The 72,089-nt window shown below is 36.4% G+C and overlaps 4 protein-coding genes across 5 annotated transcripts; all 4 read left to right on the forward strand.

Moving 5' to 3' along the window:
- The first annotated feature begins 1,022 nt into the window (after positions 1-1,022).
- Positions 1,023-17,468, forward strand: LOC108677662 (regulator of telomere elongation helicase 1 homolog). The gene is made up of 21 exons (XM_018165915.2): positions 1,023-1,160; positions 2,944-3,148; positions 3,537-3,628; positions 4,988-5,116; positions 5,634-5,740; positions 6,014-6,104; positions 6,478-6,591; positions 7,421-7,555; positions 7,987-8,115; positions 9,203-9,346; positions 10,110-10,294; positions 10,593-10,683; positions 11,199-11,314; positions 11,571-11,733; positions 12,651-12,770; positions 13,549-13,683; positions 13,856-13,974; positions 14,506-14,629; positions 14,987-15,685; positions 16,055-16,196; positions 16,794-17,468. The coding sequence occupies exons 1-21, from the start codon at positions 1,059-1,061 to the stop codon at positions 16,865-16,867; spliced, it is 3,216 nt and encodes a 1,071-aa protein (XP_018021404.1). The 5' UTR covers positions 1,023-1,058; the 3' UTR covers positions 16,868-17,468.
- Positions 17,469-20,193: 2,725 nt separating this feature from the next.
- LOC108677656 (protein trapped in endoderm-1) lies at positions 20,194-30,489 on the forward strand. Its single transcript, XM_018165909.2, has 9 exons — positions 20,194-20,440; positions 21,208-21,355; positions 24,567-24,822; positions 25,617-25,737; positions 26,386-26,541; positions 27,041-27,120; positions 27,991-28,114; positions 29,165-29,311; positions 30,029-30,489. The coding sequence occupies exons 1-9, from the start codon at positions 20,396-20,398 to the stop codon at positions 30,266-30,268; spliced, it is 1,317 nt and encodes a 438-aa protein (XP_018021398.1). The 5' UTR covers positions 20,194-20,395; the 3' UTR covers positions 30,269-30,489.
- A 3,374-nt stretch (positions 30,490-33,863) lies between these two features.
- LOC108677655 (transient receptor potential channel pyrexia) lies at positions 33,864-40,460 on the forward strand. The gene is made up of 5 exons (XM_018165907.2): positions 33,864-33,978; positions 35,406-37,410; positions 37,680-37,849; positions 38,511-38,742; positions 39,260-40,460. The coding sequence occupies exons 2-5, from the start codon at positions 35,428-35,430 to the stop codon at positions 39,827-39,829; spliced, it is 2,955 nt and encodes a 984-aa protein (XP_018021396.1). The 5' UTR covers positions 33,864-33,978; positions 35,406-35,427; the 3' UTR covers positions 39,830-40,460.
- Positions 40,461-42,759: 2,299 nt separating this feature from the next.
- LOC108677664 lies at positions 42,760-54,987 on the forward strand. Of its 2 annotated transcripts, none has more exons than XM_018165916.2 (9): positions 42,760-42,879; positions 47,475-47,584; positions 48,918-49,079; positions 49,448-49,547; positions 50,127-50,250; positions 50,737-50,851; positions 51,925-52,027; positions 53,039-53,295; positions 53,608-54,987. In XM_018165916.2, the coding sequence occupies exons 1-9, from the start codon at positions 42,771-42,773 to the stop codon at positions 54,562-54,564; spliced, it is 2,037 nt and encodes a 678-aa protein (XP_018021405.1). In that variant the 5' UTR covers positions 42,760-42,770; the 3' UTR covers positions 54,565-54,987. The 2 variants fall into 2 exon arrangements, with proteins under 2 accessions (XP_018021405.1, XP_018021406.1); XM_018165917.2 differs by lacking the exon at positions 42,760-42,879 and adding an exon at positions 42,963-43,073.
- The last annotated feature ends 17,102 nt before the right edge of the window (positions 54,988-72,089 follow it).

Consider the following 72,089-nt stretch of genomic DNA (forward strand, 5'->3'; position numbering starts at 1 on the left):
CCACCCCCGCCAACACTGTCCCAAGTAGCCCTGTCAGTCCCGAGTAGCCCCGGTTGACGGTAATGCAGCAAAAGTGGGGCTAAAAGTAAAACTAAAAGTCTGAAAGCCAGGAAATGCAAAATAAGAAGATCAACAGCAGGAGCCACAATACAATAGACTGAGGGCTGGAGAGAGTGAGATTGAGAGCTTCACGTATCTAGGTGGCAGCAGGATTAGAATTTTCCTACTTGTTTCTGAAATCTTGTGGCTCCAACGGGACAAATTTTCAATTCATTTGGAATCGTGCGGCCGGATCCTGCACTTTGTTAACAATTAGATAGGAGTTAAGTCATCTGGCGGAAATTGCACGGTTCTGGAAATGGCAGGAAAGCTCTGGTTGCAGCCCTAACGGTAGAACTTTTCCATGCTTGGGTGGCAGGTGCTAAGATCACTAAGGAATGTGGAGGATGAAAGCACAGCAGAAGTGAAGAAGCAAGTGGCAATGGCAACTTGGCAAGCGCACCGTTCCAAAGGCTAACAAACATCTGGAACTTGGAAGGCCAGCAATAGCAGAAAGACCAAAATGTTAAACATCCATACGTCCCTGTTTGGACTCAGGGGCGTTGTCCTTTTAGTCCTGTTATATGGATGCAAGACCTAAGGATTTGATGGCAGCAACTGTAAGCAACACATATAAAAAATCAGCTCTTGATATTAATTCAGTGTGAAATTCTAGAGGGGTATTTAATTAACTAGTACACATCATAACTCATAGCATATGATATTGAACTGCAGGACTTGGTAGTTTGGAAAGCTGTATCTGAAAAAAGTCAAGGAGTCATGAAACCACTAAGAAAAGCTTTAACCTAATAGCTTTATTAGCCTTTATAGAATGTTAGAGTAAACTTGTCCCATTAAAATTATATTGGTGCTTGTATTGGTAATTTATGCTCAACTGGTCTAGTTGAACTCAAACTGGACCACATCCTTATTTTGTCACTTATTTTGTCATTATATTGCACTCTAGGTACTCTTTATTACAGTTTTTCTTTTCAGATTTTTGACCTTATTATTTATAAATGCCTCAGTTGATTATTAATGGAATTCCAATTCAATTTCCATTTGAGCCATATGAGGTCCAAAGAAACTACATGACCAAAGTCATTGAATGCCTTCAAATGGTAAGTATTTGATGTATTAAATATCATAAAACTAATAATTTCTAAACATGATTTTATAGAAATTTATTTACATGATTTATTAATAATCTTGAGCAAATGTTAGAATTTGGGATGTTTAATATACCTATATACATAATCATAGAAATTTATATAGGTACTTATCAAAATTAGATAAAAAATATAAGTCAGTACTTACTGCAGTGAGTGAGAGAGCTCAATTTCTCGTCAACAAAAAAACTTGAGGTTGAGGTCACGGATGGACGGCCAGGCGGACGGACGGACAGACAGACAGATGGACATGGCGAGCACAATAGTGCATTTTTTCCATAAATGAGAAAATGCGCTAAAAACATGGCTAGTAGATCTTGACTTCTTCCCCTATTATGGTCTGATAACTTGGCCAATAATAATATTTTGCAACTGAGTAAATTACCAGACTGGAGAATCAACTTTGAATATATTAATAACAATTCCTATCATTTACACTGTACTTTAGTTTGTATGATTATTCAATTCCGATACTATGTAAAAGATGTTTGCTTGGAATAATCTTTTCGATTTTTCACTAGTCACTTAATTAGAAATCACTTAATTTTTTACTTATCTATGCAACATTAAATCCAATCCCTTGCAGAACTTACATTGCCAAATTTGGCACTTAAGTCCTAAGATCAGGTTTTCAAGTCCAAAATGTTACTAGCATTATTTAGGATTTGTTTACAAATTTGGATCTGAAAGATTGCTTGCCACAAATACATGTGAAGAAAAATTTGTTGGTGGGACCTTCTGAAGATATAGATGTCGATGATGATGAGTTGCCAATGCTGTTTTTTTTTAAGCTAGTTTCAGCTGGTTGGTCATTAAAGGTGATGATTCATTTGAGATATATTAAATAATTGATACCTTTCACCTTGCTGATGTTTTCTATTTACCTCCAGTGCAAAATAGCTTGATATCTGAAGCTCTAGCAAACCATTCTTCTGCTATTTGCCGAAGATCTTTAGATGTTGTCCTACTGTCTAATTGTTGTTGTTAATACTGCCTGGTATCACCCTGGGCCCATGTTATGTTCATTCATAGTGGCAAACCAGAAATTTCTTAGAAACCAGTTCATTCAAATTCTCTGATCTAGTTCAAATTTTTTTATGGTCTCCACACATAAATTTTTATGTAGGTACCTATGCATTAGCATTAACATAGGTACATTTTTATGTTTGATGCCTAATGTTGGTATCCACAATACTTTATCTATTAATTTGAATAGGATCTATGATCTATCTATGAGACTCACTGACTCAATACACTCGAAGAGGTCTAGTCTGAAGAAATGTCGGCTTTGCCTCAATGGGTTCATTTGAGTACCTATTGACTTGTTTTATTGTGTCTCTTGAACAGGAATTGTGCATCCTATTCATGCAATCAACTTGCCAAGCTTTGCCATACAAAGGCAATTATTTGTGTTTCTCAAAAAAAGTACTATTAATTTGAAAATGTTTAACATTTTTACTTTAATTTATCACATATTTGGTTTAATACAGTGATTTTTTTGTAATTGCCAATGCTTCTTCAAAAAAATTTTCAATTGATTATATTTTATGATGGTACCTATGAAATCCTACATTCATTGCAACCTCTTTTGTATTCAGATGATAATCTTCTTCTAACAGTTGTTCTTTACAGTCTAGTACACAATATATGCAAAAGTATACTTTATTTGCCAATTTGTTCTCTATCACACTCTGTTCAATGGATTAATTTGAATGTAATTTTACTAACTCTCCAGAACAGCAATGGTGCCCTCGAGTCACCCACAGGCACAGGCAAGACCTTGTGTCTGCTGTGTGCATCACTGGGCTGGCTGGAGCATCACAAAGCTCAGATGCAAGCCAGCATGAATGCCATGTCCATGGACACAGTTTCAAGTTTTGATTCAGCAAGTTCCAATAATATTGGTTCACTGCCTGGCAGTAGCTTTGGGCTATTTAGAGGTATATATTTAATTTCCAGGTTAGATGATTGTAAGCAATAAATTAGCTTGTCTTTTATGAGATAAAGAACTCTTTAGAGGTACTGCATTGATCTGAAATTAATTATGCACCTAGTTTTGAATAGAGAATAGCCGCATATTTTTTCAAGATTTGAGAATACATTATAAACTAAATGTAAACATGAGTGATAAACTGATGCATAATTTTTTACACAGTTGTTTCCAAGCACTTGTGTAATGGTTCTCATTTTATCTTCAGATGTAAAAAACTGCCAACATTAGCTTTTTAAAATCTTTTACATTTTTAATTTACAATCAAAATGTTAATTTCATTGATGTTAGATCTTGATAAAACTGTATAAAATGCTGATAATTATTCTTTGTACCAGGCTTGCCAAAGATCATCTATGCCTCACGCACTCACTCCCAGCTTTCTCAAGCCATATCCGAGCTCAAGAGAACAGCTTACAAGTATGTCAAGGTACGTATGTTTCACCCATTTAATTACTTCTCACTTATTGTTTTTAATATTTGCTGAATTTATTAATTAATTATCTAATTTACAGGGTGCATATGGTACTGGTCATGGAAAACCTGGAAAGTCATGGAATTTGATTTTTCATTTTCCAGGCCTAGAAAGTCATGGGATTTCATTTCAGGTTATGGAAAGTCATGGAATTTGCAAATAAATGAAGAAAAAATATAGGTAACTCAGTACTCACAGCAGTGAGTGACAGAGAGCGCATTTTCTCGTCGACGAAAACTTGAGGTCACGGACAGACGGGCTGACAGACAGACAGACAGACGGACATGGCGAGCACAATAGTGCATTTTTTCCATAAATGAGAAAATGCGCTAAAAAGGAAGTGTTTTTCTGTGCTGCTTCTGTTAATCCATTAATGCTGAGCGGTTCCATTTGGAACCAGCAGAGAAAAATGGATTCGTAATAAAATTGTAAGATGAAATAAATACCTATACAAGTGGATGTGTAGGTTTGATACACATCTTGTTCATGTTCTGGCAAAGTTTGGTTCTGCTACACTGACTACTCTCTTTTCAGTTAACATTCAAAGATTACTAGAACCAGGTCATGGAAAAGTCATGGAATTTTTTTCTAAATACTGGTATGCACCCTGAATATAACATTAGATAAAAAATTTAATTTAAAAGTTACTTAGTTATCAAAGTCTTTCTTTACTTTGAGTCCCTTTCTTATTTTTATTTTTTTAGTTTAAACTTTTGAAGCAAACTTTGTCATTATTTTTCAAAATATTCATATTGTCATCTGTAATGGCTGTGAGTGACCTTTAATATTTTTTTTTAACTTCCTGTATCCTTCAGTTCCATTTTATTCATTCAAATCTTGATTTATTTTTTCTTTCTTTAATCTTGTCTTTTTTTAGTTTTTCACCTGTTCATAATTTATTTTCTTTGCTCTCACATTGCATTCTTTGTGCTTCACTTTGAAATGTTTTTTTAAGAACACAGTTGTAGTAGCAAACAAAAAGCTTATTTGTTGATCTAAATCAGTGAATTGTATAAGAAGACCAGTATATCACCAATACCAGCATTAACATACATAAGAAACTGAAGAAATTTTTGAAGTAGACCAGAAAATTTGAAATGAACTGGTTACAATAAATCTCTTTTTTGCTCTTATACTGATAAAAATGTATGAGTCATACTGTCCAAATAGTGACTCACTTACTGCATGTAGCACCTATGTGCTCATTTTTCCAGGCCAAACTTTGTTAGGATGACCCACTCAAGGGTAAAAAGTGCATCACTAATTTGACAGTCTCATTTCTCTGAGTGTATATACGAGACCACTTGTGTTCAGGTGGCAGTGCTTGGCTCCAGAGACCAGCTGTGCATCCACCCTGAGGTGTCAAAGGAGCAGAACAACAGCACAAAACTGCACATGTGTCAAGTTCGGGTCAAGTCCAAGACGTGTTACTTCCATAACCAGGTGCGTGTTCAGAAACTCTATTGAAGAAGTTAAGAGTTGTAACTCAATTCACCAATCACTGAATGCTTTTTAAGCTAAACCCTCACAAATGAGAGATTAGCTGCTATGTTGTGCACTTATACAAATGTTGACAGTATAGCCATGATATTGTGGTTAGAAATTCTTTTAACAATAGAGTTGTCATGTGTATTATATTTGTAATCCACATAACTGAGGTTGTAATTACATTTGTTGATCATATTTCAGAAAAGGAACCTTATTGATAGGATTCTTACTAAAAAAATGATTAAGATTTAGATCTTTTTTAACTCAATTTATAGATGGCATACCCATGCATGCCATGCTACCAGTCTGGTCAGTTTTTAGCATGGGACTGTAGTGTTAGATGCTTGATACAGACTTGATACTTTATTTGTGGTGAGTTTTAAACATTGAACTATTCAGATAGAACTAGAGGATAAATTCAAATAGGTACATAACTAGAGGCTCAATTCAAAATATTCCCTGAAAATTGCAGGTGGAAGGCAAGAAGGATGACCCCGCGCTCAGAAGTGAAGTGATGGACATTGAAGACCTGGTGCTGTATGGCAAGCGCCGCACTTGCTGCCCTTACTACCTCACTAGGTGTGTCCTTACTACCTCACTAGGTGTGTGTCCTTACTACCTCACTAGGTGTGTCCTTACTACCTCACTAGGTGTGTGTCCTTACTACCTCACTAGGTGTGTGTCCTTACTACCTCACTAGGTGTGTGTCCTTACTACCTCACTAGGTGTGTCCTTACTACCTCACTAGGTGTGTCCTTACTACCTACCTCACTAGGTGTGTGCCTATAAAGGGTTGTTTGCTTAAGCTGAATCATTGTGTTGTATTGTTTAATGTGTCTGTACTTCTGGCAGAGAGCTTCGTCACGACGCTGACATCATCTTCATGCCCTACAACTACCTGCTCGATCCTCGCACGAGAATGGCTCACGGCCTCGAACTTCACGTAATAAAATCATATACATTATAATTTTTCCTGCACCCGAAATGCACCCGACTTAAATTTCAGTTTACATCTAATGATCAATTAAATTAGGTTTGATTTTGTTGGACCCCCTTCTCCGCATTCAAAGTATGTTACTACATGGACTTGAATTGAATTCCATGTTATGTTTATCTGTGATGAATTTATATTTAACTCTTCAGTAGCAATTTTTCAAAACCTTGTTGTTGCATGTTAATGTTTTTTTCCAGTATATACTTACACTAATTAAGCCTATTTACATCCAATGATGAATACTATCAGTGAAAATTTGTGAAACTGTAGTCTCCTGTAAACGGTAATTGTGTTTGCATTTTATATTGCGTTTATATTGCAGGGCTACGTAGTTATACTTGATGAAGCGCACAATGTGGAGAAAATGTGTGAAGAAGCTGCCTCCCTTCAGCTCCGGTCTACTGACATCGCTCTTTGTATTGATGAGGTCACCCAGGTAATGGTGATGAGTAACTAGCCTACCTAAAACTAGGTAGTTACTGCTGAACTAGTTTCATGTACCGGTACTGTGGTAGATAATTGAACTAGTCTGGTTGTATAGTGAAAATCGTTTATATGTACAGTTAAACAGGTCTACCTGCACGCTGTACTACGGAACTTGTATGGTTGTACAGTGGAAAACAGGAAATCTAGTATAAATATCTTTCCAGTATAACCCTGCAAGTTGACGAAACAGCAACTTAACGATATACTAAGCTAAGAATAACGCAAAAAATTGAAAATCGTGATTTAAAAGCCGACTAGAATTCGAAACTCGGACTCCACCCACGCGCTGTTATGCTTCTCTAAAGTTAGCTAGCATTTAATCATCCGAGTTATTCATTTGGTATAAATACGTTTGCAGACTCGTGCGCTATTTTGCATATGTACTCAATTTTGCTGATTATAAAACATCCGTATTCTATTTCATTGTGATACGCCACTATTTATTATGATAAGATCTTTGATAACCAAAAAAAATGTAGGTTTCAGATGACAGTGAAGAGTTTGATTATTATGAATAAAATTATGACTTTGGTAATAGATGGTTATGAGAAGGATGATTATGATGAATAATATACTAGCTTATATTTCAGGTGATAATGAAGATAATGCGAATGATAGATAATATGATAAGTTATGTTTCAGGTGATAATGAAGATAATGATAACTAATATGATAACTTATGTTTCAGGTGATAATGAAGATAATGAAAATGATAGATAATATGGTAGCTTATGTTTCAGGTGATAACGAAGATAATGATGAATAAAATGATGTTACAGGTGATGCAGAGACTGCAGGAGAGCGGAGGAGACCAGGAAGCGTTCGCCGCTAATGATCCTGGAGCAGACGTGCCTCAGGACTTCACGATGGACGAACTTTATTTATTAAAAGCTGTCTTCTTGAAGTTTGAAGAGGTGATAGTGGTTTGCATAATAAGTGCATAGGAAAGATAATGGTTTAGTATTTTGGTGCTCGTCTTAATGTCTTGTTTCAGTAATGTTTGGTGTATTCTGATGTGGTTGATGCCATTTGCCAACATGTTTCCATCCACACTGGGCGACCATTGCATGCATCCAAATTTCAGTAAAAACGTAGTTCTGTTAAAATAAATTTGGCTGCAATTTCTTTTGTTAAAGACTCCTATTAATCATGGAAATTTAAATTGAGAGAACAATTCGATATTTAATTATCAACAAGATATGCTGTTTCAAAATTTCATTTTCTAATTTTTGACTATGTGTTATTTTCTTGTTGTGGAAAATCATGCAATGACAATTATTAGTAACAAACATCAGCTAATGTTAATTATCGTTTGCCATAAATTTAACAAAATTTACCTGCGCAGGTCGTGGACGCCACTCCCCTGTCAAAGGAAGGAGCGAGTCACCCCGGCAGTTTCATGTTCGACCTTCTGCAGCAGGCCGAGATAACGCCTCATAAGAAGGCTATCATCTGCGACCTGCTAGATAAACTTGTGAGTGGCAGGCTATCATCTGCGACCTGCTAGATAAACTTGTGAGTGGCAGGCTACCATCTGCGACCTGCTAGATAAACTTGTGAGTGGCAGGCGACCTGCTAGATTTTTGGATGTTATATAGGTATGTACATAGATATGTATGTATTATCAAATATACTTCAAACATTGTCGATCTATAGTCAATATCTCTTGTGTTCCGAGTACCTGACTTAGTTACCGGGCATGTCACTATTAGATTTCAACCTACCTATATAGGTACTAAGTTTTGACGGCGAATAAGTTGAAATAGATGTATTTTTTCATGCCATCTAGTGCTGTATTACAACATTTTCGTGTTTGGAGTATGATATATTACCTATACCTATATATATGTATAGTAAGTTTTAAGTATTATAAATTATACACATATTTCAAGCCTTTTTTATTAATGCATTTTTTAAATGCCTTCACAAGAAGCAGTTGCAATATATTTTAGCTTGATCCCACAAGAAGTTGTTGCAGAAATTGTAAGTTTCTTGAATATTTCTTATTCTTGCTTCTATTTGCAACCTTATGCGTAGCGTATATATATTTATTTTTTTCACACTAGTTCTTTCTTTTTTCATTCATTTATAAGTTTTAGTTGAAGTAAATATTTTTATTTATATCATACCAGTAGTCTAGAAACAACCCTCTTGTACTCAGAGAAATGAGCAGGACATTGTCCAAATACCGGCGCAGTTTTTGTTCTCGGTTTGATTATTCTGACCCAGTTTAGCTCGGCAAATGGGCGTTTAAGTGTTAGGTACGTCCGCTCTCGGCTTGTGCTCTGAACAAAGTTGGTACCATTGAGACTCTCTCACCTATTTGGACTATATGACCAGAGCTGGGCAGCGCTACTTTGAAATGTAGCGGCCGCTACCGCTAAATGCTCTAAATGTAGCGGGCGTTACCGCTACAATTGCTTAAATGTATAGCGGGCGCTACCGCTACCGCTACAATTGCTTAAATGTAGCGGCGCTACCGCTATCGCTACATGTAGCGCGCTACTGCCCACCTCTGTATATGACCCATTCATTTTCTGAGTGTACACGTACCCCTACAGGTGACCTACCTGACCAGCAACAGCAGCTCGCCGTTCCAGCGCAAGGGCGCAGGTCTTCAGAAGTTCTCTGAGCTCATCAAGATTGTCTTCAGCAAAGACAACTTCTCGCTCGCGCACATGGAGGCCATCAAAACTAGTTACAGAGTTAGTTGCGGAGATATTCTAGTGTTTTTAGATATATATTAGTTACACTCAGTTACGGAGATATGCTAGTGTTTTTTCTGCTTATACTATTAGTTAGAGTCAGTTACGGAGATTTTTTTGTGTTTTTCTTAGAAATACTATTAGTTTAGTGTCAGTTACGGAGCTATGCTTGTTTTTTTCTGCATATGCTATTAGTTAGAGTCTTACAGAGTCATTTACAGAGATATGCTCGTGTTTTTAGATAGGTATACTATTAGTTACAGTTAGTTACGGAGATATTCCCGTATTTTTCTACATATACTATTAGTTACGTTGTCAGTTGCGAAGCTATGCTTGTTATTTTTACATGTTATGTTAGTAATTTCGGAGTCAGAAGCAAAGCTTTATGAATATATTATTTGCATATTTCTTTCTTTATTCTGCATATATTTTTAACCAGTTACACAGCTATGTTAATATTTTATTTGCATGCATGAAAATATAAATAATTTTTAATTTACAATTTAAATAGTAAATAAATTTCAAACGCGCATTTGAACATTTAATCAAACTTTGATTGAAATTTCTTAGTGAAGAGTGCGCATTGAAATCTTGTAAAAATTTCGTTTTAAAAGCTAGTAAACTGTTATTAATTTAGGAAAAAGATTTCAAATGCACACTTTCACTGAAATTCTAAATTTTGTAAAGAGAGCACATTGAAGCCTTGTGAAAGTTTTAATTTGGAAGTTAGTAAACTGGTTGTAAATTTCAAATCTTCTCCCAGGTTCACGTGGCAGTCGAAGAAGTAAAGAAGCGGCAAGCAGGTGGCTGGGGCAGTAAAGCTAACGGCAGTAACTTCAGCCGAGATGGAAGTAATCATGACAGTAACAGCGGTGCTGGGCAGAGCAACACACTTACTTCCAAGCAAGGCCGTGTTCTTTCTTACTGGTGCTTCAATCCAGGGTTTGGGTAAGTAGCATGATTTTGAATGTGTGATTTTAAACTGTGATAAAAATGATTTTAAAAATTGTTTTTGATCGAATAGTTTATTAACTTAGCGGCATGAAAATATGGTATATGGCAGAGCAGAGCATCCCATACCTAAAGTGCTGTGCTTTAGAGCCTACATGAATATGATTTAGAGCACAAAGTGTTGTGCTTTATAAAGCATAAATTAATACGAATCAGAGCACAAAGCGATGTGTGCTTTAAAGCATAAAATAAGATGATTTAGAGCACAATGTGATGTTGTTCACCATATTTACAGCATGAAGGAGATGGTGGAGCAAGGCATACGCTGCGTCATCATCACCAGCGGCACGCTCAGTCCTCTGCAATCCTTCACTCAGGAGCTCCAGGTGAGCAATCAACAATCATCCAGTGAGTTCAATCATCATTAATCTCAATCAGCACAATCCAGTAAGCTCATACATCATTAATCTCAATCAGCACAATCCAGTGAGCTCTGTCAGTACAATCCTCTTAGAGAAACATCGTTATAGAATCTATAAGAAGAATATACATTCAGTACAATCCTTTTATAGAAATGAGTTTCGAGTTAACTTTCATTTCATTAATTACTTTTCCTAAGTATTTCAAATAAGAAAATAGAGTATAACATTTATGTTGTGTAGGCAGGATATGGAAATTAACAATCAATGCAAATTTCTACCACAATGATAGTTGAACCTTCATTACAAATTTATACCACAATGATGGATACACTTTCACGGTAAATAGATAAGCACGCTTATGAGTGCCCCTGCAGAGTTAATCACTTAACACTATAATAATAGAACCTTTACGGCCAATATATGCAATATAATAATGACTTTACAATATAATATAATGATTGTGAACAACAATTGTGCAGGTTGGGTTCCCGGTGCAGTTGGAAAACTCGCACATCATCAAAGGCCATCAAGTGTTCGTGGGCGTCGTGAACAGAGGACCTGATGGTTGTACTCTGAACTCCTCCTACCAGAACAGGTATATTTCTTGTTATACTTCATCAGAACAGGTATATTTCTTGTTATACCTCATCAGAACAGGTTTATTTCTTGTTATACCTCATCAGAACAGGTATATTTCTTGTTATATCACATCAGGTACCTGCTAGGTATGAGTAGATGAAGTGCAAGCAAAATCATACCTCGCGCCTTATGCTTCACACTTATGATGACCAGCATGCTAGGTATAAATGAAACAATAGTTACTAATAATAATTAATATTTTAATGTTACAGATCTCGCCCTGAATACCTGAACTCCATGGGCAACCTCATCCTGAACTTCAGCAGGGTCATCCCAGGAGGGCTGCTGGTCTTCTTCCCCTCCTACCCCATCCTTAAGAACTGCCACGAACACTGGCAGATCAATGGCGTCTGGGATAAAATAACAAATATCAAGGTAGAATATTAATATGTTCAAAGATATATTACTCATCACACATATAATGTAAAAGAATGATATTAAAACTTTGTGCAAATAGCGATGCACTTTTTGCCCTTTCTTTCTGGACCAAGTTTGGCCCGGCAAAAGGGCGTATCAGTGCTACGTCCGCTCACTGGGTGAGCGGACGCTGGGTGAGAAAGTGTGTCACTATTTGGACAAAAAGTCCCATTCATTTTTGTGAGTCTTGCTGATGAGAATATGTTTGGAGAGGAAGGACAAGCAATATATAATTTACCAAGCAATTGTTCCCTCACTTTTAACATATACGAACTATGCTAACAAATAATATGTGCACCTAGTTTCAATCTCAATAACCCCCTAAGAATGCTAATCCACTCTGGTTATAAGTTCCAGAAGCACGTGATTATCTCACCAAATATATGTTTCACTGCCAAATAAATGCATAAAAAAATTATGTATATCATAAACATGGCAATCAGTTTCGTACGTTTAGATTATTTATAATAGTATAGTAGTATGTATTATTGTAAATAGTACTTGCCTTTATTGTGTATTATAGATTTTCTTTTGCATTGCAGCTTCTTTTGTGGCTTATATTTTTTAATGTCAATAATTACTTTTTATATTGATTATAGCCTTTATTGTATACCAAATATATTGGAGCCTTTATTATATATTATTACTTTTTATACATTACAGCCTTTATTGTACATCACAGTCTTTATTATATATTACAGCCTATACTGCAGCCTTGTATTTGTATTATAACTTTTGTATATATAATATCCTTGATTTTCTATCACAACCTTTATGACGTATTACAGCCTGTACTGCAGCCTTGTATTTGTATTAAAACTTTTGTATATATTACATCCTTGATTATCTATCGCAACATTTATGATGTATTACAGCCTGCGTTCATCGAGCCCCAGAACAAGGACGGCTTCCTGTCCACCATCACCGAGTTCTATGAGAAGGTCAACGACCCAGCGCTACGGGGTGCCATCTTTATGGCCGTGTGTAGAGGGAAGGTGTGTCTCGTGACTATATTTTGTAACATACACTCAGAGAAATGAGCCCGTGTGTAGGGGGAAGGTGTGTAGCCTCAATATATTTTGTGATATACACGCAGAGAAATGAGCGACAACATGTCCTTATAGCGATGCACTTTTTGCCCTCGTGTGGATCACCCTGGCAAAGTTTGGCGCAGCAGAAGTACGTTTCAGTTCTACGAGCAGGAAGTGTGTCACCATTTGGAAAAATATGACCCATATATTTTTTTTAGAGTAACAGGCAATTCATTCATAATTTTATGCCCAATAGGCAAAATTCGTTCGTTTAGTTTGTTTACTTGATATAATTTTAGTGCATGTAATGCATTCATAATAATATGCTTTACATAACAAATTGGAAAAACTCATTGGATCAAAACTTTTTGTAACTCGGTGTACAAATTGTAACGTAGCACGAAAATCATAATAGTTTAAAATTCTTCCATAGTAAGATGAAAGTCTATTGATAATGTCTCGCAATTTATTATAAATCTATCAGTGAATACATTTTTCTCTAGAATTCATTTATTAAAGTAGCCTTTATGGCTTCAGTGCAGCCATTAGGTTTATCATCATGCCCTTAGAATCATGTACAAATACATGAAGTTTTTGACAGCGAAGTGATAAACGAGTAAGGACGAGATAATTAATAGCAAATATGTCAACATCTTGTTGACATATTATTAATGACAAAGTAATGTCAACATCTTGTCATGAATATTAACTCAGTTAATTGAGACGTAACAAAACTGTGCAGGTTTCCGAAGGATTGGATTTTGCGGACGGCAACGGACGAGCGGTGATCGTAACGGGACTTCCTTATCCTCCGTACAAGGATCCTAGGGTCGTCCTCAAGCAGCAGTACCTCAACAACGTCCTAGCTAAGAATAAAGTAAGCCTTTACTAGCACTAGAAGGTAGTGCTAAAGCAGCAGTACCTCAACAACGTCCTAGCTAAGAATAAAGTAAGCACACTTCTCTATTCTCTGTGCTGGCAGAGAGGCCAGTCAGGCCACAATAAACCTAATTATTTTTCATCCACTTCTCTATTCTCTGTGCTGGCAGAGAGGCCAGTCAGGCCAGGCGTGGTACAAACTCGAGGCCTCACGCGCCGTCAACCAGGCCATCGGCCGCGTCATCCGCCACAAGGATGACTACGGGGCCATCCTGCTGGCTGACTGCCGGTACTGTTATATCATCAATATTAGTTATGTACAGTTGTATCCTCAATATTATTATACATATAGTTATATCCTCAATATTATTATATATGCAGTTATATCCTTAATATTAGTTATATCCTTAAGACACATTGACCCTATTACTGTACCTCTTTTCAGAATGTTTGAGAAATTAAACTCGAAAGAAGTCCTCAATAAAACTATCATTATTTTTAACCAAACATCATCAATATTATTATATATACCGTTATATCCTCAATATTATTGTATCTACCGTTTTACCTTCAATATTATTATATCTGCAGTTATATCCATAATATTATTATATATGTAGTTATATCCCTAATATTATTACCTCTACAATTATACCCTTAATATCACTGTTTACAGTATAGCCTTTGAATAAATTTATATTTTTTGCTGTTTTCCGGCCGTTTTTTCTTATGCGTCAATTAAATACTAAAATTCCCAAATATTTGTTTGACATCGTAAATTTTCATGTTCAAATAAACATGTTTGTTTTTCCTCGAGCAGCTTCGGTATGGGGAACTTCAGCCACCAGCTCAGTAAATGGGTTCAACCTCACCTCAAAATCTACCCTGACTTTGCGCCCACTATGAGGGACCTCACAAGATTCTTCCGAACTGCCTCACAACTTGTGAGTGACTAACCTATTTCTTTGATTTTTCCGACCTGCCTCACAACTTGTGAGTTATTAAGGATTTCCTTCAACTAGTATATTAATGGAAGCCAATTATCACTAGGGCAATTTCACTAGACCTTGCCTCCGTAAAGTGCTCCCTCATATCAACACGAAGTGTTAATGTATCTTCATAAAATTTATGATTCTAAACAACTGCCTTTTCATAGGAAAATCTTTATCTTCATTTGTTGTGAGAAATTATTTTTTGACTAGCCTATGAAATTCAGAGATTGGAACCTGTTTGTATTTTTCAAATTTCCATAATTTTAAATGGAATTTTAGTAATCAAAATTTGATGTGATTGTTTTCCAGTGTCCAAAGCCGCAGCAAAAACTTACGTACAACGGAAAGCAGTTGCCGGGGGCGAGAAAAAATCAATCCTCTACAGGAGAATATTTGCCTATGCCTATGGCGCCCGTGGGCAGCTCAGCTTTAAGTCAAGCTCCTTCAAGGATAATTCTCAGACAAACCACGGAATTTATGAGTGGCAACAACAAATCAACAGAATTTATGAGTGTCAATAACAAAACTACGGAGTTTTCAAAAGTTGAGCCTGTCCCTCCAAGAGCTTTTGGCGGCCATCGAAGTCTTTTTCCGCAAGTCCAAAATTCTCGGGCGGAACCCAAGAGTATTTTTGATGCCCTAACAAGTGATGCTGGATCACCATCGGATAATAAAACAGATGATTCTGATGCAAATGATTCTATTGCCAATGATTCAGCGCGAAAACGAAGTCGAAACTTCCCCGGCAGCTTTGATGTTCTGGACTTCAATTCTTTAGGCTGTGAAACTTCAGAATCCTCGAGCTCGTCTTCCAGGTACGAAAACCTGTCCAGCGTAACAAAGAAACGTAAAATTAAAGTCACTGCAAACATTAATAAGTCACAAGACGATCAAAATTGTCCTCCAACCAACGCTGCTCAAAACGATGCCCAAACTCGGCCTCCGGGACCCAAAAATGGCGAAGAAAAACACGAGAAACTCAAAAAAATTGCCGCCTACGTACGGGAGGTAAGGGCACCTTACTTTGGAAGCGTCTCTTACTGAATAACATGAACAATAAATATAAATAGAATAATAATTTATACAAGTAGAACTTTATTTTTGTTCGACAACAATACGAACTTATTCAAGGTACAATTCATTAATTTTTTTTAATTATTAGGACTATTTAGAGACCATAAATAGATAGGATCGTGGATGAGTATACTGAGGAAATTTGATATCAAAGTAGTGGTCTGTATTTTATTAATAAGTTTGAATTACATGAAAATATTATTACACGACGGCAGGTGCAATCACCCATTATGGGAGTCTGTATCTTATTAATAAGTTTATTAATAATAAGAATTACCTAAAAATATTATTTAATGTGGGCAGGTGAAAGCCTGCCTCCCACACGACAGCTACCGGGAGTTCTCTGCTGCAGTGAAGCTATACCAGACGACCAAGCGATACCAGGACCTTAAACTGATCTTCTTGAGACTCTTCGCCCACCCTGACCACCACCTTCTACTTAGACGTGGGTAGCTACTTGAGCATTAGAAGCTCCTTCTACTTAGACGTGGGTACCTACTTAACCTGACCACCACCTTCTACTTAGACGTGGGTACCTACTTAACCTGACCACCACCTTCTACTTAGACGTGGGTACCTACTTAACCATGACCACCACCTTCTACTTAGACGTGGGTACCTACTTAACCATGACCAACGCCTTCTACTTAGACGTGGGTAGCTACTTAACCATAACCACCACCTTCTACTTAGACGTGGGTAGCTACTTAACCATGACCAACACCTTCTACTTAAACGTGGGTAGCTACTTAACCATGACCAATACCTTCTACTTGAACATGGGTAGCTACTTAACCATGACCAACACCTTCTACTTAAACAGGGGAGCTACTTAACCCTGATCAATAGTGTTTGCTTGAACGTAGGTAGCTTTTTAACATTGGAAAACCTCTTCCGCTGGGACTTTTTTTTATCTCCTTCTCACCTTTGTTCCTGTTATTAATCCTGTTTTATCGTTTAATCCTGTTTTATCGTTTAATCCTGTTTTATCGTTTAATCCTGTTTAATCCTTGTTCTCTATATATAATTTTCTGTTCCCCAGGCTTCGCTCCGTTCCTGGACTCGGAGTTCCGAGCGGACTTCTTGGCTTCATGTGATCAGCTTACGAATGGTTAACTCGTTATCAAGTTAATCATTTACCCGGACCAATTAACCTGCTGCCAAGATCATTAGTTTTTATCAACCTAGTTTATTTTGTACAATTTTATTATCAATTTGACATATCAGCTAAGGATTTATTCGTATTATGAGCTGTCTTTTTTTTTTTTTTTTTTTAACTGATGGGAAACCAGCCTCAGTTGACCGGATTGTTTGGTTGCCGGTGATATGGTAATGATAATATTGCTAGTTATATTATTACCGGTAGATAACTGCGACATTAAACTGTTGAAATGAAAAATAATTAAATGAAATGCCTGCACAAGAACCTTTCTCTGCGTTTTTTTTTTTGCAAAAAAACAAGGACTTGAAAATAACATCATGAGTTTTCATGATTACACTGAAATAATGAAGATTTTTTTGAATTCATTTTACTGATTTCTGTTGAAACCGCAAATTGTATGCTCGACGTTCGCAGCTCTAAAACTACATTGTGTCATGCCGCTTTATTTTATTGTTTATAACGTGTAATTGCCTGGCTGCTCTTGACGAGTTTTCACCCGGGCTGTTTATCAAAATTATAATTTTGTCATGTTGCTCAAATGATTTTCAATATTTGTTGCCATGTTAAACACATGATCTTCAATTTTTTTGCCCGGTTGAACGCATGTTCATTCAATATTTTTCTAAGAACCCTAACCAAACTTTTTTGTAATCTCAAAATTACCAATTTTTCTTTCATCTTAAGTAAGCACTTACTTGCAAGTATTTTTCTTAAAGTGAAACCTTCGTTAAATAGGTGCAGTTTTTTTGATGCATTTAACAGTGTCGTATATTTCGTTACTTTAATCCATCATTCTGTCACGTAGTTACTAGTTACTAGTATTCCTGCAAACAATGTATGTAATTTGTTGATGAATTCCACTGCGACTGTGATATTTTAACTATTAGACTACCTAGCTAGTTAGTTATCTAGCGACATCTAGTTTTTAATCCACGATTTTCTTAGTTTTATTTCTTGAATTTTCGGATTGACATGAATTTTCGTATGTTATTTTTAAAATTCGTCAGTCGAGTTTATGAAAGAATATTCGTTTTTCTGCGAGTTACAGGGACGGGGTATCAAGAATCTTGTATAGGTTATGAAAATATTTGAATACGCGCCGAAATTAGCAAAAATAATTGTTAATTTTGATGTTTTTGCTGTGGAGGCAAACTTATTTGCGTTATGCAAGTAGACGGGGAATTTTTTTTGGCCTAAAAAGAGCTTTGTGAAGAGCTCTTGAGGTAAAAGTTTATGCATTGACTCAAAAACGAATCTACTTTAAAGCAGTACAATTTATGAACTTCCTAGCGTGTGTCACGAAACGTTCCGGTCGCTAGGGTTTAAATGCTACTTCATAGTTAGTAACTTTTTCTAACCATGAAAAAGTTCTGAATCAAATAAATTTTATTTAGCCTAATGCATTTTATTGTCCTGTAGATTGCAACTTCTGGGTTCCGCCTCCTAGATATCCGTGATTTTTCTCTCATCAAATCCTGATTTTTTTCTTCAAGCAGATAAAGAGCCTGCAATTTGATCGCTGTCGCCGTCTTTCGGTCAAAAATTTCATGACATTCGCTAAATGTAATAATTAAATCAAATTGGTATAATATAATTGTATACATCAAAAGGCTAAGTATAAATGTGTTTCTGTTTACGAAAGACACATCGTCAAATGGTTGGGACAATCATTTGTCCGCTGGCAGAGCTAACCATCAAGAATATCAATCTAACTCTTTCTTTCCTGTGTGGGACGTGTTACTGATAATATTATTCAACTATTATCATTATTATTAAAACTGAAATACTTCTTAAGAATTCCTTTCCTTATAACTATGCATCTCCGCCTTGATTAATATAATTATTCGTTCATTTTAGATTAGCGTTGATATTTGTTCCACCATGTTCTCTAAATTTTAGTGTGTTGAAAGCATGACATTATTGTTCGTTGCGATGCAATGTCCTTACTCATTCTCGTGTTAAAGACCGAGAAATAATAACCTCTTATGGATGTAATTATTCAGCTCTACATGTTATCTAGGTTTATGTGCTGCATGATAATCACGCTTATGTGTAGTTTGCTTGTGTTCAATTATATTGAGTTGAAGACAACGATGCAGGCTTGACAGTAACAGGCGCCCACAGCCTCTGCTTATCTCGAGCAACGGAAGGAAAAGATCCTCTTGCGTCAGACTTGTGGCCTGACGTTGCGGTGCTGCTGTGGTGCTGTGGCAGTGGTGCTGTGGCTGTGACAGTGGTGCTGTGGCTGTGCTGAAGTGGCAGTGGTGCTGTGAGTGTGGCTGTGCTGAAGTGGCAGTGGTGCTGTGGCTGTGCTGAAGTGGCGGTGGTGCTGTGGCAGTGTTGTGATGCAGCTGTTATGGCGCTACAATTGTCTAGTGTAGCAGATGTAAGCGTGCAGCTGCGACAGGCTTGAGTGTGGTGCAGGTGTGACGGTGAGTAATGTCTGGTGATGATGCAGTGTGATGAAGATGGTTGTGTGTGGTGGATGTTGCAGTGAATTACGGCCGTAATGTTACGTACATTGCAGATCATGACTAAGAATTATAAAGCAACATATTTTCATGTTCTTAGTGTACTTGTGATTTAAGCGGACGAAAGATATAAGAATATCGTGACTAATACAGGGTGCGCCACAGAAACTTACTTATTTGAAAGGTCAATAAAAACAAAAGTATTTCAGTTATTGTTTTAAATTTTTTTTTTTTTCGAGAAAACAGTATCCCAAAATTTTTTTCATACAGTTTTGAAAATTAAATCTCATAAATGACGGCCTCCATTGCGCATAAACTAATGAAGTCGCTTTTTTCATAATGGTTTCCACTCGATCATGTTCCTGTAACGAGCTCCATTAACGGTAACTGCGCGTTCGTTTTCTTAAAAAAATAAGGACCAATTATTCCCATTACCGACGTTGCACACCAGACAGTAACTCGCTCACAGTTAAGTGGCTTCTGGTGAAACTCACGTGGATTTACACCACACCAATAACGCATGTTTAGCTTGTTAACGCAACCGGAAATGTGGAAGTGAGCCTCGCCACTGAAAAAAACCACCGCGTCTTCAGGCAGGTTGTCAACCAGCATTTTACATGCATTTTGAGGGGCAACAAAATCGCGTTCAGTTAATTCTTGCACTGCAGCAAATTTATTTGAGAAACTTTGAGAAATAAACTTGGGAACTTTCCCCTTCAGATGCACCCCCTCTCGCCCCTCTACCCGACCAACTAACCGCACAGGAATTTTTTCAAATAAGTAAGTTTCTGTGGCGCACCCTGTATTATCCAATATATAAGTAATACTGAATTTTCTATCCTACGTGAATTGTGCTGGAGCTGTGATGTGACATTGATTTGAAGTTCATTTTTTGCTGCCTGAAAATTTGACACAGAAAACCCGTTTAAGTTTAAATCTCGAGTGCATCGCCGAATGTAATTATTTGTTTAGCAAAAAAATTAGCATAATTCATAGAAAATAGCTGATAGAATGACGGAACCACGACATGACTTGCTTTCACCCATCGCCAATCATGTGAGTATTTATCCCGACAATTACTAATTAAAGATGTTTCTTGAGGAAATTCATTTTTTTATGAATATTATTTTGCGCAGAAAATGATTTTTTTTGTGTGAATATTATACTTGTGAACATTATTTCGACTTCTTTGGGGGCTTGTATTTGAGTATCACAAATTGAAAGATTAATTTACAAAAATCCATAGGGATTATTTATATTACGGTAATTGACCGCCTAATTAATTTTGAACCTGGTCGTGATTAATAGTTTTCTATATATATTGCCTACTTCACTAGTAATTCAAATGTATCAATATTTCATTTCAGTCAGATAGCTTCTATTTATGATTGTACGCAAAAGATAGCATAGGAAACTAATAATGAATTAACAAACGCAACATGCGCTATTACTGTGATTCAATAATTTCAACACCATCACCTCAGATAATCAATAAAAAGATTTTAAAATTATTTTAAAGGCTTAAGACTCACACCCTTTTCTCAGAGCCTCTCTTACGTTTGGAATGACTTTTGCGCTGAGTCTGTGTTAATCTATACCAAGTTTCAGACAAAAATGCTTGGAAGTTCCGACGAATATTCGAATAGTTATAGTTCAGAAAAGCTACTTGCAGGCTCATGAAAATGAATGAATACTTCAGACTTCCGTAAAATACTTGAATGCTCGAGCGTTTTGAAGAGTACTTGACAGATCATTAAAAATACACGATAAATAAACATACTCATTAAATAATACAAATATATGAACTTCACACTTCTTCCCAGGCCTCATCATACTCAGGTGATGGCTCAGACGTGTTCCCTGACACGTCATCACAATACAGGGCGAAGATGGAGGACAACATCCCGCCAGACTGGGCGCTATCCTTCACCGTCATCGCTGCCATCATCATTGCCATCGTTGGCTTCCTCGGTGAGTGGGACGAACGGACCAGAGCTTAGGTTTCATCATACTGACGGTAATGCAATGTGGTAATGAATAATATTACCTGATGGTCGCGAGTGTGAGATATGGGAACTGCAGACGTGGTAACGCAGTAGCGAGAGAGGTGCAACGTGCGTAACTTGTCGGTAACGCGCATGTGGTATTGCCCGTTACTTGACGCTAACACGAGTGCAGTCACGTATGTTACTTTAAGGCAGTGGTCCCAAAAGTGGGCGATATCGCCCCCTTAGGGGCGGTGGGAAGATTTTGGGGGGCGATAAGGAAGAAGAGGGCGGTAGGGGGCGATAATCAAGGAATATCTCTCAAACTAATGAACTTAACTCGATGAAACTTGGTACACGTATTCATTAGGACCTAACGATAATGTTTTGCTCGTGAAAATTATTTGAATTTTGCCCTCGTTTGTTCTTTTCATAGTTATATGGCAATATATGGCCCGTATGCCATAGTTATATGGCAATACGGGCCGAAATTCACAGTGATCAAGTAATTTCTGCAAACTACTGAACAGATTCGAACGAAATTTGGAATTTAAAGTCCTAACTACCGAACGGTAATGTTTAGCTCGAGAAAAATTTTTCGATTGTGCCTTCGTTCGCGATTTTTTTGTTAATTTCACCTTCATTCGTGATTTAAACAGCAATACGTGCTTAAATTCGCAGTAATCAAGAAATTTTTTCCAAACTACTGAACACATTTGAACGAAACTTAGTATTTAAATACCTAACTTCAGCAGCGGTGATGTTTATATTTTTTCGTTTTGCCTTCGTTTGCAAGTTATACGGCTATACGTATAATGTCCTTGGTTAAACCGGCCTGTAGAAAAGCCGGTCGTTCCTCCTATATCTGTATAACTCGCGAACGAAAGCAAAATAGAAAAATTGTCACGAGCTAATTAGCATCACCGTTGTAAGGTTGGGTATTTATATACAAAGTTTCGTTGAAATATGTTCTGTAGTTTAGAAGAAATTCCTTGATCGCCGCGAATTTAAGTGACAAATTACCCGGCGATACGGGCCGAATATAAGGAAGTGTGAAATCAAAAATGACGGTGAAATGAAAAAAAAACTCGCAAACGAAGGTAAAATCGAAAAAAATTAATAAGCTTAAAAATCACCGTTTGGTAGTTAGGAATGTATATTCAAAATTTCGTTCAAATCTGTTCAATAGTTTGAAATAAATTCTTTGATCACTGCGAATTTCGGCCTGTTTCGCAATATACGCGTAACTTAGGAATGAAGGTGAAATTTAAAAAAATTTACGAGCTAAACATCACCGTTAGGTTCTGATGAATACGTGTTCCAAGTTTCATAGAGCTGCGTTCATTAGTTTGCGAGATATTACTTGATAATTGAATTTGGAGATTGGTCGTGAGACTGGCCACGAGTCCGGCCGTAAATTCGCTCGCGACGTCCTAGGTTTCTAGTGCTGAAACAGTTAAAACTGCTGAAAAACATATTGGTTCACTAAATGGGGTTCTATTTGTGAAATACACATTTGTTTTTAACCTTTATCTTTTAAAGTTGCAGCATTCTAAATTTCAAGAAGGAGGCGCATGTCTGTGGGGGGCGCTAGAAATTCACTAGGGAGCCAAAGGGGGCGCCAGCCTGAAAAAGTTTGGGAACCACTGCTTTAAGGTAACGCGAGTGTGGTAACGTGCGTAACTTGACGGCAACGCGCATGTGGTAATGCCCGTTACTTGACGCTAACGCGAGTGTGGTCACATATGTTACTTTATGATAACGCGAGTGTGGTAACGCGTGCTACCTGACGCTACTCTGTTAGAAAAAACTGTGAAAAAAACGGTCGCACTGGCGTTCTAGTGGCCTGTCGCCCCGTGGAAATAAACTGTTTCGCCATTTTATCAGATGTTTCACGGATTTCTACTGTTAAATTAGAATAAAAACGGCGGCAAGGTGTTTCTTTTCACGTGCCGACCGGCCACTGAAACGCCGGTAATACCGTTAACAGTAATTTTTCTAACAGTGTAATGTGTTTGTAGTAACGCAGCAACGTGCTCATGTTACAATTACCAGGCGAACATCGCCTATATTCCATGTTCAACAGTTGTTTTTAATTTCACTATAAATTTTACTTGTTATCTATATCCAGTTTTTTAGTGCAAAAAATATACTTTTTCGATAAATATATGTTCTGAAGATTACACAACGGTTCAAAATTGTATCCGTAATCCGTGGAATTATTTGTTCATGAAGCCGTCACTATTGCTGGTCTAAGTATAAGTCCACTTCTATTCAAAATCATCAAAATCATAACCACTTAATCGCATGTAAATGCAATTTTACTGTATTCGCAAATTTTACCCCAAGCAACTGAAGGTATTCTTGTTTTTTCCCGAGCAATCGTCACATATTATCTTGATAATCTTCTTATACACTGTTAGAAAAATTACCGTTAACGGTATTACCGGCGTTTCAGTGGCCGGTCGGCACGTGAAAAGAAACACCGCGTCGCCGTTTTTATTCTAATTTAACACTAGAAATCCGTGAAACATCTGATATAAACGGCGAAACAGTTTATTTCCACGGGGCGACAGGCCACTAGAATGCCAGTGGGACCGTTTTTTCACCGTTTTTTCTAACAGTGTAGATTTTGATTTTTATACTCATTTTCCACTTTATTTCGGTGTTCTGACTACAATCGTTGTTTATCTAACATGATCACCCGAAATTCAACACATTTTCATCAACATTTTCCTCAACATTAATGCACAGGCAATCCGCTGCTGATGTGTCGTCTCCACTGGCTTTGATTTCGATTCTTGGTATCTTGGTTTATTAATCCCCTCTTCCCAGCCTACAAACCAGTTCAATTTTATTGCAAATGTTTAAAAAAATTTTTAAACGTTTTTAAATACCGAAGATATTTTATTCCAATCACTTTTTCACCCAAATCCACCTACACTTCCTTGGCACCCTTCTCCATGTACAACAAAACCGCTGAGGAAGTTCCTACTTTCCCTGGACATTCCACCATTTTTAGCGCATTTTCTCATTTATGGGAAAAATGCACTATTGTGCTCGCCATGTCCGTCTGTCTGTCTGTCTGTCCGTCCGTCCGTGACCTCAAGTTTTCGTCGACGAGAAAATGCGCTCTCTGTCACTCACTGCAGTGAGTACTGAGTTATATTTCTTCACCATCTCCTCACAATTCTCAGGTAACCTGCTGACGATGGTGGCCTTACCTTTCTCGCACAAAATTCGTAACGCGTCCACGTGGTTCGTAGTTAACCTGGCAGCAACAGAGTGTCTTTTCTGCATCACCATCCTGCCGATGGTGGCCGCACATCTGTTGCGTCTCAGGGATGAAGGCGAACCTTTATTTTCTGATGACGGCTGCAGGGCATTTGTTTTCTTGAGATACGTGAATGTGCAAGCAGAGCTTCTCTCCATCGCTGGCGTGGCACTTAACAGGTAGGTCTTATTTTGTTGGTTTTATATTACTAATTTATTTTAAAACAATAATAAATGAGTCTCGCTGTGTCTGCATTATATACTACATCACTATCATTTAAATACAATGATAGGCGGTTATTAGTTCTTTGCATCATATTACTTCACTATCATTTTGTTACAAAAATTTGTGGATATTACTGTGTCTGCACCATGTTACTTTACCATAATTTCATTTTAGTACAGTAATAAGTGGGTCTTATAGTGTATGCACCATATTATATGATGATTTAATGCAGTAATATGTAGGTATTAATGAGTTGGTTTGTTTACACCATATAATCATTATAATTTAATACAATTGATACAAATGGACAAGTATTATACATTCAATCAAATAAATTTGCTGGGTAGACTGTAAAACAAAAATTTTGATACATTCAAGTAAAATAAAAATGCAAATGTATTGCAAAAATTGGTCTTTATTTTTGCATATTTTTCTATTAACTTTTAAACTTGTGTCATTGGAAATTGCAACGCATAGAAAAAACGAGTCTTATTCGTTTATTTGTTTCGAGCAGCGAACTCGAGTTGAGATATGGAATAGCATTTGATTTGACATGGAACTTTGTGCGAATAAATTATTAATATTTTTTATTTTTTTTAGTCCTTCGATACAATTTATTTGCAAATCAAGAGGCGCCGATTTAAGTATATAAAATGTATTACCGAGATTTGCGATGTACATATTTCATAAATTATATTTCTATTTAAATGCTAGGGTTATGTTTTTCATGTATGGTATATCGGTACAGATGCATCCTCATCGTAGTGCCGTATCGTTACAAGAAGATCTTCAGTCCACGCAACACGATTATTTGTATCGTGGCGATATGGGTCGTGTCTATCGTCATCATGCTGCTGCCTTTATTTGAGGTATTCATGTCTTTGTTATATACTTTGAATAGCTTTCAAGTTTAGGAATTTCGCTCATTTTTCTTTAATTAAAATCTAACTCACATAGACGTTTTTGTCCCTGTTCTATACGTCAAAGGTGCCTTAAGTCGAAGTATTTCTGTTCCTTCTCTATAAGTCACATCTGTCATTAATCAAGGTTTTTTGTCCAGATTTTATGTGTACGCAAAATATGCTTCTTTTTAGAATATTTTCTTACTCGTATTCTCTGTTCATTCTTAAAGTTGATCTATATATGCGGTATCAATTTCGTGATTAATTCAACATATTTGTTAATTCTCTTGGTATTCACGTTTATATTATACATGTCAAATATACGCAGCGTTCATGTCCTTACCTTTCATTGCAAATATTTTGTTTTACGTGGCCGACATTCTGGCAAAAATTCTACCCTTGAAACACAAATGAGAAAAAAAATTCCGTTTGCAGCTGTAGGCACAAAAATTCCTAACGAAGCTTGAACACGCACGAGAGCTGTAGTGACTAAAAAACTCAATATGAAAAATTAATTAGCTTAAATAATTTATCAAACAAAAAATTAATGGGCTAAGATAATTTATTATCAATTAAAAAATCAATTAGCTGAAATAATTTGTTATCCTCGTTCAGTTGTATGGGCGGTTTGCCTACAACGTGGACACGCACGAGTGCGACTTCGGGGATGACACGCACGTGGGCAAGGGACCTCGTCGGGTGTACCTCGCGATAGGGTTCCTTACACCCGCCCTCATCATCGTGCTCTCCTACATCTTCATCTTCTATAAGGTAATATTACTTTCTTATTGTTGTTACTTTCATGTTAGACTGCATCTCCCCGACCCTCATCATCGTACTCTCCTACATCTTCATCTTCTATAAGGTAGTTTTACTTTCTTATTGTTGTTACTTTCATGTTAGACTGCATCTCCCCGACCCTCATCATCGTACTCTCCTACATCTTCATCTTCTATAAGGTAGTTTTACTTTCTTATTGTTGTTACTTTCATGTTAGACTGCATCTCCCCGACCCTCATCATCGTACTCTCCTACATCTTCATCTTCTACAAGGTAGTTTTACTTTCTTATTGTTGTTACTTTCATGTTAGACTGCATCTCCACGGCCCTCATCATCGTACTCTCCTATACATCTTTATATATGGAAAAAATTAGCAAAAAAACTCATGCAACACGCATACTGATGAATATTTAATTGCAAAGCGAAATTACACAGTTTATGTAAATAAATATCTGAAATATTTCCACAATTGTTACTTTCGCCTCGCAGGCGCGCTCCAGCCTGACCAAGTTCCGCCGTCACGCCGCGGTCGCTGCAGACGCTGACTCAGCAACGACTTCACTGCCAAAGTCAGGCTTCATGACAATATATGTTCACAATTTATTATTATATACTCACGATCTTCAATATTATACTCACTTTTTCCAATAGCATTAAACATTATTTTAATATTCAATATCACACTCACGATTTCTAATAATGATACATGCTATTATACTACTTTATAGTAGTATAATATTATATTACAATACTTTATTTAATTGATCTCGAATACTATTCTTAGTAGCAATAAAACTCTCGATAATACTAGAGTAGTAAAATCTGTATCACGCATTTTAGATAAACTTAAAATAAAAAGTATTATCGGGTGTAGCAAAACCATAAAATTAACTAAATTTTAATAATATCCTTCTCATTTCCTCAATGATCGATGTTAGTATTATTCTTGTTTTTGTAGAAACAATATTATTGCTATTATTCGTTAATTTGAAAAGTAAAAACTGGCATTCTTATTAACAAAACCAGAACTTGGTTATTATAGATAGCGAACATATAATAATTGAACTATTTTCGTCCTATTATTGTTACATCTTTAACTTCGCTATTAAAGATAACAGTTAAATAATAAATTGCTTATTTCTTTATTACTATTATTATTGCACATATACCTTGGTTATTATATATAACAGTTAAATAATAAATTAATTATTTATTCATTACTATTATTATTGCATATTTAACTCGGTAATTATGGATAACAGTTAAATAATAAATTATTTATTTCTTTATTACTATTATTATTGCATATTTAACTTGGTCATTATAGATAACAGTTAAATAATAAATTATTTATTTCTTTATTACTGTTATTATTGCATATTTCACTTGGTAATTATATATAACAGTTATATAATAAATAAATATAATATAACTCGTAGAGACCGGCCGGCAGCAGGATTGCGGGCGCGCGACATACGCATCGCTCTCACGATCCTCGTGATCTTCATCGTCTTCCTGGTCTGCTGCATGCCGGTCTCTGTCATGCATTACTACGATGACACAGTCAGTATCAACATAATATTTGGCATTATTTTATATACTATATACAAGATATATTTTATATTGCAAGTGAAGAAGATAATGTATAAATGAACGAGAAGTATTAAAAATTAACAAATTATATTGCATATAAAGAAGATTTTGAACAGCTGGTATTGATATTGTTATATATTATCATTTTCAGAGTAATTATTGTTCTTAAATTTAAATTCGTATCTATCATACTGAATATTTTCACTAAAGCCATATCAAAATTTCAAGCTGTCATATTACTTGACCAAAAATAATGTTTATTTGAAACGTCGTAAAATCATTATAAAATGTCCCTTCGAAACCTGATTTTCAAATCATACTCGAAACCTCATAGAATAGAGAAAAACAACAAGAAAATTGTTAATGAGCAATACTCGTGTCTTTAACGATTAAAAAACTAATACTGCCCAGCGATACAAAATATATTCTATTTATAAGATTGTTGATAAGTAATATATGTATTCTATTTATATTGCAGTGTAATGCAGTAAAAATTAATCTCTGGCATTGTCAAACTTTCAGAGGCTGTACAGTGTACAATTACTACAACAGATTACAGTTCAATGCAGTGGAGAGTAATCTCTGACATCGTATAATGTACAGAGACTGTACATTGTAGTGCAATTCAGTGATATATAATCTCTAACACTTTATAATGTACAGGAGCTGAACATTTCAGTTAAATGAAGTGGAGAATAACCTCTGGCATCGCACAATGTACAGAGGCTCTACATTGCAGTTTAATGCAGAGATAATAATCTTTATCATCTTACAATGTACAGAGGCTGTACATTGTAGTTTAATGCGTAGATAAATAATCTCAGGCATCTTACAATATACAGAGGCTGTACATTGTAGTTTAATGCGTAGATAAATAATCTCAGGCATCTTACAATATACAGAGGCTGTACATTGTAGTTTAATGCATAGCTAAATAATCTGTCATCGTACAATGTACGGAGGCTGTCCATTGCAGTTTAATGCAGAGATAAATGATCTCTGTCACCTTACAATGTACAGGGTATGTACGCAACAACTCTACTGCTACTGCACCCACTGTACTGGCTGCAGTACTGCCTCAACATATTCATCTACGTGTTCATGAACAAGCAGTACAGAGACGCCTACATTCAGTACATTTCCAGCTGGTGGCCGCGGTTCCAAGAAGTGAGCATTTATTTTTAATATTTTCGTACATTAAATATTTATTTTAGCTACATTTTAATCGATTTCAATGCCATTTAATTTTTTTAATTGTATTGAATAATTTCATTTTTATCATTAAATTAATAGCATACTAATAATTTAATTTAATAAAATTATTAAATAAATTTATTAAATGAATGTAATTTAAATTCATTTTTAAATTCAATTCATTCAAAATCAACTCATTACATTTTGTTACTTTTTTCTTGTTGAAATGGCGAAAAAAGAGCAAAAAGTGTTTCTTGTATGTGGCGAAAAAAGTGCGAAGTGTGTTTTTTATGTTTTTCACTGAAACCAAAATTAAACGAAGCCATCTTCATCCTAGAATTTTTCAGCCAAGCTTTCATATAGGTCGGTTCTCTGAGTCAAAATGGACGAGTTCAACGTTTTTTATTAATCCTATCCACGTGCTTCTAACGAGGATGATGCTGACATTAATGTGATTGGTTCGAACCCTGAAAAATTCAACAACGTAATAAGTGTCTAATAAATAACTAACTGGCTCCAGCAAATACATAAAATGTTAATGATTCTGCAGTAATGAATGCGAATGATAAAAATACACTCAAATTTTCTCCATCGCACATCAAAATTGAGCATAATTAATTGAAATTTATTACTCTTAATATAAAAATTTTCTATACATGAGAATGGAATTACATCTATTTTGTTACACAGATGTCAAGAGAGCGCTTCTTATGGGTGGAAGATGACCCAAGCAGTGACAGCAAACGTGGGTCAAAACCCAGCACTCCCAACGCTCCCTTTCGAAAACCCAGCACTCCTAGTGTACCTTTTCGAAAAGCCAGCACCCCAAGCTCCCCCTTTCGAAAAGCCAGCACTCCTAGCTCCCCCTTTCGAAAAGCCAGCACCCCGAACACCCCCGCTCGAAAGCCTCTCAGAGATGAGGCCAAGTGAGAGAAAATCAACAATGATAATAACGGCTACGAGACAAAAACATTGAAATGAGCTGATGGAATTATGGAATGCGACTTAAGCTACTCTGAACATTTTTTATCAAACTGTGTGCTAATCTGCTATTAAAACTATATTGAGCAATGTGATAAAAACGGCGGGGGAAAATTGAGATTAGAATATTATGAAAATTTTGAATCCAGTAAATTTTGATGCAATTTGAAAACAATAACCATTATGAAGGGAGTTTACATTTAATTATCTATTACGAGCAACGCCGGGGTAGCCTGCTTGTACTTCCTGAAGGAAAATGTGTTTGCCGATTCTGTTATTATTTGGACATCGACGTTTGTTGTACTTTATTAATAATAATAATAGGTTTCTCTAAATAATGGGTGGCAACCATTCGAATAACTATTTTTGTGTGAGGCTTTTATACTAACAAGTATTTAGTTAAAATGATTGGTTAAATGACAAGTTGCACAAGGGTTTCATAACCAAGAAAATGCCGAAAGGGCCGAGTAATTCACTATATTCTGAAGGAAAATGTTGCGGACATCTGCTCTACTCTAATGCTAATATTCATGAACACAAGAATATGACAAACTTTTCCAACTAAATTTAAAAAATACTGATTAAAACGAAATTTGACGATTTATAACTGACGTTACGATAAAAAGTAACATATTTATAATTTCAAGAGGATGAGAACTGAATGAGTTGTTCAACCGAGATCGGTTCAAAAATATTCAGAGACGGCAAAATTTCGTAATCGAAATCATCAGAGGTAGAAGCTGAAAGTCATTTTCAGTCGTCTAACTCACAAAGCACCTCTGAATTGTGAGTACCAAGTTTGTGAGTACAACAACTCACATGATTTACCTGGAATGTGTGTACGTTGTCGTCTTGGTTCGTTCTTTTATACATACATTTCTCTTATTTGCATGCCTTTACGCTGCCATTCATTTTTCATATCTGTCAAAAAAATATGTGAGACGAATCTCCTAATAGCGATGCACTTTTTGCCGTGTGTGGGTCATCCTGAACTAGTTTGGCCCAGCAAAAAAATGTATCCTGTGCTATGATAGTTGGAATATATGTTGCTATTTGGGCAATTTGACCCACTTATTTTGTTCTGAGCCTGAGTTAATCTGGTAGATCCTGTAGTTGGGAGAAGGACTCCAACTATCTTTTGGTTTAAACTGAAATGTTTTTTTTTTATTTCGTTGATTAATCGAAAATCATTTCAGCCATGTAAATAAATGCCTAATATTCACATGATATTATTAATCGGCATATTATGCAATTGAGAATCATGCCAACCTTGTACAAAAATGCTTAAATTTCACATTATTAATCAACATTTTAGTTCATTGAGAATAATTTCAGCCATGTGCATAAATGCTTGATATTCATATGATATTAAAAACTAGCATATTAGTTAATCGAGAATTATGCCATGCCTGTATAAATGTGCGTAAGTTTTACATTATAAATCGGCATATTTTAGAGAAACGTCGCTAAGAATATTTGTTCATACTACCAGATGTGTTTGTATATTTTTAATAACTGTTTCGTTGAGAGATTAAAATTACTTGGAATTATATTCCCAAACAATGTACTGAGGTAAAAGTAACTCCCTATCACAAATGTAGGATTGTTAATATCTAGAATAGTTATGCTTCTTATAGCCATGAGACTTATGATCTAGAATACATATTTTATTTGCATAAATAATACTCACTAAATAGAAGGAGTTATATTACTTCAGCTGTGAGATTTATGATCTAGAATAGTTTTTCCTAATTCCTAGGATGAGATTTATGATAAAAAATTTAACTCGGTACTCACTGCAATGAGTGACAGAGAGCGCATTTTCTCGTCGACGAAAATGTGAAGTCACGGACGGACGGACATGGCGAGCACAATAGTTAATTTGTTCCATAAACGAGAAAATGCGCTGAAAATAGTTGCATTTTTATTGAGAGGATATTTTGATAGGATGATCTTGGCTTTCAACATTTCTAGTCTTTGACCCCATCTCTACAATGCTCAATGCTCAGTCGGCGCAGTGCTTGGCTTGTTAACAAGTTGATTAATGATAAATATTGTTAGTAATCTCGTCCTTATTTTCCCGTAGAGAACTTAGTTCAATATCACGGTAATTGCACTGCTGAGTGCTGACTGATAAAACTGCTCAATGAATTTAATTAGGCAGTTTTTCTCAATTAAAGCGTTTCTTTTTTATGATCTAATTATTAGATTAGGTGATAATTAGGAGCATTAATGCTTCTGCATTAAATAATTCCTTGTACTTTTTAATTTTAATTAACATCAACTCGTGCATTTTATATGTAAGTCATACTGCGCAACTTCACTTACCATTATTTATCGGAGGACTAGGAATGTCATTTATTAGTTCATTTAGAGCTGTAACTTGTCGTTTCAATAATATACATAAATAACCATTAGATGTTTTGAAATAATAACTAATGATATTATTCTGTCTACTTCACTATTATATGCTGGTTAAGTAAGTGCATGATTATTTGTATGCATTTTTCATCTAGTTTAATAATAACGGTCGTTTTTGCTTAATAAGAAATTAATTTCACAACAGCGGCAAACTGGATTAGGATGAGGCACTACCTACAAACAATAAATTTGCATATTTTTCACCTTTTATTTAATCCTGCTAACTATTTTTTAGAATTTTCTCCATTCGTCAATATTTTAATTCACTAAGTAAAATGAACGAGTCATATTGTCCAAATAGTGACACTTTCCCAACCACAGCGCCAGCTGAAAGCGGACGTAGCACTGATACGCCCTTTTGCCGAGCCAAACTGGGTCAGCGAGAATGACCCTCTCACGAAGGCAAAAAGTGTATCTCTTTTTAGCCACTAATCTCATTAAATTCTTTGAGTGTTCGTTCAATATCTACCAAAATTTTCAAATATTTACGGGTTTTCTTTTAATGTGTCCGACATTTGAAATTATGGAAACAATTTTTAAAATGTTGCTTTGATGCCGCAAGTACATATACGCAAGTACGTATGCATATATGTATAAGTTTCGCCGTAGGGGCTTTCGGGGCGCATATCCCAGATATTGAATAATTAAAATGAATATTTTCTCATAACAAAAGCTTGCATGAGATTTCTATGTTTATTAGTCGTACGAATGCATCCACAATGCCTACGTACGTACAGTGACTGGAGAACAGATTTAATGGCCACACATTTTATAGCTCTTTTTATATGTTCTTACTGAATGCCTGCGTTCACATTGTGCAATTAGTGATATTCCTGAGATTTACGCCGTATACATGATAATAAACGCAATCATCTCGACTTGCTGCCTGGCAAGTCTTACACCATTGTTGGGAACATTATGGTGAGCTAAAATCACACTGTTTGAGCCATGTATAGTTTTCTATAAAGTAACTTTTCACGACAAATTGGCATGGTTTCTAACCTTGAATTCCCTTGCGGTTGGAAGGTGGTTGACTGCAAGACATTTTTCGTCAGAACGTTCCACGCCAGAGTCCACGTTCGTTTCCGCCGTAGCATTCAGTACCAAACAGACTGTGGTGTGGGTAGGTACGTGCCAAACGCTCTGACAGCTGCTGAGTGCCATTGGTTTATGCGAGCGCACGTTGTGCACATTTGTAATTCTAGTAGAATCACGTGTCAGTTTCTGGAAAATAGAAGGTAAGGCAGGTTCGTAGAAAGCTATACTTTATGTTCGTAAATCATGATGACTCATTAACGAAGTATGTGATTTGTATGGAGATTGTTATCAAGAGATGAATTGCTCAATTAGACATCGATAATTATAGTTTGTTATTTATTTGTTTTCTGAACTCGGTTCTACTATGCATTCTTCCGATTTCAACTCTGCTTATTATAAATACATTATAAGTCTATTATCAATACGTCATGGCTGTTAACATAACGGATGTAATTATTACGTCACGTAAAACCCTTTAATAGAGCTTCCATTTATCGGCAGAAGTGCTCTCGCGAGAATTAATTTGGTGATGTGGTGAATTGCTCTCTAAACTAAAGATTCCAAATAAATTTGAGCAACTGAGAGTAATTATACTGATCAACAACTGAACCGGATCTGTCGTTTCGGAATTGAAGTCTGCCAAGGTCAATCCGTGGCCGCAACGAAACGTGAGACGCCACTGTAATTTAGTTGCCGCCCTTCAACAAGAACGACATATCTTTCAAATTAATTGAAGAATAATATTTTGCTCTGACAATTTTTTGTGTACCCAATCCATTAGAGTTAATTTGTGGCCAATGTAAGCTGGTTTTTATCGATAGAATGTGCGCAGCGGTGGCTCAATCGGCGTTCACATTAGCGCAACTGTAGGTTTTAACATTTACTGGACAAAAACAGTTCTATGAATTATATATAAGTGCATAACATGCAAAATCAGCAAACTGTTCATGTTTCGTAAGGGACACATCGAAACTCAAATCTTACGCTTTTGCTAGTACATCCATGCCGAAAAAATGTAAGTTTATCGGTCAGCAGGACAATTTACAGCGATATTTGACTAAGTTGTCAGTTTCAAGCTTAAGGAATACGTGTACTGTCTTTGCATAAATTAAGCTAGTGAGATTTCCATTGTATTTCCAACTTAGTGTTAGTAGAATACCCTATTTAAAACATAAGGTTTTAATATTGGTCATTAATAATATGCCACGGAGATGTAAATTAAGTCAAATCTTATAATCCAATTTGCCATCTCAAGTTTCCTTTTTTTTTAATCTTGAAGTTTATTAGCTTTGATCGTGAATGGCCTTCATCACTTGGTGGATGTCAGCTTGGACTAATTTATTTTATTTTGTATCAAAAACCATTGTGTTTGCAACAAAAATTGGACCTATTTATTGTTTTTATAAAACTCATGCAGCGTCTATCACATAGGAACAATAGATGCACGGATGCGATTCGAATTACCGGATGGACAGCGAACTGAGTACTACTGGATGATGTTTTAGAACGTCCATGGTTTATATCCAAGGATCTTGGCAGGATTAATGGTGATGAAATTCGTATTCAACATGTACATTTCGAATAAAAATGTATTTTTAAAATGTATTTTTAAAATTTTTTTCGACAGTTTCTGCCATCAACGGTAAAGAATGGCAGCAAGTGGGCAAGCTCCGCCACTCAAAATGCAGCTGCTGAAGAGAACTGTGTCCTGCATATCCCCAGAGGATCATCAACAACAGCACCCTTGTTTCACGAAGCTCCTCAAAGCCGTGACTGATAAGGACTTGAATACGTTCAAAAGGATATTCGTAGACAAAGAACTCACCATCAACTACCAAGAACCGGTGCGAGGAAACAGATCAGCATTACACTACGCTGCGAAAGGGAATTTCAGAGAAGGACTGCAATACCTTGTGCTGAATGATGCAAACTGCAATATTCAGGATAACAGCGGGGTCACTCCTTTACACCTGGCCGCTAACGAAGGATTTCCAGACATCGCACGCGAGCTCATTTGTAATGGAGCGTCTGTAGAAATTGCAGATAATCGAGGCAGAAACGCGTTGCATTGGGCGCTGACTACATCTTCAAGCGTCACGGAGGATAGTAATGATGATATTTTGAAGGTGGTCAAGATGTTACTGCTAAGGTGCAATAACGCTTCGGTTAAAGACAATGAAGGTCGTTTGCCTTTACATCTTGCAGCTCGGTCGGGAATTACAGCCGCTGTTCAATTGCTGCTTAACAATCCTAAATCAGGATCAGTTTCCGCCAAAGATGACGAATTGCTGACTCCATTGCACTATGCTGTCATGGGAGCGCAGTCTTTAGAGACTGTGTCCTTTCTGATAAAAAGAGGCGCTAATCTTGACGCCGTTGATAAGAACGGCCAGACTCCCATGCACCTTTTAGTAGGAAGAAAACCTGCAAACGTAAACGAAGAATTCGACATTGCCTGCCTAGAGATACTTTTAAATAACGGGGCATCTGTGTCCATAGCTGACCGTGATAATGTCCCTCCATTGACAACAATTTTATCCAGGACGATGTGGTGGAATAGAGGATCGTCTCGTGATTTCTACCTCACTATCGTGCAAATGCTCGTAGCCAAAGGAGCGAAAATAACATGTGGCTTTTCTATGTGGAGAATGATCGAAGCTTTCCCAAGCTTGCTCAATTATACTCTTAATCATTCCATAGCGACCAACACTTCTGTTGATAATTCCATTCACTTGGTTTTGGAATTCGATATGAGGTGTTTCATTGAACAAGAAAAATTGAACAACGTGTCAGACATTTGTCAAAAGTCAGCCAACGATGCAATTGTTTTACCTGATGCTCTAACAACATTCACCGACGTCTCCATGTTGCACTATCTCTCTCATTCTGGCAACAAACACATCCTGTGTCATCCCCTGTGCCGGTCATTCCTGCATCTCAAATGGCTACGAATACGAAAGTATTTCATTGCTAACTTCATTCTTAGCTGTTTATTTGTCTGGTCAATTACGTTTTTTGTTTTTTCCGTCACCAACTGTTCTCCTTATAATAATAATACTGTTAGTTCTTTTAATACTTCTGACGAAACGGTTGTTTATTCTGACGGACCCTATAACCTGTCTTTGACCGGGCAAGCGAACGCGAGTGTTGATGTTCACGATCTCAACACTCCTTGGCACTATTGCATCATTTCCCTTATTTATTCTGGTCACGAAAAACTAGTATCATGGATCCTACTATCAGTTATGTACGTACTTATATTATTACGTGAAATTCTACAAATCAGCCACTGCGCTTGGAGTCGTATGGTTAGCTTCAATCAAGCACTCATGATCATTCTAATGATTTTCATTCCTATCCTCCTCATCCAACCTTGTCCATGCGAAAACGTTTGGTGGGTGCAAATGTCCGCTGTCGTAATAGTCGGAGGTTGGATTACATTGCTACTCTCTTTGGGTCAGTTCCCAACTTTTGGTGTGTACGTTGTAATGTTTTCGACCGTCGCCACGAATGTTTTAAAGTTCCTAGGACTGTACATGCTGCTGCTCATTGGATTTGCGTTTGGGTTTCACGTGTTGCTGCGTCCCTACCAAACCTTCTACTCGCTCTTCGTCTCCCTCTCAACCACCTTCGTGAGTCTAAAATCGTGTTAAATAACAATATGATGATGAAATATGCAATGATGTTATAAATAATGTCCTATAATTGTCTCCTATTACATTATAATATTTACCCAATGTAATTAATATTGGAAATTTTTCTTTATCGTAGGTTTATCTCATAATATTAATCTTGAACAGATTTATAAGAATTGACCGCTTGTTGAACAAAGATTACGACCCTTCATATATCTAACTTAAATTATGAATTACCGTAATTGTCCGTGTCTTTTTTTTTGCAGGTAATGATGACAGGAGAACTAGATTACGAAGCTGTGTTTGTAGAGGGCAAGAAAAGTACAGAAATTTTGGGCATTTTGCTTCTGCTCTTCTTCATCTTCCTGATCTACATCATCTTGTCGAACCTTCTCGTGGGTCTGGCTGTGAGTGATCTCACATCCATTCGTAAAAGGTTGGTTGTCGAAAAAAAAAACATTTCATAGATTAAATATTAAGTTTTTTGTCTGCAAACGTGCAGAACTGACTTTGATTTTATGGCCGGGTATGGCCGGGCAGTTAAGAGCCAGAAAATTGGCGCATGCATACGATTCCAGTGACTTCGGGTGCAAGCCCCAGCTAAGTGCTAAAATTGTGGGACATATATATTGTATCGGCGATGGGTCAGACTTGCGGTCTCCAACTTGGACACAACTAAACTAGACTATGTATACTGTACTTACATATTATAATATGCTATTTGCAATTTAATTATATACTATAATTCACTGTTCGTTCAAGACTAGAGAGAATTTTTTTACTTATAATGAACGCCAAATCCATAAGTTTTAAAAATGAATACTCTCTGGTCTTCAATGGTATGTGCATTATAGTGCACCTTCTGCCTAATCATATTATATTATGTACTGTACTACCTATACTTTACTATAATATATATTCGTGATATATATACTATGATTTATTACTATAATTACTAATAGTTTCTTCTGTGATTCATGTTGTGTACTATACTACCTATAAGGCTATACTTTACTATACCATATATTAGTGATATATATACTATGATTCATTACTATAATTACTAATAGTTTCTTCTGTGATTCATTATGTCGCAGGTCTGAGGTTATGCGGTTGTGCTCTCAAGTGGAGCTTATGGTTCAGTTTGAAGAGGTGGTGCGGAGTAACCTGTGGCCGAAATGTATAAAGAATATCATGAAGAATTCCATCAGCTTACAGGCCTTGTGTGACTCACCTATCATCAGCATCCTGCCTAACAAGAAGAGAGGCTGGGTCACCACTTCATATAAATTCCTCGAGAGTTTCATTCCAAAGAGGGCATTGAACAAAGTAAGAGATGCCAATTAAATCTATGTACTCGTATATGCGAGTTTTTTTGTATTTTTTTCAACTAAGTTCTCATAAATAGAATATGCTATTTAAACAAAATATGACCATCGCCGAATTTTCTACGGTGGCAAGTGTTTAACGAATCGCTTTATAATTTCTCTTCTATAGGCCTCGATATAATTTTTCAATCATCCAGTTTAACTGGCTAAATGATATTTATATTGCAATGTGCATTTATTTATGAACTTCATTTAGTACAATAATTGACTGTTCATAAAGTATAAACTGGATAATGTAGAGGTATAAATACATCGAATACGTCCGTTCTGTTCGAAGAACATATTTTATTATCGCTAATGTTTGATTAAAAGTTCCAATGATGTTGATAACATTTACTGTTTTGAATAAAATATATATTTCATTGTCTTCTATGAACGGATTCATTGCTTTAAAGTTTCTATAACATAACTCTATATTACTTATAGTGATTTTTAATTTACTGCTAAAATACTTCTAGATTTTCGAATCTTTTGTGGACGGATTCATACCTCCCGAGTGGGAGCCTCGCCTACCCGACAACCTACTCAGGGCTTGCCTCAAAATTGCCCAAAAGCAATTCGAGATGCAAAAAAGAGACCGACTTCTCAAGCAGCGCCGGAATACGTCTCGAGGCAATACAGTCATCGCAAAAATGCCCGTGCCAAAACCCAAGACAGATTTTTCTCTAACTGCCATCCCGATACCCGGAGTTTCTATGCACGACGCCGAAGATGAAGATTCTGATGACTCGACAGATTCCAGTCAGTGGGATTGTTATCCGACTGATTCTCATCCGTTTATCTCTACAAGAAGACGGCATTTAACACTGAAGAAATCTTCACGGAGTAATTTGTTCCGGAATTTAAGTTTGTTCCCTGGCAGTAATGCCGTAATTGGCGTCGATAACGACGATGCCCGGCAATTATTATCGGAAATTCAAGCCATTTTGATTTCCGCAAATATCCATGCACAGTCCGGCGCCGCTCCTCGCAGCAGAAGAAATAGCAACGTAAGCAAAAAGTCGGCCTTTTCTGAAGCTCACGTGTAATTTTGGGTTTTCATTTACTTCGTTTAAAATAAAACCAGATTACTTGAAATTACAGTGGAAACGGGGCCTTATAAATTTGTTAGAAATACTATTTCGATATTTAGTTATAGATGCCCTAATAGAATTAGGTATTTAACCTGCACAAATTTTAGTTACGCACAATTTGATTGCAGAAAAATGGTTCGGAACTCAGTGCGTGTTTAGCGTTGCATTCATTATTGCGTTACGTTATCTACCTATATATATAAGTGCCCGATAACGTTCTTCATGCTTCAGTAACGTGTCAAGTGATGCACTCAATGTCAAACTGTGATGAATGATGTGTATGGTGATGAAGGTATTCTATATAATCGACTGGTGGTGATGAACCACCGTCAAGCAACGTGTGCGTGTATAAATTCAACACTACGCTCAATATGACGTGTATGGTGATGATGGTATCTAAGATACTTGATTGTTGGTAAAGAACCAGTGCCAAATTATATATAGACTCAACACTACTCTCAATATGAAGTAAATGGTAGAGGTGGTATCTAAGATACCCGAGTGCTGGATTCTCTTATCTAATAAATACAAAAACCATATTTTTGTATACGCTAAAAGAAAAAAGATTTGTACAGGGTGTTTCAGAATTAAGTAACCCTTTTAATTTGTTAATAAATAAAAAACTAAGAACGTTATGAAGTTGAAACTTGTTTTATTTAGTTTTTTATTTATTAACAAATTAAAAGGGTTACTTAATTCTGAAACACCCTGTATATGACAAATAAGTCACAAGAGCTAGTATAAGTATTCACAATGATAATTTGTTTCAACATTTAGACGATGCATTGTAAAATAAACTAGGCGACTAGAGTCGTGTTCCCAACGCTTATATAGGTGACTAGTGTTGTGTTACTCTCATGCTCATCTAGATGACTAGTGTCGTATTGGGTTGCCCATCTATGTGACTAGTGTGGTGTTGTCAATGCCTATTTAGGTGACTAGTGTCGTGTTGGGTATGCCCATCTAGATGACTAGTGTGGTGTTATCAATGCCTATTTTAGTAACTAGTGTCGTGTTGGGTATGCCCATTTAGATGACTAGTGTTGTGTTACTCTCATGCCATTAGGTGGCTCGTGTCGTACGCGGTATTGGGTATGCCCAACTAGTGATGGGTTTTTCCAACCAAAAATAGTAACGCTGAGGCGGAAACCACATGCCGTCTAGGAAACTCTCATTCATATACAACGAATTCGGATTTAAATTTTATTGTTGAATTTATTGTTGAATTGGAGTGTTTTATAGTTTAAATTTGTTATATTGCTGAGCAGTAATTTTGTTGTTTTATTTCAAATTTGTTGTTTTTATGAAAGTGCATTGCTGTATTTGGCTATTTTTACGGGTACGTTGGATACGTGTGTGTGGGCCCATGCTTCGGATACGTGTGTGTGGGCCCCATGCTTTGGACACGTGTGTGTGGGCCCATGCTTCGGATACGTGTGTGTGGGCCCCATGCTTTGGACACGTGTGTGTGGGCCCATGCTTTGGACACGTGTGTGTGGGCCGCATGCTTCGGATACGTGTGTGTGGGCCCCATGCTTTGGATACGCGTGTGTGGGCCCTATGCTTTGGATACGTGTGTGTGGGCCCCATGCTTTAGATACGTGTGTGTGGGCCCTATCTTTATTGCATATGTATGGGCCCCAATCCTTACACAAACGCGCATCAACGTTCTAGCCGCAGCGTGAAAACACGTCTTTATGAACAATTTTCCAGTTGAGACAACGAACTATAGTCCTGCTGGTCCCTCATGGAGACAAACAGTAAATATACATTCAATCGATAATAAATACAATATCCATACAATCAAAAAAGGTTGTAATATCCACACAATGAGAAAGGCTATACGTACCATATTGAAGTTATCTACGCTTAGTGTAGATGGGTTTTTTGGGTGAGCGTGAATGTTTCAAAACCCTTATTGCATCCTATGTGCAATTGTAGCTCCGAAATTGCAATTAGCTCCTCAACTTTTCACAAAGAAAATCTACGTGAATTACTTCATTGCAGAATTTTTTACAATGCCCATTGTAAAACGTTTTAAAATGTCATCGTAGCATTTTGCTTGAGTATAAGCCAGCTCTCACTGAAATCTGAAAATGGGCTATAGTTCCTAGTCGTATAAAAGAATAAAGTAAAAGTAGTGGTATAAGGAATCGTTCAAAGTCGTAAAAAATATAACTCAGTACTCACTGCAGTGAGTGACAGAGAGCGCATTTTCTCGTCAACGAAAACTTGAGGTCACGGACAGACGGACATGGCGAGCACAATAGTGCATTTTTTCCATAAATGAGAAAATGCGCTAAAAAGTATGCAACATTAAAATTATCTTTTTATTCTATAAGTAGAGAAAATGGACGCGATGACGCAAACATGGGCTCAAATTCCATTGTTTTTATTACCATTAAAGATCTCGATGATTTATCATTGCTTCTCTACTATTATCTTATTCATTCAAGCCTTTTAGGAAATGCTCAAATTTGAATGAATGCCCATATACACGCGTAATTCATCATGAAAAGAAATAACCTGAACGTTTGAATCCGTCCGTCGATTTTTATTCCCCCTTTATATTTTAAATATTTTTTGCAGAAAATGACACCTCAATTTTAAACAAAACTGTACTTTAATAGTCTAAAATCTAAGCATGAAATAAATTCCGATAAATTGCAGACTTCCACCTCTCTAGAGTACTGAAGCTATGAAATTATCAGAGTATAACTTAGTTCATTCCAAATCATCCAGTAAAATCTTTCATTACCAGACATATACATGTAATATGTATTCACATATTTGTTCGATTTTGTTCAGTTGATTTTAGATTACAGTAATGATGTTTTTTCGTCCCTTGGTGCACTTACGACGTTGTATATTCACCATGGACCCGTAATGCGCGAAAATGGCGGAATCTCAATTTGATGCAAACAAATCTAATGCAAATTTGCCTCAAAATTGGGCAGAATCCGAAATAATTGAAGCGGATCTCGTTGAAAGTGAAAATATCAACGGTAAGCAAAATATATTTTGCACTTTATTCTTCTACACTTGCAAAATGTGTTGTTGTCATGTTACTTAAAATTCACGCACAAGAATAAGGTTAGCCTATCTCAACCTTAAACGATACCGTGTCGCAAGTGCTGAATTGGAGAAAGCCGCTTCGGAAATCAGTATTATTCAGTGATATGCTGTGTTAGTCAAGAAAGTAAGCGATATTGTAATTCTCAGCATCATAAAAAGTTCTTATAATATTGATTTGCTATGGTTTGCTAAGTATATATGAAATGTGTATGTATGGTATTTTATTGTAGCTACCTAATTTTGATCATAGGCCTACTTGAGTCCTACTCTAACTTCTAAGGCTTTAAAAGAGTTAATTTTAAATACATATGGGCTATGGCTAAATCAGGTGAATTGTATTCTCAAATTTAAGGGTTGAACTTCAAAACTTGAAAAATGAAACAAATAGGTTTGATATATAAATTTGGTTAGGTAATCAATTATTATTTTTAATAGCTAGGCTATAAAGTTGCTTGGGAAGTTGGGAATAAATATGAAACTAGGCTAATAGCAAAGACAATTAAGACATTATTGTACCCTTTTTGTACAGCTAAAACAAACTTCGTGTCATTTATCTTATTGTATGCAACAATTTTACTTTTGAGTTTTGATATAGGCCCACTGTGCAGAGAGTGGATGAATATTGCAAGATCTTTGGCGACGCTTCAGTAGCCAAATTTTCGCCTTCAGAAGATCTTGCCGACACATTTAGATTGAAATTCTTGCATTTAATATATTTCTCAGTCTTCAATGTCAACTGTCAAATTTGACACATTTTTCGATGATCTCACCACGTGGCATGCATTGTCTCTCTTTGGATCTCAATATTTTCCCGCTAGATGGCCTTAACCTAGTGTTTTTGCAGTATTTCGACACGCAAATGTATGACGTCACCATTTCAACCATCAATGAACGCATGGAACTAAAACAAAGCTTAATATAAAGGAAAAACTAGAGAAGTGACGGAATTACCTACGATGTCGGAATATACCGCGTTTACCCTACATTGATGATGGAACTAAAACAAAGCTTAATATAAAGGAAAAACTAGAGAAGTGACGGAATTACCTACGATGTCGGAATATACCGCGTTTACCCTATATTCCGACATCGTAGGTAATTCCGTCACCTCTCCAGCTTTTCCTTTATATTAAGCTTTGTTTTAGTTCCATGCGTAATGATGCGTTCATTGATGGTTGAAATGGTGACGTCATACATTTGCATGTCGAAATACTGCAAAAACACTAGGTCTTGGCCATCTAGACCTAGTGGGAAAATATTGAGATCCAAAGAGAGACAATGCATGCCACGTGGTGAGATCATCAAAAAATGTGTCAAATTTGACAGTTGACATGGCTCTATCAAATAGTGAATAACTGTTTTTATAGGAAGAATATTATGGTTTGAGACTTTTAAATACGTCTGTGAATATATTAGGAATCCTTTAAGTATACTTGTATTCGCTGATTTCAAGTCATAAATAAATTAATAGATGATTAAGTTGAGATGTTGATTTCGACACATGAAAACTTATTCCGACACAACTTGAATAGGACACACAGATCGTTCAAAGCTTTGTACAAAAATTGAAATTTGCTCAATTAAAAGCCTAATAGCTGTTAATTAAAACGTAATTAAGTAGTGTTCAATATTCGTTAGTGTTCTAATTCAAAGCCGTGTTGTATGACTTGTATCCCAATACAGCTCACACAGCAAACGGAATTTGAACACGTGGATGTCGGCAATACGTATCAGTTAAATTTGAAGCGCTGACGCAATACGACTCACCACTTGTTGGATGTTGCCACACAAAGTGACGGAATATAGGGATTTGGTAGGTTTCCATTCTAAAGGCTTTTTAATAAATATGGCAACATTTTGTGACGTTTCATTGTTGCTGACGCATAGTGAAGTGTTTTGAGAGTCATGTGAAGGCAACAGAACTTGCGTAACGCATACGGTTTTTTTTATAGTTTTTAATTTCTCGATGCGTCCTTAATGTGTCGGAATATATCGCGTTTACCCTACTCACAATTTAAACCAATTTTTTATGTATAATGATGCAGGTATCCAGGATACTTAACTGGTCTACATATAGGACTCAAAAATGAACTTGAAGAAGAGTCTAAAAAACTCTCTGCTTTGCCACTATGGGTAGTAGTAGGGTAAACGCAGCATCATAGTGGCAAAGCAGAGAGTTTTTTAGACTCTCCCTCAAGTTCATTTTTGAGTCCTATAAGTAGACCAGTAAAGTACCTATCCTGGATACCAGCATTATCATACTTAAGAAATTGGTTTAATTTTACAACACTTCTCTTTAACTTCACTTCTTGTCTGTCTGTCTGTCTGTCTGTCTGCTACAAATCTTGTAATCAAAATTTAATACACTTCTACTTATCCTATCGATCTGAAATTTTGCACACTTGTGTAAAGTTGGAGACAATGCATGAATCAAATGTCAAAATAAAAGATTTAAAAGAATTAAAAAAAATGTTTTTCAATATTAAAAAAATTGAAAAAATAATTTTGTCAGCTACAAATCTTATAACTGATATTTGACACACTTTTACCTGTCTAATTGATCTGAAATTTTGCACACTGGTGTGAAATCAGAGGCAATGCACGAATCAATTAACAGAATAAATAATTTTGAAAAGAAATTTATATATTAAAAAAAATTATATATATTCAAAAAATTTAAAAGGTAATTTTTTTAATTTTCGAAAATTAGATGAGAAATTCATTGTACATCTGTAAGATTGGAGATACTGGATTCTTTGGAAGTGTTGTCTTTAAAAAGTAGTTTTTAAATGTATATTTTTTCTGAAATATTGCTGCTCTAATATCATATAATTTCAGTAAATATGAAATTTCGTTGCTCCAATGTCATATTTTTTTATTGATTGAAAAAATTGCAGTTTGCAATTCGCAAACATCGTAACATGTCGTTTCATAAAATTTTCAACTTCCACAATCTGCAGTATATTTACTTTATTAACCTTAAAACTGCCTCCCTGCTTCCCGCCAATATAACAGGCAGAAAGTAATAACAACGACAACTCAACCAAAACATTTCCTTAAAGATCGTGTAGTTGTGGTCACGTCAGAGCAGTCAGACTGCATTATCACTTGTTCAGTTGTCACTTAAGTGAAGACAAATGTTAGTGAGTTATTTTAGTGTAAAATTAGAGATGTGTGGTAATATGTGCATCATGCATGGGACTTTGTAAATAATAAGTTTGCCACTCTTAAATGGCTTTTCACGGCCAAAATATGGAATTCATGGCTCAAAGAAATATAATCAAGGCTGGCAAACCCATAAAACCATGGCTCAAATAATCACTGCTTCCCAAATACATATTCCATGCCTGTTCAGAATTACCACAATCTCTAATTTGCCTAAAAATGCTATGTAAGATTTGAGTTGGACAATAGATATTTTTCACTGTAGTCTGTGAGACAGTGAGAGTAATACATCATTCTACTATCTTAGTCTGAACTTCTTTATTTAAATTAAAAAAAAATATATATATATATATAATTGAGTTGGATCTCAACTTTTTTGAGGCCTTGAAATTAGGAAAAACTAAATCAATTAACATAAATAGAATGAGAATCTCAATCTCTACAGACTCTACCCTTGTTAATTGTTATTTGCCTTGCTATTAGCTAGCAAAGCCAAAGAAAGATAATATTAATAAATCGCTATTTTTTTGACTTGCCCCATGCCCACTAGGAGCTCACAATTTACTCGTATTCAGTTATTGTTTCACCATCCCCCGTGGTGGAGTTATTTAATTAGCATAGTGGCAAAGCAGAGAGTTTTTTTAGACTCAAGTTCAATTTTGAGTCCTATAAATAGACAAGCAAAGTATCATGGATACCACTCATACCAGCATTAGAATTTATCATGCATAAGATTGCGGTTTAAATCTTGAGTTAATGAGGAAATTAAAAATGAACTGATTCTAAAAAATTTCTGGTTTGCCACTATGATTCAATGCAACATTTCAAACAGAAGGTTTTGTATATCTGGTGCATTTTAATTGATTCAATTTGGAATATGGGACAGTAGTTTCCTAAAATTGCTGGGAAAAATGGGCACTTCAATAGTGTTTTTCTTATATTGTAAATAGAAATGGATTGTTTTTCTTATTTTTCACTCCATTAATTGGAAAAAGACCAATCTGACCAAATTGGCCAGAGGCAAGGGCATTTTTTTATCCAATTTATGGGTGACTTCTTCTAAATTTTCTACCTTGGTAATTGCTGATTTGTTTTAATATGTTCATTTCATGCTATTAAAGCTGCAAAAGTTTAATATGAAATTTATTTGCTTGTAATCAAAAATACAGTTTACAATTTATGCTGACCCGTATTTTTAACAAATCCTCACAAGTCAATACAGATAATATTTTTATTGTATTGCAATAGGGGCCATTTTAAATTTTTAATGCATTGTTGATGCTAAATCCACATTTTATCAAAGTAATTTACATTAGTAGTCATATTTAAACACAATGATAATAAATTGTTTTGCTTTCAGACCATGAACATGCAAAATTTGCTGCTCGACGCCCAATATGGACAAGAGAAAGCACTCACTGGCTCATGGAGGAAATGCTGCAGTTTGAGACCCGAGAAGACAAGCACCAGGTTCTTATTTAGAATACAATTTCTTCAATTAATTACTGTGCATTACCTAACTCTGTAATTTACTAGTATTGTTCAATGTTTTTAAATAAATAATCCAATTTTGTCATGCTAATTGTCTCTAAAACATTTTGAGAAAGTATTGTTCAGATGGGTAGTGCCAGTCAAGTGTTACAGGTATCTTCATTGTCATAATTTTTTTTATTGAAACTGTGAAGCAACTATTGTTCTAAAATTATTTATCTTTGCATTATCTTGCCCTTATGATGCTTAGACCCACAAAGAATCAGGCCTGGTTGCCTTATAATGCCCAAGATATAAGATGTTGGAAAATATTGTTTTGGTTTCAAGTACCTACTAGTTGTGCTGTGTATTTTAATTGCCAATTTATCACTTAGGCACTACCCAATAAAATGAGATTCAACACTGTTCATTTTTATGCTGCCAATATCAACATTTAAAAAAATTCAAATCTTACTTGAGTTTTGAAGTCACTTGGCCACCTATCAGTGTGCTTATCTCAAAGTTCTATTTAGATGCAAATTTTTTGACCACAAATGCCCTTCTTTGCAATCAGGGGTCATACTTTCCAAAAAAGTTAAGAGATCATAACTTCATCAGCCAATCACTGACGACCTTTCAAACAAAATTCACCAATCACAGACACAAAAATGGAGCCTAAGTACTTATGTTCACTTAGCCAGTTTTGAAAGTATGGCCCCAGTTCTTTGATGGGCAAAGTTAACTTTAAAAAGGCATATAAGAATGAAATGATTGCATGGTAAATATGACTTGATGGTACCAAGTACTTTAGAATAAAATTGTTATGCAGAAGCCTCAGTAAGAATATTCTCTCATGCCTTATTTTTCTTGTGATAACTTAAGTAGAGAGTAATGTACATTGATTTTGGAGCTGTCATCCAGCATCAATGAGGTTTCATCCTGTATCTCAAGGAGCTCATTTCTGAAATTTAATTCATGTTATAAAATCTTTGAGGATACAAATCTTCCATGCAAAGCTGCATTCCTTTAATTTGAATTTTCCAATAACTTCCAACACATTTTTAATAATTCAATTATCAGAATTTTGTCTTTTAAATTACTTGTGATACTTTTAGTAGAACTTTTTCAGTTCTTCACTGTGAAATGTCACTATGATTTCACTCATTACATGGTTTTAGGATTTGATGTATACTTACACTACCAATATATATATATATATATATATATATATATTGTTGAGCGCTTTAGACCAATTGTTGTTGAATTATTCAATTATTTTTGCAATTGAAATATTCATTTCAAAAGAAGCTTTACTCAAAGTTCACTCTTGCAGATTAAGAAGAGGGCTGTGTATGAAGAACTGGCCTGCAAGTTCTCTGAAGCCAATTTCCACATCTCGTGGGAAGCAGTGCAGAAAAAATGGCAAAACCTTATGTCAACTTACTGGCGAAACCTCAAGAAACCCAAGAAGGATCCCCAGTGGGAATATTTCAAGGTAAATATTTTGATTCAAGTCAATATTTTGCGGTACTGATTTCCAAGCTCAGAATTAGTTTAATATAAATTCTTTAACAAATTCATGCTATAGTTACCCATTCAGAAAAGGGGAGCAACATTATTGTCCAAAACTACATTAAATTGTCTTCAAATATTGAATAGTAAATTTTTCAAGTAATTTAATCTTAAGGATTACTTATGACTTACCCATGTCTCTTATGACACTTGTCTTAGGCATCCATTAACGTTTTTGATGGATCAATTGGTGGTCAATATTAATCTTCTTGATTAGTATCGATCAGTCAGAGGGTAATCAATCTCCTTAATTATCCATCAGTCGGCGGTTAAGTAATCTTCTATGTACAGGAAATGGATGTAATTCTACGCAACACATCTGTGTGGGTTGGACTCAATGGCTGCAAGGATCCTAAACAAAGGAATTCTCTGCACTACAACGACCAGACTGGTGAGACAGTCTATTACAGTTACCCTGAGACCTGAAACTTATTTTCATAAGTAAAGACTCGCCTATATTAGTTATTCTGTTCTTGTACATTTATTTTTGTAATCATATCTGTCACATTCTTGCATTCTGTTTACTATTACTTTATTATTCTCCTAATTATATGCAAAGTCAGTCTTGCATAATGCTATAAAATTATTTGCCTAATTATATACATGTATATAAAGTCACCTCCTGCATTCTATCTTGCATTGAAGAAATAAATACAATGTTCTGAGGTTGATGCATTTTATGAGAAACATAGATAATATGAAGATAGTCCAGTGTGGCTCTAAGCGTTTGAATTCTTCTTTGCTGGTAACAAGTTTCAACTGGAAAGCTCTGACTAATTTGTTCTATTATCGCCCAGAGAAATATTTTTTGTGCATATATTGCACACTTCAAATTATAACAGTTTGCGAGTCGCTAATTATTTATTTAAATGATAGAAATTATGCTTCATCATTTCAACATGATCCTATGCTTACAAATCGACGTTGTCATCTCAATATAATGATAGTGATGATTGATGTTCGTCACCAGAGGATCGCTTATGGAACAATGAGAGAATCATTTTCTTGCTGGACGAGATGAGGCAGCTGTGCAAAGATGGTGACGCTAGGGGCCGCCGTAGTGTCTTCCATAGAATATCTACGAACTTTCAGAGGTATTTTATAACTGAAAATTGCTGGATAAATCCATAGAATGTTTATAAACTTTCAGAGGTATTCTATGCTTGAAGATAGTGGATAAATCCCTAGAATATTTACGAACTTTCAGAGGTATATTTTAACAGAAATTGATGGATAAACCCATAGACTACCTATCTACGAACTTTCACATGTATTTTATGTCTGAAGTTGTTAGATAAATCTCTAGAATATCTATGAAATGTCAGAGGAATGTTGTGCCTTGGAATTGGTGGGTAAATTTATTGTAGCTGATGGCGCAACGATTTTATTCCTTGGTATTTGTGATTGACATGTTAACAAATTGAAATATTTTAAGTACCATTTTACGTTACAATGATTCCAGTTTTGAATCAAACAGTTGCATTCCACAAGAAATTTGTGCACCATTCTAGTTATTTTTTATTATTTTAGTTCCTGTTGACGGAAATTGAAATTGCGTCAGCGAGTTATTTCTGTTACAGAATTGGCGTGGACTTTAACTGGAAAGTTATTCAGAAGAAATGGCACAACCTCATGACGACCTACAAGAGGAATCTCTCCAAACCAAGGAACGAAGTAGCGTGGGAGCTTTTTGATGTGAGTCATGGTGATTCACAGTCTAGGGTGGAATTCTAAGAATTGTGGTTTATATATTTCAGGAAATCCAGCCTGGTATCTCGATTAGCTTAACACGTTAACTACGTATTGGTACATATGCGTACCACGAAATGTATTTTTCCAGGACGTAGTGGTCAATAATTCAGGTTGCCTAAAATCGGCCAAATCCGAGAACAAAAAAGGCCGATAATTCAATATATAATAGTTTATTTGTAGGTTCCGCTATAAAAATTCCATTTATTTTCTTTTTGCAGTATTTAAAATTTAATTAGGAAGTACCCCTATCATAAATTTTAGCCGGTCAATGTTATTGAGAAAAACTAAATCACGGAATTTGTCCGGAAAAAATGACACTCTGGCAACCCTGTTTAAAAAAAAGCACAGAAAATGAAATAACAGTAAAAGATGAAGCAATCGTAGTCAACGTGTTAAAGAAATCTCCTGAGTGATAGAAGAAACGGCCAGTTCTAAGTTTTAATTTAAATCCAATGTTCACTTATTCTTAATTACCTCTATTGAATGAGCTGAATTTCACCCTGTTGATCACCCTACCTGTGTCCATAGTATGAATATTTGTCCTATTCTATAGTTTTGATATATGCCATACTCTAGTTTTGATATATGTAGCTCCCATTCTATAGTTTTAATATACTATGTCTTATTCTATAGTTTTGATATATGCTCTATTCTATAGTTTTGATATATGCCCTATTCTATGGTTTTGATATATGTCCTATTCTATAGTTTTGTACATAGTATGTCATATTCTATACTTTTGATATATGCTCTATTCTATAGTTTTGATATATGTCCCATTCTATAGTTTTGTACATAGTATGTCATATTCTATACTTTTGATATATGCTCTATTCTATGGTTTTGATATATGTCCTATTCTATGGTTTTAATATATGTCCTATTCTATACATTGAATATTTGTCTTATTCCATAGTTTTAATATATGTACGAGTATATTACGTCACCATCTTGCTAAAAACTATATATGTTAGCCATCTTAATTGACTGGTAAATTTTTATTTTTTTTTTTATAGATGATTGACAACATCCTGAACAAAACAAGCTCACAGCAACCAGTGAACTGTGATGAGACGAGCCATCTCTCTATGTCACCTCCTCATCAGACCACAGAAGACAGTAAGTGGTCGTTCGATAGACCTACTTTTTCACATTACCATCCATGTGTTTTTTAATCTTTTATTGAAAACTTTTCATCATTTTATGTCCTTTTCTTATGGCTTGTCTTAATATGCTCATTTTCCTCCTTCACATTGATTTTAGCTTGATTATTTTGGTCAGGATAATTTGTCCTTGTTACTTCATTCCTTCGCAAGTAGCCCACATTTTTTTAATATCCCAAAATTTTGTTGTCAAGATTATTTCGATTTTATTCATACAGACTTCACATCCTACTCATCATTACTCATCTTGATGAACTTTTTTGTGAGATCTCAAATGTTTATCAATCGTTCTGCAGTGCTTATAATCTAAATGTTAATTGGTTTGCAGTTTGGCCATTTGCAGGAATAACAGTTTGACCTAAGCCGCAGTTTTAAGAATTTGATTCGTACTTTGGAGGCTGCTAGAGGCTCGAATTTACTTAAGCATTCAAATTTTGTTGGAAAAATAACTAGGTACCCTTTAGCACAAAGAGTTTTACTCTTTGTTGAAAGGATAGGCGAGATTATTCGAACTGTTTGGTTTGTATACTAAGATATCAATTGCAAATCTCTTCCAATAAGTAAATTTTAGAATGAAAACGTCCCGAATGTTGGAAAATCATTGCTAAAAATTTAGCGCTTTTTCGGTTGGTCATGAGAATTCAATTCGATCCTCTTTAACCTATCCTCCGTAATTTTTTTTGATTGAGTAATAGAATAGTGGTATAGAATAATTCCAACGACGCTAAAGAATTGGCCAAGTTTGGCCTGTCGCAAATTCTTGTAATGTATCAGACTTTTCTCCTCGAGACCTAAAAACTGGCCTTTTCACCAGATTTATCCAAAACTGACGTAAATTCTAAATAGCTGCTGATCATCAACCAGTCTTTGAGGTGACAGGCACTTCTAGTTGAAACATATATATATTATATTTATGTATTATACCATTTAATTTTCCACATTTCTAACAATCAATAATAACCTGTAGAGGCTACTGAGGACGACGACCTCTGGACTCACGACAACACCTTGTGGCTCCTGGAGGAAATGATGGCTGTCAAGGAGCGTCGAGATAAGCATCTGCTGAAGAACCGCGTCGTATTCAGGGAAATTGCGGATACTTTTAATGAGGAAAACTTTATGGTGGACTGGAAGAAAGTGCTGAGGAAATGGCAGACCATGTATGTTGTCTACTCGAAGATCTATCGCGGCATCATGCAACCCACGCAGTGGCAGTATTTCGAGGTGGGCAAAGTTCTGCATTGTTTGTTTCCTCTTTCCCTTTAATTTAAAATACATTTGTAGAAAAACTACTTTGTTAGTTTCCATCTCTTCCTTTATTTTGGACATCATTTTTCAGTAACATTTCATTATTTATTTTGAGAGTAAATAAGTCTTAACATTTTTAAAATGCATAACTTAGCATATTTTATGTTATATTCTTAGGACAATTAGTGAGGAGTACGAGAGGACAGGTTATGAGTAAGGACCGCTGTGATTGTGGGTTAGTCATGGAGCGCAACTTTGACTATTGTATCAAAATTTCTAATTTTACAGAGGATGCATGATATCGTAGGCGATACAGACATGTACGTAGGCATCGGCAACGTCACGAGCAGCGATAATAATTCCATGAACTCGAAGAACGAGCGCGAGGATCCCTTACTTCCCACCGAGACTGTGTATCACTACATCAATCCTGATGACAACTCCCAATTCATCATGACTTGCAGTGAAGCTCTTAACAGCAGTGACAACAACGTTCAGTTTACCTGTAAACCTCTCGTAGACTCACGACTCGCCTTCGACGAACGTGAACAATTCGTAGAACTTAGTCCTGAATTCGTGACTACGGATTATGTTGCAGTTCCTCAGGGAACGGTGTCTCCTGTGAGTGCTGTTGATCACAAGCCAGAGTTGACGGTCGAGTTCACTGCTGTTGAAGACGATGGCGAACTTTGTTCAATCGGTCTTGTGGGATCAAAACCTATTATAAATAATTCTCTTGTTAAAGGTAGATCAATAAAAAGACCAAGATACCAGTTGAAGAACGGTGACAATAGCTCCAATAATTTGTCTGTTAACAGACGAGATATACTGACACCTGCTCTGAATGGTACGAACAATAAAGAGGATAGTCCTCGTCAGAAACGGAAAAGTATTGACTCTGAAATTAATAACGAAACGCATTTGATCGGCTCAGATGATGATATAGTGCAGCAAACAGTGGTTTTAGAGGACGGAGTGGTGTTTGAAGAACACCTCGATCTTGAAAACGGAGAATGCGTCCCTAAAGAAGAGCAAATCGAAGTGAACGAGATGGAATTCATTGAAGTGGAGTGCGACGGTGCCGTGAGCAACAGCGTTGACGAGGAAGGAGAGGATCCTGACAATTTGGTCGTGGAAATTGAAACTGCTTTTGAAATTTCGGAAATGCCTGAAGGTGAAGACTCGGCCAATAGTTTTGGTGGGGATGGCGAAGTCCACTTTTCACAAGTATGGGAAGAAAGCTAACAATTATTTTTCGCCTTATAGTGCTCTCTTTTGGTTATATACCGGTATGTTTAAAAGTTAAATATATTTGCACTTCAAATTTGTTGTTCTGAAATGAATATACATTTCTGTTTATTGAAGGTTGTTTCTCTGGATTTTTCTTCGATTGTGCGTTAATTTTTTCTGGCCAACAGCCGATTATTTGTCGTATATATCTGTTCTGTGAGCATACAAATGAAATGACAACTGTGCCTGTCAAATTTGGTCAGAAGACTTCATAATTGTTGAATGGAGACTATGATAGTACAATAGGTTGGTGTTATTTATGTTGCACCCGTGTTAATTAAGAGCTTATATTGTATCAAAATGTATTTAATTTATTTTTTTATGGATCTAATTCCGTATATACATATAATTACTGTTGTTATTGTACTGAATTTAGGATTGTTGTTCCTGTATTTTTTTGTAAAAATATGTAGTCTCATCTGTTACTCGTACTCTCGGCGCTTTATTTTCAAATTTCTGTAGATAATATTTCTTCCTGTACATTTGCAACTGTACTGAACGCTACAGTCGTGCCTTATCTTGAACACAATGTACCGTAAAAATTCTAGCTTTGTTATTCTTTACTAGCCTGTAATTGCCTTTCTTCGCTAGGATCCAGTAATCTCAGTCGCGTAAATGAAGTAGGATCTGTGTTTAACGTGTTGAGACTTGCAATTATTATACAAGCTTTATACATTGAATAATGAAGTAATAATTGGTTAAAGAATGATAAATTGATTCACGCGGAATGTAGTGACCAAGATAGAAAAACTTTACTGTTTTCTTGAGTTATAATCGTGAATAAGCAGAACTTTCCTCAGATTCCCAATAAACTGCTTAAATTGAAAAATTTCTGATTCACCGTAAACTAAACATAAGCCCAGTAGTTAAACTTTGAAGTTCAGAGAACCAGGATTGGAGCAGAGTGGTGCGGGTTCGATCCCAGGTGTGTGCGCCAGTTCCTAGTTAGCATCGGCAAGGAGGCCGGGCGGTTTAAGCAAAGCAGACTTGGGGGAGCGTGTGTTCGAGGCCGTAACAAGCTGTAGATATTCTACGATGTTAAGAATTGGCGACAGGCCTACGGCCTAATAAACGCTGTAGCTGCTTCAGGATTAGAAAAATCTTAACCTTATGCCTATGGTTGTTTCTAATCTAAGACTTGTTGACTGTCGAGCGTCTGATATTGACAGATAGTCCTTTATGTGAAACAGAATTTCAAATATAAAGAGGAATTGAATTGGCTGGAATTCACACCAAGTATTATTAGATAATCTAAACTTCTACCAGAATTGCGATTACTAGAGGCTAACCAACATCGATGGGGATGCATGCCAGGGGCCAGCATTGCCCAAGACCAGCATATATTTCATCCTCCTTTCCGTGCGTAAGCCTGCTTAAGGGCAGAGTAGACTAAGGGATTATATGTTAAAAGCCAAAGGTACAAATCCCCTTCGTGGAAATTAACCAGCGAGCTAATGAGAAGTAAGCCACCAATACAATCGCTCTACGCCGTATTTAAAACCGCCCAACAGTTCTATCCCATGTCGTCTAACCTCCTCACGATTTTCGGTTAGCAACTCCCTACGCCATACCGCTGTTGATACACAAGCCGCACTCCAGCCCGTCCGTTCGTCACAGCTGTTTTCCCCCAGCATAACTGGGCAGGGTGGCCCAGTGGTTAAAGTTCAGAGTACCAAGATTGGTGCAGAGAGGCGCGCATGGTTGAACTAGTAGATTTATAGTTCAACCATGGAGGCGCGGGTTCGATCCCAGCTCTGTGCGCCAGTTTCTGGTCAGAATCGGCAAGGAGGCCGGGCGGTTAAGCATTGCAGAATTGTAGCAGTAAGTTGCGAGTTCGAGACCGCAAAATGCTGTGAATGTTCTGCGATGTTAAGAATCGGCGACAGGCCTACGGCCTAATAACGCTGAAACCGCTATTATAACTCTACCTCCACGCTTACCCCGTCTTCCCGCTTTTTTTCACCGACTGTCGGACTCGGACGGCTTATCTTAGTTTCTGCTCACTTGACTGCATTACGCTATGAAAAGAGGATCTATACGAGTTGTAACCTAACCTAATTCGGATAAGCATCAGAGGTCTGCGAGAAAAGCCTCCAGTTAGCCATGCGATAATGGTGGAGAGTCGGGGACTCGGGGTAAGTGTGGGGGAAGAAGATGCTGGGGGATAGTAATACGGAAACAGTGACGCGGGGTTAATGTTCCGTGTTTACGTATTAGTAATTTAGTATCAAATTCAAGGATGGTATGGGTTATAAAGCATTTGAGAACAACGTATTGACCGTTAACTGTGTAGAGTACCTAGCAGCTTTTGTGCTGAAGAAGTGTTGGTTTAAAGTTCGTGTGGTGAGACTGAGATAGGTCAATTGACTACAGCTGCTTAGGTGCCAGGATGACAATATCTATAGCATTTAGATGGTTGATGTTGGCTCTGCCGCCTCCAGGGCTGATTTGAGCGTTAATTTGCTGGTCTACGGCTGCACACCCCATCGATGCAATTGAGTTATCCCCAGGTAGTTCCACCCATAGTGGCAAACCAGAGCTTTTTTGGAATCAGTTCATTTTTAATAATCCCAAAACTCAAGATTTAAACCAATTTCTTAAGTATGATAATGCTGGTATCCATGATACTTTACTGGTCTACTTATAAGACTCAAAAATGAACTTGAGGGAGAGTCTAAAAAACTCTCTGCTTTGTCACTATGGTTCCACCATGATTATTGCATAGTCTGTATTGTGAGTTTCCGACAGTAAATCCAGGCCACGCTAGAATTTTACGACTATTGCGTTTTTCACAATTGAGTTGTTTAATTCTTTTACAAACTGGGCTTGTAATTCAGTAAATTACCAAACTTGGTAATTTACTGAAGTGTCTTATGATTCCTCACTCTCAATTCCTCCGTAGGCTCCATTTGAGAAAATTCTGCCAACTGAGATCAGTTAGGTACTTAGGTATGTCCCTTCACCCTTCTCTCCCTAGGCCCAACCATAGACTATAGTGACAAACCAGAGATTTTTTAGAATCAATTCATTTTTAATTTCCTCATTTACTCAAGTTTTTTAAACCAATTTTTTATGTAAGATAATGCTGGTATCCATGATACTTTACTGGTCTACTTTTAGGACTCAAAAATGAACTTGAAGGAGAGTCTAAAAAACTCTCTGCTTTGCCACTATGGCCCCTAACTTCCCAAGCCTGAAGCCAGTGTGGTTTTCAACGTCAGGTAACACTATGGAAGTATGGATGTTATCAATGTTCTGCTCCTGTGCTCTGGTTAGAGAAAGAGACACCTCCAAAGCTAAAGTTGCTTCTGAGGTGTGTTTGGTCATGTCTTGTGTATATAGATTTACAATCTGCTTTTGACAAGGTTTGGATCCTACCTAGATGGTCTGCATTATAAATTGGCAATGGCTGCAGCCTACAGCCAAAACAGCCTGCAATTGGTGGTGCAGTGGCATGTTGGCTTGGCTGCGTCCAGCACCTGCATCGGCTTCGGCTGCATGCATAGTTGACATCTTGCACTGCTTGTGTAGACAGTGTAGTACACAACTCACTGCAGTGTGGAATTCTGTATAGGTAATATATTCTCATGTCAATATAAGAAAACGTATCGAAATACCAATTACCAACCCTACCACCGCGTTACACCACCTTCCACTGCAATGAAAATTGATGAACTGGTTACTTGGTTAAGATGAGGCGCGTCACCGACTGAAGTATTGGCACCCCTTGATGAACTGAGCTCATTTGAAACAGCTGTGCTTCCGAAATCGCGCGTGGTTTGAAATCCAATCCCGTGTTGCCAACGACTAATCAAGTTAACTAGTCATTTATCTGTAGGCTAGCGGACACATTTTTGCAATGAATACGTTCTAAAATGAAAAAAAAACACATCCAGCTTTGTAAAAAATTCTCACGATTGGACAACACCCACAAAATTTTTGATTTTACACAAAATTATGAGATAAACTTCGACTCTTTCACTGCGTACGCCGTACATTCACATTGTAAGGGAGCGACGGTCCCGGTACTCTCTGTGCCTCAGCTGAAAGCTTTTCAATTCGTGATGGTGTCAGGCTACCCATTATCCTAGATACCTGATCACACATTTCCTTGACAATATAAACTTGATCATCTCCAACTTGACTGCCAGCAGCCAAATGCAATGGAGCATCAGGGAGCTCTGCATCAACTACTCCATCCCGCACCTGAGACAGAAGGCCACCATGCTTCTGGGGTCTCTTTGGTTTCACCGACTGCATCATGCACCCATCATCTTGATACTTCCCGCCTGTTGCTTCATCCAGCAACCCACCATTTGTCGAGAGAACCATATCCATTCTGACACTCACAGCACTCAGCAGAAAGGAAACAGAGAAGATGCAACCCAAAAAAAATACCACAAGATGTGCAGACCCACCAAACCTGAACACCTCAAACCACAAGTCTGGGCACCAAAAATGTAAGGGAGCGACGGTCCCGGTACGTTTAATATTGATATTAAAGAGGTTCACGGTAAATACTACGGGCAGGGTAGGTTACTAAAACCACCTGGCGCTGCCAAGGAAGATATATTAGGAGATGCTAGTACTGCTGCCAACACAGATGCTGATATGCACTGCAGCACAGGATGAGATGGGGTTAGTAAGGTTAGGATGATACAAAAATATATGAAAATAATTTGGCTAATGACGCACAGTTCAACCACAAATTGGCTAATCCTAGATTCAATTATTCAGCTATTTGAGCGGTCCAAAACGTATAACACAATTAACAGTACGCCTCCCTAAGACATAACCACTAAAGTGTTCAAGGTAAGTCAATACACTCAATGGGGTTTGTCGTCATGTGCAAGTAAGATAATTGATTTAAAACACCATTGGTACGAGACAACTGACCACGCACCCTGATGCGGACAAGGAAACCAGCCGATCACTCACAGGCTAAAATTTGAGTGTTTACTTGGCTATTGGGTAAAACACGCACATACCGTGCCAGATAAAATGGATGCCTTAAAATCACTGTTGCTTTGTAAAACTAGCTTTCACTCCGTAGGTTGCGCACATGAATCCCCCTGTAATCAGCACACTGTCACAACTTGTTATTCGCATGAGAAGTGGGCACTCCTAGGACTGGCAGGATGTATTCGACAGGTGGTCCAGTCAACTCATTTCCTGGGTGCTTCACTGAAGTTGCGAAGTCGGTTGCAGTAAAAGTCTCACCACAAGGACGAATTCCACCTCACTCAAGACTCTTGAAGTTTACCAAGGAAGGCCCGTCTGCTCGACTCAGTCTTCAGTATTTTAACTTGACCCTTGATGCCCTATAAGTAAATAGGAGGCAGAAACCAGCTATCAGTGTGTGACAGGTGTGCAAATGGATAAGGCACAGAAGTATGCAGTATCATACAATAAAATATTATACACAGACATTGGCACCAACACCTATTCTAGCAAGGAACACAATTACATTGATACATACCAATGCTTGAGCATTACAAAGAGTATCGGCATGTGTCATTACTCACCCATAAGGGGCACCAGCAAGGGAATGCAGATAACCAGTGGACAGCACGATCAAGCAAGGCGTGCAGCAGGATAACACTGCGCAGCCAGATCAGGATGTTCAGCAAGGTCAAGACACACAGCAAGACCAAGGTGCACGGCGAGACCTATGCTAGCTCCAGAGACCAGGATGCAGCAGGACATAACAAGACTCATCAAAGTACATGCATTAGGTCTGAAAAGCCTAGCTAACCAATAATCCACATTCATGAGTCTGGAAAGAGAGGACACAGGTGAGTGGAAAGAATGCATGGTGCAGTGACATAGATAATGATACACAAGCCACACCACTACAACATGGTGTTTTCTGTTTACTTCTCACAAGACGGTGTCACACACTTATGTTTTGGTTGTGTCTAGTTTGATTTCACAATAAATAGACTTAATTCACATTCCATTCTGAGATTTAAATGATTGAAAGTTTTTTTTAAATTATAAAAACCTATTTATACGTTCCAGATTTGAATTTTTTACCCTATTAGGGTAAACGCGGTATATTCCGACACATTAAGGACGCATCAAGAAATGAAAAACTATAAAAAAAACCATATGCGTTACGTAAGTTCTGTTGCCTTCACATGACTCTCAAAACACTTCACTACGCGTCAGCAACATGTACCATCTAGTGTATTAAATAATAAATTTTGATTTAGTAAAATTTAATTTTATTTAATTTTTTAATTAAATTTAATTCTACAGCTTCAACTGGTAAAAATGAGCATCATAGGAATCAAAGTAAAGCTGTTGTTCATACATCACAAATTGAATGACATTGGATGGATTTGATAGGTATTTTATTAATACTGTTTATATACCGTCAACCGGGGCTACTCGGGACGGTTTTGAGCGTTTTTTGTTAATAACTTCTTACGATGAAACATTTCATAAACAAGTTTAGGCTCATTTTATAGCTCTTTGCGAGGGCTATCAAATGGCATCTTCAAAAAAATGCCATATGCTATTCGTAAGGCGCCAGAAGCAAAAAAAGAGTGTCCCGAGTAGCCCCGTCGAACGGGGCTACTCGGGACACTGGGAATGAAACTTAATTTTAAAACACTTGAAGCATGCAGAGCATACTCATCCATTACTAACAGTACTCTGAAGTCCGCCTCTTTCATTGTAGATGATGTAGAGGTAGAATAAGTGACATTTTCTGTGTTTTTTACTTGTTTTTCCTTTATTGATATGATATTGCCATATACATTAATTACCGTATTATTGATGTGCAATTATCGTATTATTGATGTGATATTACCGTATCCATGAACATGCCATTGAGCATTTACAACAACCTTGTCCACTGCAAGCTTCGTATCAGCAGCCTTATAGCATTTTTTCGTATCTGTAAGCTTACAGGACGGCTCGTAATTTCACATTTTAATTGGGTTAAGTGAATTTACTATAGTAAAAAAGATTGTGAAAAACATATCTGAAACAGAAAGGAATATTTTAGTGACAACCAACGTATCTTTTGGAGAAATAAATCGTATTTTAGGTCAATTACTTTTCATTCTATGATGCCTGGTGCACAATTCTATACATGACATGCTATGCACAATTTTGTGATGACTGATGATGCACTAATTTTTCGATAAGTGAAATTTTTTTTTGCTGAGCAAGGAAAATGTGATCAATATTCTTTGTTTTTAATCAATTTTTTTCGTAATTGGAGCTTTTGCTAACTGAGGTTCTACCGTAAATGCGTTTTTGGAGGTGTCCCAACTAGCCCCGGGGGGATGGCCCGAGTAGCCCCGCCATGCGGAAATGGCCGCCATTTTTTTTTTGGAATGAGATAGGCAAAATCTGCCAATTATGTTTTCAAGGCGACACCTGGGTGCAACTTTTATGTAAGTAAAATTTTTTAATACGGCGAATATTTTTTTTTGCTACAGACCTTAGCAGAAGTAACTTTTCAAAACAGCATTTTTCACCATTTTTTTCAGGAATTTTTCAAAGCTAGTAAAGGTCGTATTTTTCGACTGCCTTTATACTACATAGATAGGAAAAATGTTGACATTTACGCCACTATATTTAGTTTTGCAATATTCCAATTAGTTTTGCTACTATAACAGTTTTACGCCGTGTCGGAGGTGCGTCCCGAGTTGCCCCGCCAGTCCCGAGTTGCCCCGTTTGACGGTATAAGAACGGAAATGACCCTTCTATTTCAGAATGATAATGGAAATGTTTCTACTATTTCAGAAACTTTTCTTGAATACACTTCCAAAAACTAAAGTTCTGTAATCGATGAAGTCTTTGAAATGACAAAATCATTCAATTTAAAATTTTTAGCTATAAGAGTAAGATCGTCATTTGTCAATATGAGGAGCATTCATTCGTCATTCCTGAGGAGCTGTAAGAAAAAATTCATTGTTTTTTATGTAAAAAGATGTTTTTCAATTAAAAGAAATGCAATAATTGATTTTTGGAAATACGATGTTAAAATTAACGATCCGTATTAGAATTCAATAGACGTTACGACTTACGATTTCAGAATTGTCATCAAAAAGTTTGTTGTCATTTGTTTGATCAGAAGTTTTTGTTCGTTTGATCAGAAGTTTTCATTCGTTTGATCAGAAGTTTTTGTTCGTTTGATCAGAAGTTTTTCTTCATTTGATCAGAAACAAATAATTATTCATTCTCTTGCATCAAATATACGAACATTTATTCATAATTCGTATACAACCGTATACGAATTAAGTATATGATTGATCATCCCGCTAGATCACCGGTAGCGGAAAATTAGCTAGGTACCTATTCAATTCAGTAGCACGTTAGCTCACATGTTATGAAGTTCGGCTCGTCTGAACTCTGAATTGCGTGTTTAGTGTGCATGATGGAAAACTCTGCCTAATGATTACTTAATGAAGTTTAGTTCATTGCAGTCAACTTAAGAGACAAATTTTCAACTAGCTAATACTTTTTATAAGTCTAATTTTAATTGTTGAGTTAAAGGTGCAGACTTGCAACTTCCAAGTGATTAGGTACTTTATAGAAACTGAGCAAGTTAGCGTACGTGTTTTAAATCTTTAAGAAGTTCATTTTTGCCTCAAATAACAATGTTGGATCGAAAAAGTGGTCTTGGTTGATCGAAATAATATATGAACCTTCGAAATTAGAATTCCATCCTGTTGTGTACCTACAGGTCAATGGAGTCCTGTCAGACCTGCTCCCATTATCTGCTGGGGTGCTGCTGGGTGCTGTTTTGAGTCCTTTACTTTTCAACCTCATGTTGATGGATATTCCTCACCCTCAGCTATAGATGGAGTCAGCGTGCTATTGTATGCTGATGATATAGCTAACAGTTTCAGACTTTCAGTTTGTGTCTGGGGACCGGGGCCCAACAATACGAGGCTATGAGCAGCCAAGTCTCTCACACACACACAGCAATTCCTGAATGTATTGAATTAAAGAGTGAAGACATACTGCACAACATGAAGACATACTGCACAACATGACTCGCTGGACTACACCAGTAATATCACTTGGTATTGACTATTGAAGCCCATCAGGCCACCCATGTTCCCCCAGTCCCACTAGCCCTGAGATGGCATACTTGACTGCCAGTACGTATATAAGTGTGCAGTACCATCTGGCCTGGGGTCATACCACAGCAGCTGTATGTGGTGGTGCTGCATCTGTGCTCAGTTGAGGGACGAGGCCCTTAACAGCTCACTGACCTGGGGCTCCTGGTTTGTTATTGCCAGCCCTTGCCAGCTTTTGATCCTGTTCCCCCTTGGATTAGTGTGGATCATTTCATTTGTCTTGATTTCTGCTTTGTCTCTGGTTCAACTGACTCATCTGTCTTTTCTGCTCATGTTAGGGAACATTATCCTGGGTACAAGCCAATCTACTGTGATGGGTCATGATTGACAGACAATCTACACTCTACAGCATGTGTTATATACATACCAGCACAAGCCAGAGCGGTTGCATGGAGGCTAAACCCCAGGCATGGCATTCTGTCAGCTGAATTGATTGCTATATTACAGCAATCCCTTGATTAGCACGGTTTTGAATACCGCGGTTTTGATTAACACGGGAAAAAAATGTGCTACCTACCCTTAATCTACGCGGTGCCAGTTTTGATTACCGGTAGCGCGACTTTTTTTTCACAACGCATCATTTTCCCGCCTCTAGCCAGAGGTGTTACGTTCGTAACAAAAGTGTTACTTTTTGCTTATTAGATCTTATGTTGTTATTTTTGTTACGACTTTTGGAAAAATTCAGCCAAATGTTACTTTATGAATTTCAGCCAATAATTCTTTAAATAAGGTCCCGTTCCGTAGGCACTCGTGCTGACTACAGAGTCGGTTTAACCACGCCTTGTCTTGTTCATAACTCGAATGGTCGAGTTCGGCAATGTTCGCCGGTAAGTGCGCCATGCCGGTGCTCTAGTTACTCGTTAGCCTTCAACTGGTCAAGATCGCTGCCATATCTACTGCTCATTTTTATCAAACTACATAATTTTCCTTGATAAATTACCGTCATAATTATGGACAAAAAGGGAATGCTTAAACGTAAAAATATCACTTTGGAGACTAAGCTTCTTTTATTTATTTCCCCTATTATTTAAAAAAAAAATATGCTGAATTTTAGTGGAAAAAAAAATTATTATGTAACTTTGCTATTTTTGAGGATTCATTATAATTATTCCCATACATTCTTAAGTTTGATTAGTGCGGATTTGCTTAACACGGTAAAACTCGGGGATTTATTAACCGCGTTAATCAAGGGATTGCTGTACATGCTTTGAAGCTTGTAAGTGAATTGTCCCTATACTGGGTTATTTTTTCTGACTCTCTTGTGGCCTTGCAACTCATACTCTCCCCAATGGACACATGTTGCGATCTTGTATATCAAATTTGTCAGCTGCTCCTTGGCCTGAATGAGAGGAAAACTGTGCACCTACAGTGGGTCAAGGCCCATGCTGACATTGTTGTGAACATGGTGCAATTCTATAGGTTATTCAAAAGAACCTGGTCTTCTGTCATTTTGAACCGATCAACGCTTCTTTACGGACCGATCGTAAAACAAACCTTCACCGGCAAAAGCTTTCACACTTCTGAAGAGAGGTGAGCTGAGCAGCTGACAGCTACACTGGCCGTGGGTGGGCCTTATTTGAATTTGAATGCATGCATCGATTTGAAATCCTATATGCATAGTATACAAGTCATAGAGCCTAAATTTTTAATATCTATGTTAAAAATGTATGTTTCTGCATGGATTATAATGCTGTTAACATTAACAAACTTTGAATTATCTCTGATGCAAGAAATACTTGCTTAAATAATTCTATTTTCAATATAAGCGACTGGATGCAACAATCGGTTCGCAAGAACCAACATAGCCCTGAAGCCTGAACAACAGTAATTTCGATTGATGTTAATTTCTAAATTGTATTTAGCCAGTATTTCTTGCATCAGAGATACTTTCAAGTATTTCAATGCTAACAGCATTAAAATTCACGCAGAAACGTAAACTTTTAATAGGTTTTACACTGTAATTTACGCTCTTAGTCCAAATAACTGAGACCTATTTCAAATAAAAAATGACTAAATTGAATCCATCGTGCTTTCTGGCACCTTCTCTCACAGCTGATTGCAGTTGCAGTGTATTTTTTTAGCTTAAGTTGCCAATACGTATTTAATGTAGTTTTCCGTAGTTCCGTTGGTACAAAACTTACAAAACAATGTTGAATTATTGATTGCTAATTTCTTGCATTAGGTTAATTTTTATGATTCAAATTTATCATAGGAGTTGTATCTCCATGATTCCATGCTGAATTAATATTACGAATGGAAGGTTCACACACAGGCTACAGTGATACAGATGCAAGCGCTAGCAGCGGCAATAAAATGAACTACTTTATTGTTTTAGTATCTTGACTAAATATATAAAATATATATAAATATCGTATTCTATTTAGGTCCGGTCTCTTAAAGTGTTCCAGCAACATATTTTCCATTATTAATTATTTAAATTTATTAACTTGTGGCGCAGTAAGATATTAAATTGTTTGAATTTTAAACAAAGATTATGCTTCCACATCCAGATGCTAGTGCCAGCAGTGGCCATCAAAGGAACTATTTTATTGTCAGTATATTTACTATATAACTATAATAATAACAATATATTATTCTGCTTAGGCACAGTCTCTCAAAACTGTTGAGTTTAGACCATTACAACTTGCAAGAGGGGCCCAAGGGCCAAGGGCATGGGGCCTTGCGAAGGGTTAAGACTGCCGCACGGCGGTGGACCGATAAGTACTCACAATAATTCCCTGCCACCATGGTTGGGAACGAGCAAGCTGATGCTGTTGCAAAGATGGGTCATACTCTTCACCATTCTGCATTGTTTCATCTCTCTTGTTCTGACATACTTGCTTTGCTTCGTTCTTCCTTTCTCAGGTCCTGGGAACTGGACTGGCTTGCTTCTTTGGCTGTTAAGGGGAAAGGGACATCATCTTACTTCTGTGCAGGGTGATTTGTCTCCTGTTCAATGGGTTGCCAGTTGCTCTCATCATGCTGCTGTGGTGCTTACTTATCTTTGATTGGGGGTTGGGGCATGCTGGTAATCGGTTGTACCTTTATCGATTTGGCATGGCAGACACTCCCATGTGCTTGCATTGTGGGGTGGATGATACTGTGGAGCATTTTCTCCTGGCAAGCTTTCAGTACCACCTGGAGGGTCAGGTGCTGATTGCTACTACTCAAGCCATGGGTGTGCACCATCTAACTGTTTGAATACTTCTAGGAGTAGGCAACTACCGCAGAACAGGGTTGGCAATGATTAAATCAAAATGATTAAATCATATGATTAAATCACTTGATTTTTTTATAAAAAAATCATGATTTTTTTTATTTTTTCGATTTTTTTGATTTATTTGATTTTTTCATATATTTAAATATATTGAGTGGCAGTCTTTAATTTATATTGAGGTATTGTTATTCATGGTTTAGCATAAATGTACTATGAATGACAAATTGGTATATAAACTTGTTGCCTTTAGTGTGTATTAGGTTCAAATAAATTGAATGTTTTTGGTACAGAGGCACCAAGTGTGCAGTACATTGTACGTAGCTAGCAGCTTAGCTAATTCTTATAAGGCTATAAGTAGTCTTTACCTATTTGACTATTTGTTATATATTGATTACAATATACAATTTAAATGTGTTAGCTAGCTTATACAGGGTGGGGCAGAACTGATTGAACAGTTTTGGGGCAAAATAAAAGAGTAATGAAGATACATAAAGAAAAAAGTTTATTTTCCTCAACATTAGCATAACATACCATTTAAAATACTTATGTTTTGAAAACAATATCAGGAAAATGGCGTTTGTTAGCTGCATCACACTGTTGGAGTTGTTCTGGGAAGTTTCCTACAGCACGTTCACACATATGGCGAGGTATGGCCATAATCTCTGCTGCAATAATCCATTCCCTTAGCTGTGGTAGGGTGTGAGGGCGACTTCTGAACCCCTTTCTTTTAGATGTCCCCAAAGAAAGAAATTGCAAATGCTCAAATCAGGTGACCTATGAATAGACTTACCAATAATTGTTTACCCAAAAATCCCTAAGTGGTAAACACCACCTTGGCCTGTTGGCCATTATTGAAGGCAATAAGTGCCCTTTTTAGCCATCCAGTATGATCCATATACTGTTATTGTTAGTAGGCTAACTGCAACATAAAAAAACACTTAAAATAGACAAAAAAGTTGAAAAAATCAAAAAAATCAAATAAATCAAAAAAATCATGAAAAAATCAAATAAATCATTGATTTTTGATTTTTTTGATTTTTTAAAAATCAAAAAAATCGCCAACCCTGCCGCAGAAAGATTCAACGTGCAATTATAAGAGCAACAATCACCTATTTAATGCAAACAAATTGTCTGACCTTCCTGTAGTGCATGAGCACCATCCTGGATCTACCTGTGATCAAAACTGGAAGCCCACATGACAGAACCTTCAAGGAACATTGACACATAATGCTGAAACTTTCTGCTGAGTCCAGGTGTAACAAGTGGTCATCTTTTGGCTACTTCTTCACCTTCAATCCAACCACAACAACAATGAAGGGACTGGCCGCAAGTCTGGGTTTCAATTTTATCATTCCTACTTTGGAAGTTGTGACCCTAAAATTGGCTTTCATGTATAATTGTAGTTTTTAGAGCCAAATTGCATATTTGCAATCAATTGATTGACTCCATATTTTTGATTGAAATTGTATATGTTATTTAGGAGCCTTAAAATTACAAATTCTGATAAATTATGTGATTTTAGAAGTTGGTCTTTACCTTCAAGCCAGCCAATAGTGACAACAACAACAACAAAGTTGGAAGTTGACTTGGAACCACATAATTTTGTTGAATATATTAGCAATTTCCATTTTTGACTGGGAGCCTGGGAGGTCTGTTTTCAACCATAGCCTCACAATTATTAGGAAAAAATAGCTGTGTGCATAATTAATTCAATAGTTGGTATTATAGCCTAAAAAATGCCAACCTCGTAAGTTGTTAGGTTGGCCGGGTAATAGTTAAGGCTTGCGCAACTTGGGGTTAGGCATAGAGCGATAGATGCAGCGTGCTAGTGGTAAACCAGAAATTTTTTAGAATCAGTTCATTTTTAATTTCCTCATCTACTCAAGATTTGAACCAATATCTAATGTATGATAATGTTGGTATGTAATAATTGTATATCTGAATGATACAGGATTGGAATTTTCCTACTTGTTTCTGAAATCTCATGGCCCCAATGTGACAAATTTTTAATACAATTGGAATCTTGCAGCTTGATCATCAGGGTTGGCAATGATTAAATCATGTGATTAAATCACTTGATTTTTTTATAAAAAAATCATGATTTTTTTTATTTTTTCGATTTTTTTGATTTTTTTTTATTTTTTCATAAATTTAAATATATTGAGTGGCAGTCTTTAATTTATATTGAGGTATTGTTATTCATGGTTTAGTATAAATGTACTATATTTTAGATGTCCCCAAAGAAAGAAATCGCAAATGCTCAAATCAGGTGACCTTGCAGGCCACTGTAAATCACCCCTCAGAGTCTGGGAACATGCGTTTCAAAACATTGAGTGACATTCGGGCTGTGTGAGCTGTAGCCCCATCCTGCTGGAACCAAACGTCTCCCAATGCTTCATTTTCAACAATGTTTTCCCTCATGGGCTATAAGAAATTTTGCAACATTGCAGCATAGCGATCGGAATTCACTGTTATGGTTACTCCCTCCTCTGAGAACAACTCCAACAGTGTGTTACAGCTAACGGCCTCCATCTTCCAGATATTGTTTTCAAAACATAAGTATTCTAAATGGTATGTTATGCTAACCTCTAGGAAAATAAACTTTCTTCTTTATGTACCTCCATTACTCTTTTATTTTACCTTACCTCAAAACAGTTCAATCGGTTCTGCTCCACCCTGTATATTGAAAGGTTGAGATTGTATTGACCTTTTAGGCAATTAGAAAGATTTTCCACCCTAATACGAGTATTCTAATTAAAATATTTAATTTCAATCTTTAAATATGTGAATTTAAAACTAGAAACAAAATAATTACAATTATAAGACTATATATTAAACAATTATTAAATGCAGTGAATGGATATAAAATATTTGAATTGTGCACATGTTTATTTCAAACAGTGTTAGCTTTTCTCATAACTTAAGTCTCGTTTCAAGTCGTATGAGGTTTGTTTGTTTATCGTTCAGTTTATGTTTAGTATTGGTTTATTGGTCTGAATTGAATGGGAACAGTGCAGTCAGCCACTCAGTCACTACTAATCGGTGTGTATAGAAGGTAGAGTCTGGTAGATTTATAGGACATAAAACTAGTAGATCTATTGATAGTGCTGTGCACTGTGGTATCAGCTACCTATCTGTTATGTGACTCTTCAATGTTTGGGAGATCTGCATTCCTGAAGGGTTTTTGTATGTTGAAGCCAGTTAAATGGTCAATATTTAGCTCATTACCTTGCTCCATACAAACTTTACAAAGCTAATGAATAGACTTATCAATAATTGTTTACCCAAAAATCCCTAAGTGGTGAACACTACCTTGGCCTGTTGGCCATTATTGAAGGCAATAAGTGCCCTTATTAGCCATCCATTATGATCCATATACTGTTATTGTTAGTAGGCTAATTGCAACATAAAAAATAACACCTCAAAAATACAAAAAACTTGGAAAAATAAAAAAAAAATCAAATAAATCAAAGAAATCATGAAAAAATCAAAAAAATAATTGATTTTTGATTTTTTTTATTTTTTTAAAAAATCAAAAAAATCGCCAACCCTGTTGATCATGCACTTATGTTAACAGTTAGATAGAACATAGAAGATAATTTGTCTGGTGGCAATCTTGTAGTCCTGGAAATGGTAGGAAAGCTCTAGTTGCGGCCCTAAAGCCTAAAAGTAGAGGTTTTCCACAATTGCTATGATACTTCACTGTCCTACTTATTGGACTTGAAAATGAACTTGAGGGAGAGCCTAAAAACTCTGCTTTTGGCCACTATGGCCATTTAGGTTTGTATAAAACTTCTTTAGGTTGCTAGACTCCTGATACCTTTCTACAGCCTACAGGGGTTAGGTCCAGGCAGGTCAAGATCTTTTTACTTTTTTTTAATTTTATAAAGATCATCAGGACAATTGGTACAATTGTACAAAAAATCATAGTCTGGATAATTTGAAATATATCTCTATATATTTATATACCGTATATAAGTTTAATTGAAGACCAGAGACAGAGAGTATATATTATTGATGGTTTTCTTATTAATTTTCTCTATTTATTTGGCAAATGATCTGCAAATTAGGGCTTTATCAGGCTTCCATGATGCAAGATCATGAAAGTTATTGAACTGGAAAACCCAATGCCAAAATGGTTGTACAAACATCGATACTATTCAATATTCATACAGCTACAGCCACTGCACATTAACAGTTTAGAAGTGAATACATTACGTATATGAGATAATGAGTTAAGTGATATATGATGCTGTATTGTGAGAGTAATTAACATAAAATACAATGCCAAAACATTTGTACTAACATTGAAACCATTCATACAGCCACTGTACAGTTGAGAAGTGAATACATTATATGAGTTTGGTCACTTTTAGTAATGTATGAGTTATGATGCCAGATCCTGGAAAATATTCATGGAAAACCCAATGACAAAATGGTTGTAAAAACATCAAAGCCATTCATTCAGCCACTGCACAGTTGATGAGTAAATACATGCAGTGACAAAGGAGAACCTTTTTCTGTTGCCCTCCCACAAGTCCAGCGTGCAGAGGGTGCTAGCAGCATTGCCAATGTACATGGATTTTTAGTCCAAAGAATCGCCAGCCTTTTTCAAGATGAGTCACCGGGTAATTTTTAATAAGAAAGTGCTGCGAACAACTTCCAAATGTACCTATATCCCTTACTCTCCATGCACTGCATCATTGAAACTGATTTCCAGACAAGCTTCACTGCATCCTGATCCATCTGACGTAACGGAAACCTTACTGTGTGCCCTTGCAGTCTTCCAGATTTGCAATAATTTCAAAGTAATTTCTAAAATGCAATAATTTCAATACAAATGTGTTGGCAAGATCTTCTGAAGGCATAAATTTTGTCACCATGATCTTTTGATATTCAACCACTTTCTGCACCCTGGCCACAAGTTCATTTTTGAGTCCCACTATTAGAAATTTTTTTCTGCTTAACAACACTAATATAAATTTGAGGATGTAATTGACATAAAAGGTGGACCTACACCATATTAAAATACTATATACACCATACTTACTATATACACCATGCACCATACTATTTTGTAGATTTTTCAGACATTTTCTTTATTTTTTTTCTAACCCTTGTATGTGTAAATACATCAATAAAAAATGCCTGTTTTATAT

This window comes from Hyalella azteca, unplaced genomic scaffold, assembly GCF_000764305.2.
Source record: "Hyalella azteca isolate HAZT.00-mixed unplaced genomic scaffold, Hazt_2.0.2 contig4592, whole genome shotgun sequence".
Taxonomy (NCBI): domain Eukaryota; kingdom Metazoa; phylum Arthropoda; class Malacostraca; order Amphipoda; family Hyalellidae; genus Hyalella; species Hyalella azteca.

What these genes read in the sequence shown, in the direction of transcription:
- LOC108677662 (XM_018165915.2), top strand. Translation starts at nt 1,059, where the DNA reads ATGCCTCAGTTGATTATTAATGGAATTCCAATTCAATTTCCATTTGAG. An exon ending in TCTTCTTGAAGTTTGAAGAG is followed by an intron (nt 7,556 to 7,986) that starts GTGATAGTGGTT and finishes TTACCTGCGCAG; the next exon opens with GTCGTGGACGCCACTCCCCT. An exon ending in TGCTTCAATCCAGGGTTTGG is followed by an intron (nt 10,295 to 10,592) that starts GTAAGTAGCATG and finishes CCATATTTACAG; the next exon opens with CATGAAGGAGATGGTGGAGC.
- LOC108677656 (XM_018165909.2), top strand. Translation starts at nt 20,396, where the DNA reads ATGACGGAACCACGACATGACTTGCTTTCACCCATCGCCAATCAT. An exon ending in ACATCTTCATCTTCTATAAG is followed by an intron (nt 26,542 to 27,040) that starts GTAATATTACTT and finishes TTCGCCTCGCAG; the next exon opens with GCGCGCTCCAGCCTGACCAA. An exon ending in GCAACGACTTCACTGCCAAA is followed by an intron (nt 27,121 to 27,990) that starts GTCAGGCTTCAT and finishes TATAACTCGTAG; the next exon opens with AGACCGGCCGGCAGCAGGAT.
- LOC108677655 (XM_018165907.2), top strand. Translation starts at nt 35,428, where the DNA reads ATGGCAGCAAGTGGGCAAGCTCCGCCACTCAAAATGCAGCTGCTGAAG. An exon ending in CTCACATCCATTCGTAAAAG is followed by an intron (nt 37,850 to 38,510) that starts GTTGGTTGTCGA and finishes ATTATGTCGCAG; the next exon opens with GTCTGAGGTTATGCGGTTGT. An exon ending in CAAAGAGGGCATTGAACAAA is followed by an intron (nt 38,743 to 39,259) that starts GTAAGAGATGCC and finishes AAATACTTCTAG; the next exon opens with ATTTTCGAATCTTTTGTGGA.
- LOC108677664 (XM_018165916.2), top strand. Translation starts at nt 42,771, where the DNA reads ATGGCGGAATCTCAATTTGATGCAAACAAATCTAATGCAAATTTGCCT. An exon ending in CCCAGTGGGAATATTTCAAG is followed by an intron (nt 49,080 to 49,447) that starts GTAAATATTTTG and finishes TTCTATGTACAG; the next exon opens with GAAATGGATGTAATTCTACG. An exon ending in CGCAGTGGCAGTATTTCGAG is followed by an intron (nt 53,296 to 53,607) that starts GTGGGCAAAGTT and finishes CTAATTTTACAG; the next exon opens with AGGATGCATGATATCGTAGG.